The following is a 72,089-nucleotide window of genomic DNA, read 5'->3' as shown; positions in this document are numbered from 1 at the left end:
AAGCGAGACTTTTAAGGGCTTGATTATTAAGTAAGTTTATAATACTGATTTATTTATAATAACATTAAGTTTCAATTTTTATTTATAGCAAAAAGCTCATTTTTGCCCCAAAAATATGAGTTTCTACTTCTTTTTTTTTTTTTTTAAAAAAAAAGGCCTTTGAGAAGAAAAGAGCTAACGAGCAGGATCAACCCATGAAAGATTCTGATGATGGCCCTACTTTTATTACGATAACATGGGTACGTGCTCAAATACAATACCTTAAGTGCAAAAATCTGTGTTTAATACTAATACAATACCTAAAGTGCAAGATTCTGATGTGGGCCTTCTCTCGTCTCTTTGTTTTTATGTAATAATAGGTCCCTCGCCAGCCGGATAGCATACAATGTGGATACTAAGTTTGTCGGTTCATGTTGGAGATTATTATGCGAAGATATATCCTTATTCCAGAAAAGGTTAGTAATTTAATAATGTGTTTATTACTTTTTTTTAAATTAGAGCTGATGTTGTCTTGCTTGCTGTTATACCATGATGTTGCTATGCTGAATGATGTATATATGTTGTTACAATAATGTCTTGTCTTTGTTTTTTCCGCAGTATGTAATCAGCACGCCACAAGAACTTCAGTAGTACAAATCGCAACATATAGACGAGGTAAGGGACATGTTGGGAAAATACGTCATAGAACATAGCAATGTTGAAGGTTAAATGCATGATACTCAGAGCTTAGATCAGCTTAGTAAATTTTTTGTTGAAGTTAGGGAATGATCTTAGTTCATGTAAAGTTAACTCCTTGTAAGTATATATGATGCTGCTGTTGTGGTTGAATTGAATCTATTGAGTGCTGATGAACACAGCTGTGATTTATGTTGGTGCTGATATATGGTGTTGCTGATATATGCAGGTTTTTGAATGGCATGAAACAAATTTAACTTTTATAAAAATTAGGAGTTCGTAATAAAAACGGTTACTAAAACAAAAACCGTTGTAAATACCTTTCACAAATACCCGCCAAAATATTCAACAACAGGTTTTAAAATAAGAACCGTTGTAAATACCTTTCACAAATACCCGCGTATAATATTCAACAACAGGCTTTAAACGAAGAACCGTTGTTACTACCTCTTTCAACAACGATTATTTAGCGTATACCCGTTGTTAAAAGTCTTCACAATTTTGGTGGGAAAAATACAACAACGGTTATTTATATGATAACCGTTGTTAAATTATTCCCACCAAATTTTTGAAACACTTTCCACAACGACTTACTCGCAACAACAACGGCTTTTAATCGTGGTGAATACTTTCGACAACGGTTTTAGTAAATAACCTAATCGTTGTAAATACCTTTTACAACGGCCGCTTTAACAACGTCCGCTTTTTGTTTTTACAACGGTTTTTACCCGTTGTTATAGATTGTATCTGTAGTAGTGATAAATAGGTATATCGCTATTCTACACTTTCAATGTTTCCTGCTACCAGGATGTAAATATCAAATTTCCCTCTTTAGGGAGTACTAGTGAATGAAAATATTCTTCCTACCTTGTGCCTTCGTGTTGCTTGTTGTTGCGTTGTTGTGAACGACTCTTTGCCTTCACTTTTCTAACAAGCCATGTTTGTGTGATCGACACTAGGATCCAGACTCACACACCCAAGACCGATTACGAATGTCTAGTGCTTGACAAACACTAGTGCTTGATGCTTTCATTGCAATCCTGTCGACTGTTGCCGTGACCCGAGTATCGTGCTAGTGAGCGATCCTTCACTAGTACGAAGATCCTTGTCGCTTGTATCTTGCCTTGAGCCGGGGAAGGGTGCGCGCCACGATCCGGCAAAAGTACCGGACCATGACAAATTGGGACGAGACGAACTACGGACAACTTATATGTGTACTGAGATCGACACTGGGATCAAGTATGCTTGTAAATCGACACATAAAGCCACCTCACTGTCGTCCGAGGATGTGGAGGACATAATAAAAGAGATTGAGTTAATGCAGCATCTAGCTGATTGTTCATTTGAGAATATTGTAATTATAAAGGGTGTTTGTGAGTGTTAGACTTTGAGTATATACGAAAAAGGAATTGACAATAAAACCGCACCGAATCGACTCCGCTTTCCTAATAGAATAATTCGACCCTTAACAGTGCCTGGGTATAATCGAACTTTCTACTGAGATAAGACGGTGCCCTCTGATTTTTGGCACAAAAATCAGAGACGTAATATAGGAAATATTTTGTTGTAGAATGTTAAACGTTCTTTTGATGCAGTAGAAGATTATTATTTTTCTATAACTTTTCTTCTCATCCTTTATCTATTTATATAAAAAGGATAGGGTGTCAGGGAAACAGGGGGATGCATTTGTGAAGCGTCCCCGAACCCCTAAACCAGGGCGCTTCGCCCCTGGACCTAGACTCGCTGACCGGGCAGCGAGACCCCTGTCATAGTTATTCGAACGAAAACTATTCCGCAATCCCGTAAATAATTATACGAGCGTACACTCCGTACTTCCCAAACTCGTATTATATTATTTAGAAATTAACCATCAGTGAACCGATCTTAATTACGCCAAATGAATCGGTAATTACTCTTAAATCACCAACATTCCTCCCCCATTTAAGCGTAATTCAAGATTTGAAATTAGCTAACAAACATACCAATTTATGCATAAATGAAAATGTCACGAAGATTGAATTTTCACTTAGTGAAATTACACATTCCAAATATTCGAGTATCGGGGTGTGACTAAGCATTGAACCCTTGCTACCCATTTTGAATACATGAAGATAACTCACACATAAACAAATTTATTTCTAAAATTACATAAACCGACACTTAATTACAACCCTAGTGTCCCTTATCTATTCATGGACATTTGAGGAGCCAAACTCAATCTCCAGTGAAGCGGCTGAACTTCATGTTCATATAGGTTGATTATTTTCATCGTGTCCCTGCAAACACACTTTTTCAAAAGGTCAATTAAGAAGATAAACTTCAACCTTACAACATGCAAGTCTAAGCACACACCTCGGGACATAATTATTGTGTGCTTCAATCCTTTAACAATAGGCCTTCCACATTGAATTCAGCCTCTAACATTGTATTAGAGGGGAATTGGGTATCCTATCGCCAAGGATCTTATACGAGTTTTAGACCCATCCCGTCAACTGACTTAATAACCAAGTCCTTAGCTAATGCTTTGGTCAAATGATCAGCTAAGTTTCGTTGAGATCTCACGAATATAACTGAAATAACACCATCAGTTATCAGTTCACGTACCGAGCTATGTCTAACACCCAAGTGTCTTGATTTGCCATTGTATATTTGACTATAAGCTTTAGCCAATGTAGCAGCACTATCACAATGTATAGCTATGGGTGATATTGGTTTTGGCCATAATGGAATTTCGTAAATCAAATTCCTTAGCCATTCTGCCTCTTTTCCGGCTGCTGCCAAGGCAATAAATTCTGATTCCATGGTTGAGCTAGAAATACATGTTTGCTTCTTTGATGCCCATGAAATAGCACCTCCTCCAAGCAAAAATACCCAACCACTTGTTGAAGAGTGATCTTCAACATTGTTTATCCAACTAGCATCTGAGTAACTTTCTAGTACCGAAGGATAACCCACATATGTTAGTCCATAGTTCTTGGTAGCTTTTAGATACCTCAATACACGATTAATTGCTTGCCAGTGAAGAGTACTAGGATTCTTCGTGTATCGACTTAGCTTGCCCACCGCAAGAGCTATATCTGGTCTAGTGCAAGTCATGGCATACATTAGACATCCAATCACTCGAGAATATTCGAGTTGTGAAATAGGTTCACCTGAATTAGGTACAAGTTTCAAGCTAGAATCCAAGGGAGTTGTAGCTGAAATACTATTTTCACAATTAAATTTCTTTAATACTTTCTCAATATAATGAGATTGTGTTAAAGAAATCCCCTTGTCACTACGTTTGATTTTGATTCCAAGAATCACATCAGCTTCTCCCATGTCTTTCATTGCAAAGTTAGATGATAGAAAAACTTTACAAAGATCAACATGACTTTGGTTTGTACCAAAAATTAGCATGTCATCAACGTATAGACATATGATTACGCCATTGCCAGCATCATCGAACTTGCTATACACACATTTGTCTGACTGATTTAATTTAAAACCATTAGACAAAACCGTCTCATCAAATTTATGATGCCATTGCTTAGGAGCTTGTTTAAGTCCATACAATGATTTTACTAGCTTACACACCTTATGTTCATTACCTGGCATAACGAAACCTTCCGGTTGTTTCATGTAAATTTATTCTTCTAAATCACCATTCAAGAATGCCGTCTTGACATCCATTTGATGGATCACTAAATTGTTAATGGCAGCTAAGGCAATTAACAACCTAATAGTAGAGATATGAGCCACAGGTGCATAGGTGTCAAAATAATCAATGCCTTCTTTTTGCGTAAATCCTTGAATGACTAATCGAGCTTTATACTTGTCGATTGTACCATCCACATTCATTTTCCTTTTGAAAATCCATTTGCAACCCAAGGGTTTGCAGCCACGAGGGAGATCAGTTAAATCCCAAGTGTTATTCCCCAAAATTGAATCTATTTCATCATTTATGGCTTTTTTCCAAAAGGAAACATCATGAGACTTCATAGCCTCAATAAAAGTTCTAGGATCCTCATCAATATTATAACAATAAGAATATTGTAATCCTACTTCATCCCTTGAACCCTCAACCAAATATGTTTGGAAATCGGGTCCAAAAGATTTCTTTTTCCTGATTCTTTTACCTCTACGGAGTTCAGGTGTTTTATTTTGAGGTTCTACAACCTGATTAGGTTCAACAATTTCGTTACCTTATACTCCAACATTAGTTGGAGTTATCATACTTGGTCTTGGTATAGATGAAAAACGTGTTTCATCAAAGATGGCATCTCTAGATTCTATTACGGTATGTACCGACACTGCATCATTTGGTTCTATTACATAGAATCGATAAGCCTTGGAATGCATAGCATATCCAATAAAAATGCAGTCACTGCCTCTTTCTCCCAATGTTTTAATCTTGGGATCGGGTAGTCTAACGATAGCCCGACATCCCCAAACTCGAAGGTAATTCAAGTTTGGTTTCTTTCTATACCATAATTCATAAGAGGTAACTTTGTTTTGTTTATTTGGGACCCTATTTAGTAAATAGCAAGCCGTTAACATGGCTTCTCCCCAAAATCCCTCACTTAAACCTGAGTAAGATAACATGGTATTAACCATTTCTTTAAGAGTTCTGTTTTTCCGTTCCGCTATACCATTTTGTTGTGGTGTATAAGGAGCGGTTCTTTTATGTATTATGCCACATGAACCGAAATAGGTAGGATCATAGTATTCTCCTCCCCTATCCGTCCTCATCTTCTTAATTAAAGAAGACTGTTGTAACTCTACTTCGTTCTTAAAAAGAATGAACTTACTCATTGCCTAATCTTTTGTATGCAACAAGAATAAATAGCAAAAACGAGTACAATCATCAATAAAGGTTACTACATATCTTTTATTTCCTAAAGATGGAGTAGAATGATAGTCACACAAGTCGCTATGAATTAATTCTAATAACATAGACGCTTTACTCCCGAAAAGGGCTGCCTTGTTATTTTGTTTAACATACAAAAATTACATTTCCTTGTATTTATATCAAATGGCGGAATAAAATCATTTTTAGACATTAAAACCATTCGTTTATAATGAACATGTCCCAAACGAGCACGCCACAATGAAGATAAATCAATTTCGGAACAAACCATAATATTATTAACTTTATTCATGCTAATTATATCAGCATTATTAAGGTTTAGCATAAACATGCCATTACATAAATATCCGAAACCAATAAACATACCAGACTTAGATAATATATAACGATCGGATTCGATCACTTGTTTATAACCACATCTAGATAATTGACCACTAGAAACTAGATTCTTACGAACACTAGGAACATGTAAAACATTCTTTAAACACACTGATTTTCCCGAACTAAGTAATAATATAACATCGCCACTTCCTAGATATTGTGCAGTTGACTCGTTCCCCATGTAGATTATGGACCCATCTTGAGCGGGCACATACTTGGTGAACCATCCACAATCTTTGCAAACGTGTTTGGTGGCTCCCGAGTCAATCCACCATGATAAGTCATCATCCTGCATGAAACATGCTTCAGGAATCCATGATATATAATTTTCATTCAAATTAAAATCACAAACAAGATTATTACCTTGCTATTTTGGAGGACCTTGGTCTTTAGACCCTTGTCCAACTTTCATTTTTCCTTTTCCTGCTCCTTTCTTTGCAAGTTTACAGTGTCTTTTCAGATGACCCATTTTGCCACAAATCCAACATCCCGTTTTTGACTTTTTATCCGGATTATTGGGTTTGTCGTCACTAGGGTGTGGACGTTTCTTTCCTTTCCTGTCATAGTTGGAACCTTCACCAAGTTCCATCATATTGATGGACATAGTCTTTCCAGTATCTTTGGTTTTTCCAGATTCCTGAGCCCTTATTGACTCTTCTATGCGCAGACTTTTACCAAGTTCGACAAGAGACATATCCTCTTTCTTATGTTTGAGTGTGTGTTTAAATTCCTTCCATTGTGGTGGAAGTTTGTCAATTATACTAGAAACAGAAATGGATTCAGGCATTTCCATATTGTGTTGAGTGAATTGCCCCAATATGCGCAACAGTTCATTGAATTGTTCCATAACAGGTCTAGCATCACACATCTTATAATTCATAAAGTTTCCAACCAGAAACTTTTTACTGGATGCATCTTCATCAATGTATTTAGACTCCAACTGATCCCACAATTCTTTTGCGCTTTCTAAATTCTGATAAATATCAAAGAGGGAATCAGACATACCATTCAGAATGTGTCCTCGACAAATATAATCATCATTATCCCATTTGCTCCTCTTCCTTAACTCTTCCACGGTACTGTTTTCATCCACTTCAAGGCAGGGAGTACTTAAAACATATACCACTTTCAGAGTCGTCAATAAGAAGTGCATCTTCTTCTGCCATCTTCTGAAATCAACATCTTCAAACTTTTCCAATTTTTTAACTTTCATTGTCATCTTCTTTCCATTCGTCATCTTGACAGATTTCGGAATTATTCTATTAGATTGTTAGACTTTGAGTATATACGAAAAAGGAATTGACAATAAAACCGCACCGAATCGACTACGCTTTCCTAATAGAATAATTCGACATTTAACAGTGCCTGGGTATAATCGATCTTTCTACAGAGATAAGACGGTGCCCTCTGATTTTTGGAACACAAATCAGAGACGTAATATAGAAAATATTTTGTTGTAGAATGTTAAACGTTCTTTTGATGCAGTAGATGTTGAGTTTATGGATTCAAGTACCTAAGAGGGGGAGGGGGTGAATTAGGTACTATTTTAAAAAAAATTTAACTTCAACTTTATTAATTTAAAGTGAGTTGTAGGATGAAAAGAGATATGAGAATACTTCGAATAATATAGAGAGATTAAACGAGTATTAAAATGAATGTTTGCTGAAGTATGAAAGTAACAATTGTTCTGACTGTAGCTATTTGTCTCAGTTTATGGAGTACAGACTGCAGACCAAATGTGACAGTATGCGGAATTGTTACTTCGAAAGTTAAGCAAAGCAAGGCAAACGAAATAAAGAGCAGCGGAATAAAACAAAGAAAATCAAACACGACATTTTTGAATTGGTTCGGCAAGAACTCAAGTGCCTACGTCCAATCTACTTTTTATTGATAAATTTTAGTGACCTACTCCGACTACTAAAAACCCATACAATAAAAAGACAACAACCTACTCCGGTTGTGACACAATTTCAAGAACTACTCCGTTCTAGAACAAGCCAACTCGCAACCTACTCCGGTTGCCAAAGAGTTGAAGACTACTCCGTCCTAAACTCTACACACAAACTTAGAATGTTATAAGGATCAAGTTTCCACTAACTTATTGTAACACCCCCATACTCCAAGTGCCTTACCAGGACCACTCAGGTATAAGGATGCCACCATCTCGGTTACCCGAGCCATGATAATCATAAGACAATGAAGAAACATACTTTATTAAATAAGTTTAAGTGATTACATTACAAAACCAACTGTAAGCAAAATACAACTGTTCTCAAACTATAAACCAACTGAAAGGAACTGTCCTAACAAACACAGCGGAAGACTAAGACTCTGATATGTGATGACTCCATCCCAGACTAGATTCCACGCGTATCCAAGATATACCGCTAAGCAAATCGCCACCACCCCGAATGGATCACCACAGTTTTTAAAACATTTAAACGGGGTCAGTACTAATCACACAACTCAATATACATCAACAATAAGATAAACAGACAGCTGAACTGTCACACACACATACACACACCACCAACCAATTCCCATCATCTCAATATTGACTGTCCTTTGGACTAGCCCTCGCGATGGGGGACCGCAGCCGTTCCCACCTAAGCCCCGCTCATCACACGAGCGATAACCCTGTCCATTAATGTGCACATCCCCTTTCGTGGCGGGTTCCACGAAGGGCGAAACTAGGGCGTGAGATCACTCCTGCAAGTGACCCCACTCAGCCGAGAACGCATCTCGAGAACCATCAACAAACACAACCACAATCACAATCACAATCACAATCATCATATCAAACAACTAACTACAAAGACATCACCAATATCCCATTATGGGACTAATACCGAGTAGGAAATCCTACCTGGAAAGCACAACACGCAGACGGTATCTGTGTTTGTATCAAACGGCTCCTCTACGAATTCTCCTCCTATCATACAACACATAGATGCTACCATTCAAATACTACTCATAAAAACCCCAATTCCTAAATTAGGGTTTCATCAATCTTAACAAAACATTATAGAAATTATATTAAAAGCTTACCCTCGACGCAAGGAATCCAACGACACGAACTACGATACGAACCGACCGTCGAACTCGGAATTGTCAAGAACGCGATTAGGAAGAAGAACTAGTTGCTTTCTCTCTTAAAACAGTTTTAGGTTTTGTAAAAAGTGATTTAAAACAATGACGAATATGTTTAAATACCTTAATCGCGTAATTAACAAAACCCGAGAAAACTCCCAGTAAAACCGGACACTCGATCGAGTACCCAAGGTACTCGATCGAGTACCCCTTACTCGATCGAGTGCCCCTGACTACTCGATCGAGTACCCAACAGTCGAAACTATTTTATTCCGCAACTTGCCCATACTCGACAGAGTAAGGGCTACTCGATAGAGTACCTAAAGACTTATAAATACGGAGTATTACAGTCTTCCCTCCTTAAAAAGAACTTCGTCCCCGAAGTTCAACCCACACATAAAAACAACCATACTAACTCGACCAAGACACAACAACATAACTAAGAACTCAAGAACTCGATCAAACAGAAAACATGAACTTTTAACACCCACTCCACCAACTATGTTTACTTCCCTAACATGACTCACGATATCGTATCCACCACATGTATATCTCTCACGACACTAACTCCATACATAACCAACTACCGTCCTCTAACGCTGCTAGCTCCATAATATCATCCACTATCAAATCCAAAATCAAGACACTCATAGACATCAAACGGAATGTTACATTCTACCACCCTTAAAAGGAACTTCGTCCTCGAAGTTTACTCACGCTCATAATCTCATCATCCAACTGTCAACACTACCGAGGTATTCTCGCATTCCTAACATCAAACTACTACAAGCACGTCCGTGACCTTTTAACACTATCAACCACAACATATACAAATCAATATCTTATGCTACACCAACATTCTACTTCCAAATATACTACCATATGAACAACCATCAAAATCTCTTTTATCGCATCCTACTCTTCTTAAGATAAATGTTACGTCCTCGTAACCTACTAATACTATATCCTTAGTTATATCTTCTCATTATTCTCATCATCATCACATGTCATAGATAATCACCTATACTCTAAACACTCGCCATGCATGTATCCAAGGCTCTCTTACTTAAACAATTCTCATACTTCAATTCACTCGTCACACCACCTAACCTATACCTCAAAATCTTTATCTTAACCCAAAACTTCAACTTTTCCACATTACCGCAACATGACATACCTCTCTATATAAACTATATGAAACTCCCGTCATCAAAAGCATAACTCACGATCCACACTTGTTACGTGCACTCATTCAGGACCCTCAAGTTCTTTCCGTCATTACCGCAAAACTCATACATAACTTAATATGACACTAATTCCCCCAACACCCTACACTCACTGTCCCAACAAAAGATTATGAACTCCCGCCGCCTTGAGATCATTACAACACATGTTCCACGAATCATTTTCCATTACCATGTCTACTAAAGCCTTATCTAGAACAAGATCAAAATTACTGTAACAACCTCTCACAACCGTATCCCATCAATAGAACATCACTATACCATGACAACAACGAAAACATATTCAACTCTATTGCATATCATACTCTACCTCATTCTTAACTTAACCTGGTAAAGAAAACATCAATAAGCAAGACAACTGTCTATATGTTCAACCAAAACTCACAAAGAACAACAAAGAAACAAAACAACAATCTATGTATAATGGTATGCACTTTCAAAACTCGTATCATAATCATCCCGCCGACTCACCACAACCGGTGACGGCATCACAACACCGCCACCAACAGGCACACCGTAGTGCGAAAATACCCGCATCACAACACTAAATATCGTGCCCGGATCACCACCCGAGGCACCACAACCACATCGATAGACATCACAACACACACAATCCCATAAACACCGACTCAAAGATAACTTCTCGGACAAGAAAAACTTACTCAAATCTACTTTATTAAGTCACCACGCAACATATTATATGGATACACAGATAAGCATCTCATGAGCATCATCTCTACCATTTCACGGAATACACATGTGTTATTAATACACATAAAATTATAACTAGCCATGTCAATTAATCAAATTATTACCGTTTTGTATATCATTCAATTAAATTACCGTGTCCAACATATATATTACAGAACATTCATAAAACAACTTTATAATTATCACACCATACCACTTCTTGTGAGGTCAGAACCTCACCCAAACATTTACACATATCATAGACCCGTAATCACAACCAACTAGTCAATCCTGATCACGTAAGTTACCACTCAACATAGGTTACCAGTCGCCCGAGCTTAACTCGTATACACCTCATAACATATTCTCCCTTTCGCATATCCATCACCCTCTGCCAAATGTAGCCACACCATTAATACTCAACTACTAACAACCGCCTCATATAACCACATCTTATACTCTTTCATAATCTGTACTTATCAACTGGTCTCGCAAAATCAACCTCTTTAGAATTGTTACCTTTCTAATATACCATTACCCTTAACCACTAGTCACAAACCATAACACTACCGCTGTCCGGGCATCAAACCTCTTACACTCATCTCTAAACATCACGATTTGTTTCCTATCTTTGGTTGACATCCCAAATAACGAACATCCAATCCATTAACAAAATTACCTCAACATTCTTCCCAATACTATCCTTAATTGTATCATCATCTAATTCTCCACCAAAAATCTCGTATCGTGCAAATACTCCACCAACTTCGTACTCCCTTAATTCCTCGAAACTCATGATTAATCATGTTGTCCTGAAACTTCTGTATAACTACTAACTTACTTACCCTTGATAGTATCATACATCTCGACGATTCCTTACTTTATGTCACATAACTCCGGTGAACTTTTTCTCAACTTACTTTTATCCTTCTTTTCTCGTTATACTCAAAAATACCATTAATAGCTCAGCTCCTTATTACTTCTATCTAACTCTTTAGTGCTCCGATTACCTTTTCATTGCTCCAAAACTCAAACCCCATTATTTCATATCGATATCATCTCACTCTTTCTTACCATAAATATTATTTTATTATGCCATTAATCACCCTTGCCTCTAGTTTATCCATAAAATCAACGTTCACTGTTCTAACAATTGCATCTCCTTTGTACCTCTCTAGAAATCAGAATTCCTTTTGTACCATTAATTGCCCAAGGAAATCACACAGTAGTTTCCTCTCTTAAAAAGCCAAATCTCCACCCCGCGACATAACTCCACAAAGTTCACTATATACCACTCTTCTCAACCCCTTTAAAACGAACTTTCATTATGTATATTCTTAACCCACACGGCTCTTAACTACCTCCCTCCATAATTCTTTACACATCTCAAGTTGTCACTATCCATATCCTTACTCTCAATCCTTTCGTTCTCACGTTCCTTAGACTCACATCATCCATTGCCCACATTCACTTACTTTTACGTTACTCAACACACACTCATATCACTCATCTCATTTCATCTCAGAAAACATGCTCTATGTCTCAATTAAGCCATAACAATCTTCCTTTTCTTTTTCCACTATCTATTACAACCACGTATAACTCATGTCCTCCCACCGAACTCATACTCACCACAGGTGTCACTCACTACACCACAAGATTGGGTAACTTACGCGTCAAGACCAACATACATGTAAAACAATGCATAAAGAAGCAAAATAATAACTTTGAATTAAACATAGTATGCAACGAAGTCAAAAGATAAGCATATGACCCAAAACAAGGGTCACTAGATCGATCGAGGCCACTCGATCGAGTAAGGGACTTACTCGATCGAGTAGGTCAAGATCAGAAGCACGTAAAACAAATCACCAGGGCTACTCGATCGAGTAACTAACGTACTCGATCGAGTGCCCCTTACTCGATCGAGTACCGAGGATACTCGATCGAGTACCCCAATTCTCAAGCCTTTGTCCAATTTTCGTAAAACAGTCATAACTCACTCATTTCTTGGTCGTTTTGGGCGTGTGACCTATCGTTAGAATCGTAAAAGGACAAGCTATCACCTCCAATTGGAATCACATCAAAATAATTTATGAATCTCAAGTTATAACAGTTTAAAGACAACCTCTTTATAATCGAAAAACACAACTACTTGATTTTACTTCCAAACAACTTAAACAACAACCAAGCAAGCAAAACCAGTCCAAAACTCATAAAACCAGTATTCATAATCATATGTTACTATTTTCAAAAGCCAAACAACAACATTCATCATGCACATAACTTATCTAACTTGCCAATTATGACTTACCCACATGTTTTTATTCTATCACTTTTCGTAAACAAAATCACAAATACATGACATCAAGTCCCCTATTCACATGTTACTACCACGATGATTCATCTTTTCCACTAATTCATCCATCATACCACATATTTATCCACCATATTCGTTCAACATATTCACTCAAAGACATGTTCAATTCACACTCCCAACCTTCTCGTACTTTTACTCAAGACGACAACAACAACATGTAGACTTACACATCGCTTTATATATATATATATATAGACAAAACACTTTTCCCTTACATAACTATAACATGCCAAATTACATGTATCAATCATTATACTTTCATGCTTTACAATCCACCAACATATAATTCACGTCATCATCATCAATTCATGCAACATACTACTACATAGATACACACAGCACACAATATGCACATAACGATCCCGACACTTATCCCATGGTGACCGGTTCAAAATTGTAGGGCGAGTTCGCGACTTTAGGACGTCTCCCAAGTCTTTGCATTAGCTCCTACAACCTTTACCCCGGGTTCATTTTAATTGACTCCCTATGTTCATTAAGTTCATTGGTTACAGGTTTCGGGATCGTCGCTCACGATACCATTTGTAACACCCCATATTCCAAGTGCCTTACCAGGACCACTCGGGTATAAGGATGCCACCATCTCGGTTACCCGAGGCATGATAATCATAAGACAATGAAGAAACATACTTTATTAAATAAGTTTAAGTGATTACATTACAAAACCAATTGTAAGCAAAATACAACTGTTCTCAAACTATAAACCAACCGAAAGGAAATGTCCTAACAAACACGGCGGAAGACTAAGACTCGATATGTGATAACTCCATCTGACTAGATCCCACGCGTATCCAAGATATACCGCTAAGCAATCGCTCACCACCCCGAATGGATCACCACGATTTTTAAAACATTTAAACGGGTCGTACTAATCACACAACTCAATATACATCAACAATAAGATAACAGACACCGAATTTGAACTGTCACACACACACACACACCACCAACCAATTCCCATCATCTCAATATCGACCGTCCCCTTTGGACCACCCAGCTGGGGGACCGCACTGCCGTTCCCACCTAAGCCCCGCTCATCATACGAGCGATAACCCCGTCCATTAATGTGCACATCCCCTTTCGTGGCGGGTTCCACGAAGGGCGAAACTAGGGCGTGAGATCACTCCCGCAAGTGACCCCACTCAACCGAGAACGCATCTCGAGAACCATCAACAAACACAACCACAATCACAATCACAATCACAATCATCATATCAAACAACTAACTACAACACATCACCAATATCCCATTATGGGACTAATACCGAGTAGGAAATCCTACCTGGAAAGCACAACACGCAGACGGTATCTACAAATTTGTATCAAAACGGCTCCTCTACGAATTCTCCTCCTATCATACAACACATAGATGCTACCATTCAAATACTACTCATAAAAACCCCCAATTCCTAAATTAGGGTTTCATCAATCTTAACAAAACATTATAGAAATTATATTAAAAGCTTACCCTCGACGCAAGGAATCCAACGACACGAACTACGATACGAACCGACCGTCCGAACTCCGGAATTGTCAAGAACGCGATTAGGAAGAAGAACTAGTTGCTTTCTCTCTTAAAGAGGTTTTAGGTTTTGTAAAAAGTGATTAAAACAATGACGAATATGTTTAAATACCTTAATCGCGTAATTAACAAAACCCGAGAAAACTCCCCCGTAAAACCGGACACTCGATCGAGTACCCAAGGCACTCGATCGAGTACCCCCCTACTCGATCGAGTGCCCCAGCTACTCGATCGAGTACCCAACAGGTCAGAAACTATTTTATTCCGCAACTTGCCCATACTCGACAGAGTAAGGGCTACTCGATAGAGTACCTAAAGACTTATAAATACGGAGTATTACACTTATTCTTAAAAAGAATTGAGATGGATAACTTTTACAAGATCAACAATTCATAAGTGAGAGAGTCTAGTATGTTAAAGTAATAGTAGCCATGATTGTAACACTTGAAGACTTTTAAAAGTTTTGCAAAGTAAAGACTCGTTTTTAAGCTTTAAAAAACAATTTGCAAACTTGGATGAAATCTCAGAAAAAGTCTTGGAGTTTTGAGAGGATGAGGCACGCCTTTTATAGAGAGGATGAGCAAGGGGATTGTTAGGGTTTTGAGGGTCAAAGACCATCACATGTGATGAGTCTCAACAACTTCCCAAACTTGCACAAAAGAGGGTTCTTACTCAAAAGGCAAAGGAGAGAAAGAGTGTTTGAAATTATCCAAAAGAGATCATACAATTTCAGAAAACAAAGAAGGGAAAACAAGTCACATGATGACAAGCTTTCACAAAAATGGCAAAAAGCAATCTCTATTTTATGAAAGACAAAAGGGTCAAATTTGCACAAAGAGGAAACAATTTGAAATGATAATTATTCAGACCACTTTTTCTAGAAGGCCAAATCCTTGTAAAAATCTGAAAGTTCTCTTTCAAAATATAAGACACGTAAATGACTTTTGAAAGATAAGAAAGAGTTCAAGTGTTACGAATTGAGGCAACGGTCCAGGCTGTTGTTACTTGTCAAAGTAACAATGGTCTTGACTGTTTCTATTACTTTAAAATACTTTACTTTCTAACTTGTACATTAGATGTCGCCTTGGACTCAATACAATTGGGTGATCAATGATTCAACACTTCTTAATCCAAGCTTGATTTAACCATAAATCCTGAAAAGGTAAACTAACACTACTACAATTTAAGGCAAAGAGAACGCCCCTTCAAGAACGGTTGATAGCGGAACCAGTCTCTTTGTTATTTTTAGTTTGGCGGGCATATAGGATTCCAATAAAGAACGGTTGTTTGCTCAAACCGTTCTCGTACATTAACAAAGAGAACGGTTAGGTTTGACCAACCGTCTTAAAATATAAAAGAGACCGGTTATATATCCAGAACCGTTCTCCTTGATAAAACAAAGAGCACGGTCTGAATGAGTGCCCGTTCTATTTTAAATCCTTAAAGGCGTAACCTTACATGTCGTCCACATTATTCACTTTACCTAATTCACTTTACCCTTTCACTTTTCATATCCAACAATTTCTCTTTCCCCTTTTTACTACTTCATTTTCCCTATTCCGTATTATTGATCGTCATCGTCCCCACCCTAATTGAAGATTACAGATTTTATATTCGAAATCATACTGTTGTTCATCATCCCCATCCTAATTGAAGATCTACTTCAGGTATCATCAATTGGTAGAGTTAATTCTGGTTGAATTCTTAAATTTTAATTACCCTAATTTTACTGTAATTTTAGGTTTTTATAGGTTAAATTTTGATTGTCGTTTTTTGGGTTTTGTTTATTTAGGCTTAGGGTTTGACTGATTTGATTATATTGGTAAGGCTTACCGGTTGATTTTCATAATTGTTCTTCAGTGTTTTGTGCTTTTCATAATCTTGTTGTCGAGATGCTACATCTGAATTTTCATCAACAAATACTTCAACTACACTGTCTGTGTTTTGATTTACCTTGGGTTTGCTTCTAGATGATCTAGAAATAGCGTTTTCTGGCTCAATAGGTTCTCGAAACATGTTATTTATGGCATTTAATGCCTCTTTCGTGTTTATATAGTAGGTTCGACTAGACCATGATGACAAGCATCTTCAACTTCAGACCACCTAATAATTGCAGAATCCACAAACTTGGCCACAAGTGAATCATCCCGGCATAACTTATCTTGGTCACTTGATCTAAATTCTCATGTTAATACGTTTCTCAAGGTGCTAGGTGCTCTAGTGGAAGGCTCCTCAAGTAAGGATTTTCCAGAGATTTCCTCAACCTTGGGAGAGCTTCTAGAACTGCAGTTTGGGTTTGTTGAACTTCGATCAGACAAAGGTCTTGTACCGGTTCTCTTTTCCTGGCGCTGTATTAGTTATGTAACAAGGTCAGTCATAATATCTTATTATTCGTAGTACATTAGACACAGAAACAATTGGTTGTATAAATGAAGTAATTAACCTGAACCCTCTTATTCTTATGTCGCTCGATACGTCGAATAAATAGTTCATATTGTTGGATCAGGAGCATCTTTAACAAAAACACACATGTTGATATTAGTTGTATAAATTCATTTTGTCATATATTATTACCTTCTCCCCCATAGCATCTTGTAAAATAATAGTATCGCCGGACATCCTGCCGACAACATCCCCCGTGTTAACTTCTTTATCAAAGAAAGCAATTTCTTGTCTGAGTATGGTTTTCAGGTACAAATTTCTTATCCGTGTTGCATGTCTTTCTCCTATTACCATCCAACAAGTGACCTCTGCATAGATCAGTAGAGTTACCTACCATAAATAAAAATAAGCACCAAATACTTGTCATCAACTATATCAATATTAATCTTTATGTTAGTCTGAGAATAAGGTTATTCCATTTAAATGTATACATGTCATTATTTCATGGTGATTCACATACTTTAGCTTCTTAACATAAAAGGCAATTAGTTAATTACACGATTTGAACAATAGATTTTTTTCTAAGTAATTTCTAATGTAAATTAGTCTCATGACATTACATGTTAGTTTCTATTTTATTTCTTTCATAATGCCATATCAATATGATACATTTACTGCGTTCAATGTATGATCTCTCTTGATTTCGCCGTTGGTACTTCTTCATATAATTTGTGTCTTATTTCTTTTTAATTTTGTATTTCAGTAAAAAGGGACCAATTCCAGTTTGTTTGTTCCCAATTCAGCAAAACAGGCTATGGTATATCTCCGAGTCTCTCCCTCTTTTTTAAGTTCAAGAAAATATTTATCCATTATTAGTTGATCTTTTATTTACTGGTGTATTACATGGTGGATGCCTCATTTAGGAGATTGCAAATCACTTTCACGCTTCTTCCGTGATATAAAGCAAGCATTATCCGACTTTATTTGTATATAGGCTGCTCGTGAAAATGGGACTCATTTGGAATCCACATCATCTGCGCAGTGTGCTACTCCCAGCATCAAAGGTCAGATAGGTCAAGAGTCGGTTGCAGCGCAAGACGTTTATAATCCACATGCCAATTATTACATTTATTATTAACCAGGTAGATATCTCCAGTTCACTCTATTAAATGTCTATTGTAGTTTACTTTTCTTGTAGTCTTAAAACCAATTGGCCAAGAATGCTTCTATGAAGAAGACAAGGTTTTATGGCTCCCGAGGAGGTTACCAAGGTTCTGCAACAAAGGCATTTGGCTTAACTTACCCATTTTTTTTCCTCTTTATGTGTTTTGGATCAGGCGATTCCATGCTTGCGATTCCATGCTTCCTGGTGCATCAATCCCTATTTTGTCTTTGGTAACACTTTCTACTACCGATTCTTTTAGTGTCGTTCCTGAAAATGAGAAAACAAGATGATAATCTTTATACTATCGAACATGAGCAGAAAACAAGGCTGTGGTGAATTCCAAGTTCTGACGATTATTGATGTTTTTTTTCATGCTTTCCTTTATGTCATTTGCTAGATTTGATTGGTAACGATTTTCTGTTCTTCAACTTTTTTTTTCCTTCCACTTTATGTTGTGGGTGGATTGTGGGGCTGAGGACATGGATTTTGCTTAAATGATAAATGCTAGGAGTAGTTTTTATGTGAAGAAAAAAATTGTCGGCTTTTTACCTGATTGTTTTACATGTGCGTGTGCTTTTGTCGGTATATCGATCAGATGCGGTCTAACTTTGACTAATTTAGAACTGCTACTACATTGAGTTTTTAATGAGCATATTTATCATAATTGTATGCCATATATTGGTGTGTTCTATGTGTTTAAGAGCCGCTAAAGAGAAAATAATAAAGGAGAAAAAATAGTAAATCATGCGACTAATGCAAGCTTCATTTTTCTGCAGATGATGATTACAATTTTTTGAAGTTCGATTTATTTGCAGTATGATGCGACTAAGTGATGAGGATTGAAGGGTTTTTATTTATGTTTTGCACATGGTAGCGTATCTTCGATATTTGTAGGCTCTTAATAACATGATACGATTTTGTATTTTATTTTAATAGAATTTGTCCTAATGGTTCAAATTATATCGGAAGGTTATTCTTGTGTAAAAATTGCTGGAGTTTCTGAATTGTAACAGGTTTAATTCTTATGAGCTATACGATTCAATCGTGTAGGGTTACGATAAAAATAGAAATATTTTTTTAAAAAAATAATAGGATCAAAGAGAGCGGTTAGTACCATCACAACTGTTCTCTTTGAAAAGGTAGAACTAAGGCGCCAAAAATTCTAAAACTCTAACAAAGAGAACTGCCTTATCAAAGAGACTGGTTCTTATATGCAACCGTTCTCTTTGATATCAAAGAGAACGGTTCTAAAAGGCAACCGTTCTGATTGTTGTTACAAAGAGACCGGGTTGACTTGATTTCAACCGTTCTCTTAGATCAAAGAGAACGCTTGGCCACAGGACGGTCCAAACTACGTATAAGAACGGTTACCAACCGTTCTCTTTGATCATTTTTGTAGTAGTGTAAGAAAGCACACATTAAATGGGCATGTTATCATCAATCAAAGGAACCTAACAAATTCCCCCTTTGATGATGACAAGCCCTAAAACGAATGTAAGCAATGTAAACACCTTATTTCAAGATTTTAATCAAGCAAGATCATATGAGAGAAGGGACTATATTACCTTATAGAGCAAGAACTTAGATCAAACTTACCATGGCAAGTTTACATTGCCCCAAAACAAGAGCAAAAGTTATGAAGGTTAGGCCTAGTTATGGGTTAACCAATATGCAAAGAGATTAAGAGCATGAGTTTACCTTTTCTCCCTCTTGACATCATCAAAAAGGGCAGGGATGTCAAAAGCATTTAAGAGCAAACACACGTAAGAAAACACAAAAAGACACACATAAGCGTGACAAGATAACAAGGTCAACACAAACATACGGTTGAAACATAGTCTAACCATAGTTCACCACGGCTAAAAGTAGTTTAACATACACCACCAAGCAAAATATTAAGAGTGAAAAAAGTTTGAAAAGGGCGCAACAAGGTGGGACAAAATCAAGGTAAGGATAATATGGGAAGGGGAGTTTGTTTAAGGGGGGGAGGCTTGGTCACCATCCGACTCTTCACCCAAGAGGTCTTCATCCAATGGGTCGGCTATACCATCATCACCATGCTCCTTAGTTGAGACAGGTGTGGAAATAATATCCACTTCACCATGAATCACGTCCATAGTGGATGTAAGAGCCTAGAGAGCCACGTCCTTTTGACTAGTATCATGCTTGACCCAAGCACTCAAATCAGCAATGGCTTGGAGAACTTCCCGTAAACTACCCGTTCCAACTTGACTAGACGACCCAGCCTCCGGTTCAGACTTAATCTTCAAAGAAATTAGTTCATCATTATCCACTTTGATAAGCATCTTTCCCATTTGACCATCACTCATTATATCACACATATCCAAGGATCCCATACTAGAGCTCACTAACACCCCGTGTGCCTTGAGCACAATTGACAACCACATTCCATAGGGGAGATGAAGCACATTAGAGGAGGGTTTATAGAGTTTGGTTGAGATGAGATTAAAAAGCTTAAACATTAACCCAATCAAATTGACCTTTTTGTGAGTGGCAATATGATATATGAGGTATTGTTGGGCTATGAACAATTTTCCCCGGTCACCCGAAGGATAAAGAGAACGACAAAGCATGTTAAAGATTAATCGGAGAGGAGGGGGTATGGAGGTATTGCTAACGGGACCACAAGTGACAGCTTTTGGACAAACAACTTTGGGAACGGCTAGGGGTGAGGCATAAGGGAAGGCTACCCAAGTTTCAGCAGGGAGATTGTCATAACCTCCGGTTGGGACATTAAGAGCGGTAGCAAAATCAGATTGAAATAGTTTGAGTGGCTTACCATTAACCTTAGCCATGAGGAAATCACCCGATTTATCCACTCGGACCGTTGCAAAGAACTGAACCACTTCACTGACAAACACGGGTTCACGAAGCTCCAATAGATTTTCCCACCCTTGAGCCATAATCATGTCTCTTACATTATGAAATGTGGGAGACTCAAACCAGGACTGTTTATAGACCCGAGGAGAGTGAATAGCTTTGGGGTTCATCAATTTTTCACAGTTTTTGTAGATGGAGGTAGGGAGATCCAAGTTTTCAAGTTGTTGCCAAACACTAGCCATATCCCATTTAGAAATCAAGGACAAGGAATCTGAAGGTGAGAGGTATACTAATTTTTTCTTTGAGGGTTTTGATTTTTTGGAAGGGGGTTCAAGAGATGATTCAACAGGAGGATTAATTGGTGCGGTTTCAACTTCACTTTGTTCGACACTTTCAGTAATAGGAGGTAGGGACGATGAAGCAGCTGTTTCTTTTCTTTTGTTACCTTTCTTTACCGGAATCGACAGACTTAGTCGGATCCACACTTATATCACACGGAGTTTCTTCATTTTCATCAATATCCACAGTGACGGTCTCGGTGGAGGAGCTTGAGTCAGTGGTATTCTTTTTGCGACCACCTCGAGTTCGACGCCCAACCATGGTGGAGATTGAAACGTCGTCGGATGGGACCGTATGTGGGGGGATAGTGGCGAGAGGTGTTGGATGAGGGCTTACGGGTTCTGAGTTAGGGGTAGGTGATGGATTTGTGGATGGGTTTTGATGGCGAGGAAAGGCATAGGAGTCTTTTTTAGATGACATTGTTTGAGAAGTAGGTGGTGGGTCTGATGATGTAGATGGGTTGGTCATTTTTACGGGTTTGATGGGGATGGTGGTATTAAAAGAGGTTTTGACCATGGTGGGTAAGAGGAGGGTTTAATAGGTAGGTGAGATGGAGGGAGTGGAAGGTGAAGGTTTTGTGGGTTGAGGGAGTTTGGGCGGTGGGTTAAGGAGAGAAATGGCCCAAACAATAAATGAGGCAAGTGGAGGTGGTTGGCCCAATTAATTAAATTGATCACTCGAAATAAAAAGCAAGATAGCATAATATAAACGTAAATTTAGATATGAGGTTGAGTGATTATCGACTCACGAATATGGTGTCAATTTTCGGTCTAAAAATAATATGAAGGCACTTAGAACACTTAATAACATATGTCCATTTTAGTTTAATCAATTGGAGAAATTAGCAAGACTCACACTAGAAATCACAAGCAATTAATTAACCCAATTTCTAGTCTAAATTTCTCAAAATGTTCTCTTGCAAGTGGCTTAGCGAAAATGTCGGCAATTTGATTTTCGGTTTTGCAAAAGATAAGTCTAACATGTCCTTTCTCCACATGATCATGAATGAAATGGTGACGAATATCAATATGTTTGGTTTTAGAGTGTTGAATAGGATTTTGGAAATATTTATTGCACTCGTATTATCACACATTATGGGAACGGAGTCAAAAATAATACCAAAATCCAAGAGTTGTTGTCTTACCCAAAGGAGTTGAGAACAACAATGTGCGGCACTAACATACTCGCTTTCGGCCGTTGAAAGAGCTACCGTGTTTTGTTTCTTTGAGCCCCATGAAATCAAGCAAGGACCCAAGAATGTTGCAATTCCGGAGGTGCTCTTTCTATCGACCGTGCACCCCGCATAGTCCGCATCTGAAAAGCCTATGAGATCAAAAGGGCAATGTAAGGGATACCATAAGTAGAGATCTTTTGTTCCAATCAAATACCGAAGAATTCGTTTAACGGCTTTAAAATGGGATTCTTTCGGATTTTCTTGGAACCTAGCACATAAACAAACACTAAAGAGAATGTCGGGACGACTTGCGGTCAAGTAGAGAAGTGAGCCTATCATACCTCTATACACCTTTTCACTAACATTCTTACCGAGTTCATCTTTGTCTAATTTGGACCCGGCTATCATAGGTGTATCATGAGACCTACCATTTGTCATCCCAAATTTCTTAAGCATTTTCTTAATGTACTTTTGTTGATGAATCATGATTCCATCCTTTGATTGTTTAATTTGGAGCTCAAGGAAAAATCCTAGCTCACCCATCATGCTCATTTCAAACTCCGATTTCATTAGTTCCGAAAAATATAAGTAAAGGAGTTCATTTGTTGCACCAAATATAATGTCATCAACATATACTTGTACAACCAACAGTTCGTCTAACTGTGACTTTAAGAACAATGTTTTGTCAACGGAGCCTCTTTTAAAACCATTTTAAATAAGACATTTAGACAATCTATCATACCAACACCTAGGTGCTTGTTTTAAACCATAAAGAGCTTTGTCTAATTTGAAAACATGGTTAGGCAAATCATTGTTCTCAAAATCCGGTGGTTGCTCTACAAAGACATCTTCTTCCAAATATCCATTTAAGAAAGCGGTTTTAACATCTATTTGGAAGAGTTTAATGCCGTTGTGAGCCGCAAAAGCTATAAGTAATCGTATGGCTTCAAGTCTAGCTACCGGAGCATAGGTCTCATCATAGTCAATACCCTCTTGTTGGTTATAACCTTGCACCACTAGCCTAGCCTTGTTCCTTACAATTTCTCCCGAGTCACCAAGCTTATTGCGAAAGACCCACCTAGTACCAATGACGGTACGATTAGGCGGTCTAGGGACTAAGTGCCATACCTCGTTTCTTTTGAATTGATTGAGTTCTTCTTGCATGGCAAGCAACCAGTCTGCATCAGTCAGAGCGACTGTTACATTTGAGGGTTCAATTTGAGAAAGGAAGGCATTGTGAGCACAATATTCGTTGAGATGAGCGAGATTTTTGAGGGATGATCTTGTTCGAATTCCCGAGTTGAGATCGCTTGTGAGATTAGAGAGTGGATGAGAGCTTTGATGTTTCCACTTCTTTGGAACAACGGTTTCTTGTTCCCCCTCAGCAGCATCAGTCACAGTGACTGTTTCTTTTTGCTCGGAGTGATCTTCATCAGCACTATTTTGGGTTGATTCAGTTCTGGAGGTGGAGGCAACAGTCGTTGGCTCTGTTGCATCCAGAGAGGAAACAGCAGCAGGTGTACCACGTGTTCCCCCTGAGTTACAGCTTTCCTTTGAAGGTAACAGTCCATGTGGCTGTTGCAAGTCAGCGTTGGGAGCTTCTATTTCCTCGAACACGAAATCTTTTCGAACAAGACCAATCTCAAACTCATCATCATCATCATCATCTTCTTCCACGTTTTGTACCTGTCCAAGCACACTAGATTCATCAAAAATGACATAGATGCTTTCTTCAATCAACATGGTTCGTTTATTGTAAACTTTATAGGTCTTGCTATGATCAGAGTAGCCAATAAATACTCCTTCATCACTAAGTGGATTGAACTTACCCAAGTTGTTTTTACCATTGTTATGAACAAAACATTTGCTTCCAAAACATCTAAAATATGAAATATTGGGTTTTCTTCCACGTAGCAATTCATAGGGAGTTTTATTCAAGATACTCCTTATCATGACACGATTATGAATGTAGCAAGCGGTATTTACCGCTTCGGCCCAAAAGTTCTTAGGCAACTTACTACATAATAACATTGTTCTAGCCATACCTTCAAGGGTCCTATTCATCCTTTCAACCACACCATTTTGTTGTGGGGTTCTAGGAGCCGAGAAGTTATGGTCTACACCATTGTCATCACAATAAGCACCAAATGATGAGTTTTCGAATTTGGTTCCATGATCGGTTCTTATTGAAACAAGTTTTAAATCAAGTTTATTTTGAATCTTTCTTAACCAAATTAGAAACTCGTCAAATGCCTCATTCTTAGAGCTTAAGAAGAGTGCCCAAACAAACCTAGAGTAATCATCAACAATGACACACACATAACGACTACCACCTCTACTTCTAGTTCTCATTGGTCCACACAAGTCGATATGTAGAAGTTGTAAAGGTTGAGATATACTCACAATTTTTTTGGATTTAAAGGAACTTCTAACATGTTTGCCTCTAGCACATTCATCACATACTTTATCAAAATCAAACTTCATATTGGGAATGCCTTCAACTAAGTCGAGTCTTTTAAGGGTATTAAGAGTTTTTGTACTAACATGACCAAACCTTTTATGCCATAACCAAGTATCATTGTTCAGTACACTCATGCAAGACATGGTATGACCGAATAGAGTGTTCAAATTAGTTAAGTACGCGTCTTCCTTCGAGTATTAGTTCATTAGTAGTGGCATCAATTATTCGACACACATTAGCACTAAATTCTACAATATTACCCTTATCACAAAGTTGAGAAATGCTAAGGAGATTATGCTTCAAACCTTTGACAAGCCGCACGTTGTCGACACAAAGTAATGGTGACTTACCAACCTTTCCAATGCCAATTACTTCACCCTTTTTGTTGTCACCAAACCTTACCGTGCCACCATTGTCTACTTTGAGTGAGAGGAATTGGCTTCTATCACCCGTCATGTGACGAGAGCATCCACTATCCCTCACCAAGCTCTACACAAGATTAGATTTTGAGTTTAGGAACCCAAACAAACTTGGGTCCCCTTTTGTGATCAACATATCTTACGGTGTCTTTCCTAATCCATATTTGTTTTATTATTTTGATGTTCTTGTTAATGTCATCAAATCTTTTTCTACACACATTGAAGACATGGCCATTCTGACCACTATAGTTGCAAATAATGTACTCGGAAAGACCCACGCATTTCCTTCTTCTAAAATCAGTTTTAGGCTTCTGGATGCAACACTCTGTCTAACTGTTCCATTTGAAGCCCAAACCAGCAACTTTGTTACATCTCTCGGTTTGACTTGTGAGAAAGTTTAACATGGTTTGACTTCTTTCCCATTTTTCAGTGATGTTTTTAGCTTTTACAAGTTCATTGGTCAAGTCATTGACTCTTGAGAGAAGATGCAAATTCTTTTCTTTTTCCCTCTTGAGTTCATCATTGTTTACACTTTCAAAAGACAATCTTTTCTCAACTATGAAATCATGAGTGTGGTTGTTGAGTTTAGACACGAGATATCCGACCTTTTCTTTGGACTCTTCATACTTAGATGTCATCTCATCAAGACGTTTGCTTAGATCAACGAATTCATCGTATCTATGATGAGGAGTAGATCTAGAAGTGCTACACTCGGGCATACCCTTTTGAAGAAAGGTAAGCCTCTCATGAAGAACCTCTATTTCTTTCTTAAGACAAACTACCTCACCTTTTAGACACTTGTTTTCATTAACCAAACATTCAATTTTCTCTTTGGACTTGTCTAAGTGTTTGTCAAAAGAAACAGTCTCAGACACTGTTTCTCTTAGGTCTACAATCTCTACCACAAGGTCATAGACTTCATTTTCAAGAGCATCTTTGTCCCTTAAAAGATCATCACGTTCCTTGGTTAGTGAGGAAACTTGCATCACCAAGGTAGTGTTGACATTTTCAAGGTCAGAGACGTCCGTGGGGGTCATCCTAAGACGCTCTAGTTATTTAGTTAAATGTTTGTTCAACTTGTTGACTCTTTTAACTTCATCATAAGCCTCAGATATGACAGTGACGCTGTCTGTTGCTTTTAGTTCATTTTTAAGGTTAAAGTTCTCTTGAGAAATTTCCTCAATCTCATTTTGCATTACCTCAAGCTTATCATTTTGAAACCGACACTTATCAAAGAGTTGGTCAAGAAGTTTACATACTTTCTCTTTGCAGTAAGTTCTAGCCTTGGCCTTTAGATGATTTACCTCATTGTCGGAATCGGATTCGGAGTCATCGGGATTAGCCATGAGGCATCTTAGGTGTTCATTTTTTGAGATTTTTGAGACTTTGTCCGTAAGATGACTTGTAAGACACATTTTAGCCTCTAGTTCCTCCTCGATGAGTTCCTCATCTTCCTCGGAGTCGGACATTCCCCAAATTGCACTCATGACTCTATGTTTATAGTCCTTTTTAACTTTTTCTCTTCTTTCCTTTGATTTGATGTCATCCCACTTGGGACATTCTTTAATTTGGTGAGTTTTATCACCACATTTAAAGCATCCTACGGTGGAATTAGATCGTTTCTTAGGAAAGCGTTTCTTCAAGTAATTATTAGTGAACCTTTTATTTCCTTGACCATTGACTAACCCGGCTAGATTCCTTGAGAACATAGCAAACTCGTCTTCCTCCTCATCTTCTCCATCGCTTGGAGAGGATGTGAGGGCGAGACTCTTTCCCTTTGAGGACTCACTAGAATGCTTGTCGAGATTAAACTCGTGAGCCATTAGTGATCCCATTAGTTCATGAAGAGATAGGGTTGACAAGTCTTTAGCTTCCTCTATGGCGGTGACCTTGGGTTGCCACTTAGAGGTTAGACTACGAAGAATTTTTCGAATGATGTCCTCGGACTCGAAATTCCTTCCTAGACTCTTAAGCTCATTAATAATACAAGAAAAACGTGAAGAAAAACTGTTTATGGACTCTTCCTTTGACATTCTAAACATCTCATATTGTTGCATGAGAAGGTCAACACGGTGTTTTCTCACTTGGGATGTCCCTTCATAAGCAAGTACAAGGGAATCCCAAATATATTTTGCCGTAGGACATCCAAAGATTCGACTAACTTCCCCCTCACCAACACAACGTTGAATAATCGACATTGCTTTGGAGTTCTTTTCGGCAAGTTTGAAGTCATTTTCATTGTAGTCTCTTTCCTCTTTCGTTTTGGTGAAACCGTTTAAGATATCGGTTTCCTCAATAACAAGAGCTCCATTTTGGATGATGTTCCAACATTGATAGTCTATGCTTTTGATGTAATATTCCATTTTGAGTTTCCACCATCCAAAATTCGTACCGGTAAAGACCGGGATCTTGGAGTGTTTCTCGGAATCCATTACCCACGAATCAAACTCTAAGGCGATTAGCCTCGATCAAGAGCACGAGGCCCTGATACCAATTGTTGAGTTTATGGATTCAAGTACCTAAGAGGGGGAGGGGGTGAATTAGGTACTATTTTAAAAAAATTTAACTTCAACTTTATTAATTTAAAGTCAGTTGTAGGATGAAAAGAGATATGAGAATACTTCGAATAATATAGAGAGATTAAACGAGTATTAAAATGAATGTTTGCTGAAGTATGAAAGTAACAACTGTTCTGACTATACCTATTTGTCTCAGTTTATGGAGTACAGACTGCAGACCAAATGTGACAGTATGTGGAACTGTTACTTCGAAAGTTAAGCAAAGCAAGGCAAACGAAATAAAGAGCAGCGGAATAAAACAAAGAAAATCAAACACGACATTTTTGAATTGGTTCGGCAAGAACTCAAGTGCCTACGTCCAATCTACTTTTTATTGATTAATTTTAGTGATCTACTCCGACTACTAAAAACCCGTACAATAAAAAGACAACAACCTACTCCGGTTGTGACACAAGTTCAAGAACAACTCCGTTCTAGAACAAGCCAACTCGCAACTTACTCCGGTTGCCAAAGAGTTGAAGACTACTCCGTCCTAAATTCTACACACAAACTTAGAATGTTATAAAGATCAAGTTTCCACTAGCTTATTCTTAAAAACAATTGAGATGGACAACTTTTACAAGATCAACAATTCATAAGTGAGAGAGTCTAGTATGTTAAAGTAACAGTAGCCATGATTGTAACACGTGAAGACTTTTAAAAGTTTTGCAAAGTAAAGACTCGGTTTTTAAGCTTTAAAAAACAATTTGCAAACTTGGATGAAATCTCAGAAAAAGTCTTGGAGTTTGAGAGGATGAGGCACGCCTTTTATAGAGAGGATGAGCAAGGGGGTTGTTCGGGTTTTGAGGGTCAAAGACCATCACATGTGATGAGTCTCAACAACTTCCCAAACTTGCACAAAAGAGGGTTCTTACTCAAAAGGCAAAGGAGAGAAAGAGTGTTTGAAATTATCCAAAAGAGATCATACACTTTCAGAAAACAAAGAAGGGAAAACAAGTCACATGATGACAAGCTTTCACAAAAATGGCAAAAAGCAATCTCTATTTTATGAAAGACAAAAGGGTCAAATTTGCACAAAGAGAAAACAATTTGAAATGATAATTATTCAAACCACTTTTTCTAGAAGGTCAAATCCTTGTAAAAATTTGAAAGTTATCTTTCAAAATATAAGACACGTAAATGACTTTTGAAAGATAAGAAAGAGTTCAAGTGTTACGAATTGAGGCAACGGTACAGGCTGCTGTTACTTGTGAAAGTAACAGTGATCTTGACTGTTTCTATTACTTTAAAATACTTTACTTTCTAACTTGTACATTAGATGTCGCCTAGGACTCAATACAATTAGGTGATCAATGATTCAACACTTCTTAATCCAAGCTTGATTTAACCATAAATCCTGAAAAGGTAAACTAAGAAAGCACACATTAAATGGGCATGTTATCATCAATCAAAGGAACCCAACAAATTCCCCCTTTGATGATGACAAGCCCTAAAACGAATGTAAGCAATGTAAACACCTTATTTCAAGATTTTAATCAAGCAAGATCATATGGGAGAAGGGACTATATTACTTTATAGAGCAAGAACTTAGATCAAACTTACCATGGCAAGTTTACATTACCCCAAAACAAGAGCAAAAGTTATGAAGGTTAGGCCTAGTTATGGGTTAACCAATATGCAAAGAGATTAAGAGCATGAGTTTACCTTTTCCCCCTCTTGACATCATCAAAAAGGGCAGGGATGTCAAAAGCATTTAAGAGCAAACACACGTAAGAAAACACAAAAAGACACACATAAGCGTGACAAGATAACAAGGTCAACACAAACATACGGTTGAAACATAGTCTAACCATAGTTCACCACGGCTAAAAGTAGTTTAACATACACCACCAAGCAAAATCCTGAAAAGGTAAACTAAGAAAGCACGCATTAAATGGGCATGTTATCATCAATCAAAGGAACCCAACAGTAGAAGATTATTATTTTTCTGTAACTTTTCTTCTCATCCTTTATCTATTTATATAGAAAGGATAGGGTGTCAGGGAAACAGGGGGATGCATTTGTGAAGCGTCCCCGAACCCCTAAACCAGGGCGCTTCGCCCCTGGACCCAGACTCGCTGACCGGGCAGCGAGACCCCCGTCATAGTTATTCGAACGAAAACTATTCCGCAATCCCGTAAATAATTATACGAGCGTACACTCCGTACTTCCCGAACTCTTATTATATTATTTAGAAATTAATCATTAGTGAACCGATCTTAATTACGCCAAATGAACCGGTAATTACTCTTAAATCACCAACAGTGAGGATGCGTCTTTTGTCCATATTGTTTAGGTGGAAACTTGATTGAGTCGGCCAGCATGGTGCGGTATTATTTGAAAGTGATGAATCTGATGCGGAAGAAGAATATCCGCCAATGCCACAGGGAATCAGTCCCATAAATAGCTTGGCTTATGAGAACAATGCCTTAATAGCTGTGAATAAGAGTTTGGTTGCTGAGAAGGACGCGCTATTAAGAGCTGCCAATAAGACTTTAATGTCCGAGAATGATGCGCTAAGAGCTGCGAACAAATGCTTGGCTTCGGAGAATGAGGTGATCAAAGATACAATCAAGGAATCGAAAGAGGCCACTAAACAAGAAACCAGAACTTGTTCTCCAAATTGGAAGCATGAGTTTGGGTTCATATTCTTTGGACTTGAAGAACCTTGGTGAGCCGAAGTCGTATGCTCCCAAAGATAATATTTATAACACTTATGACCTTAAACTAAATATAGTATATGGTAATAAGGATCGATCCACAGAGAAGGCGATGTAATTAATGTGTAAAAGTAGAGAGTACAAGTAACAATAATAGGAGGGTTTTGTTGATTGGATAAGCTAATGACTAATAAGACAAAATAATAAAGATGATTAATTCAGATGATTAAAGGTCTTGGGTCAACAAACATCCACTATCAACAAACTAATTGGTCTTCGATTGTCTTTAATTTGATTACTCTCAAGCACTTTATTGTGGAAATACAAGTTTCCCCTTCCTCTTAAGTTTAGTCAACTAGCTCGAAACGCGATATTAGAAGACCCTAATTATTGAATAATCTAAGCCAAGCGTCTAGATTTAATCCAACAACAGCATTAACAATCCAAGGAAGCAATAAAGATAACGATCTTTAACACACGCGGTTAACGATTCGAATTATATGTCTAGTCTCTACTTCGTCCTAATAACGATGAAACGCATACAAATTATTAGGGTAAAGTTTGCTACTTTAGTCTAGATTAATTGAACAATTACGGATTCAATTTCTAAACATGCAATAGATTAATGAAAGCAATTACTAATTGATCAGATCAGCAAAAGAAACAATAATCATAAAATACGAGCAAGAGACATAAACAATACTTGAGAAATAAAAGAGAGAAAGAACAATCTCACAATTAATTAGTCAATAGCTTCAATCTGTCGATCCAAGAAAGGGAGGATTAGTTCCTCATAATTTATAAGCAAAAGTAATTAGGGTTCTAAGTTCTAAGAGAGTTTTTCTCCAAATTATAATTATTGAATCAATAATAGAATGAATGATAATATAAACTTAAAACTTAACCTAATAATAATTATTCCTAAAATAATAATAATAATAATAATAATTCGTAGCTGAAAGTTGGAAACAAGAGAAATAAACCACGAGTAGAGCTGAGACACGGGGGACCCGCGCATCAGCCCGCGACCCGCGCCACTTTCTGGCCAAAAACGTTGCTTGCGTAAATTTGCCTTCTTCAATTCTTGTTGATGTTTGGACCATGAGGGACAAGGCCATGTAATGGTTGTTTCCTTGTCTTGGAGATGTTGGCCCATTACACTACCTATGTGATTGTTGTTTGGACTTCTTCATGCATGCTAGCCCAAAGTCATCGTATTATTCCAACCCAAAACACTATCTTCACTCATTCAACCCATAATTCTACTCAAATTATTCCAAATTGCAATTAACAACATTACATGAGAATTGATCCAATTTCACTTCTAAAAAGTCCACTTATTACGCAAATACTAACCCAAATCGACTCTTATATATCGTACTAAATCCGTCTTATCAAACCTCACCCTCAAAAGAGAAACAGTTAAGAAATAAAAGCAAAGGTGAAAAATAAAGCAGTCGAACACTATTCCTGGACGTAGTTGTTAAACTGTTTTCACAAAGGCCTTAAACAACATTCCTGGACGGAGCTCATTAGTCTCACATTCAACTACTAGTAGTTTACGCTTTTATTCTTTTGCGAGGAATATTTTAACGAAATGTAAAGCAACTAGTTGAGTGAGATGAAATATACAATATGAGTATTTCTTTCTTTAAATTTTGTTACCTCCATACAATTTCCGTGAAAAGTAAATTAGACCGGTCATTAAAGTTTAAATGGATATTCTCTTGTGTACCCCTCAACTTTTTCATTTTCTACGATATACCCCTCTTTTCATGTAAAAAAACTTTGACAGTCAATAACTCTTGGTTACAAGTTCAGAATACGATAAATTTTGTTTCCACATTGACCGTCTTTAAGGCTCTTCAGTTTGAGAAAAAATTCACCGACGTCTCAACTCGTAGTCTGGAATTATGGTCGGTCAATGTTTATTCGTTAAAAAATATTTGACCAATCATAACTACCGGCTACGAGTTCAAAATGCAATGAATGTTTTTTTCAAATTCAAGGCCTAAACGAGATAATTTGTTTGAAAAAAAATTACCATTTTCTGAACTCGTAACAGATAATTATTGCCGGTTAAAGTTTTTTTGTGAAAAACGAGGGGTACACCTTAGAAAACGAAAAAGTTCAGGGATACACGAGAGAATATCCCAAGTTTAAAATAGCGTAGTTACTATTTCCTATACGGTTTTACTACATCATACGCATTTTGCCATTAGTTTTTCCAAAACTACCATTTTCATACACAACAATTCTCTCCTTTCTCTAATCTTAATCTTAATTCACATATTACTCTTAAGTAATTCAATGATTAGTTTGAAAGATGATTAACCAAAATTTGAGTTCTATTGATAATATGACAGTAGTAAATCAATAATAATCCAGCAATGATTCCCTCCGCATCCTTCTTCTTAGCATAGACTTCTGCATCGGCTTGCTGACGACACTCATAATCTTAGTCTCAGCATCGATGTTGGCAGCGTTTAGTGTTGTTTGGCCTTCCTTCAGCTTGGCTTCAATCTCTGCTTTCATTCCTGCCTCAGACACGTCTATCTTAGCCTGATTAGCGCCTTTAGCGGGCTCCCTCCGAGTCTTTTGACTCAAATAAGAGAAATATTCATGACCTTTAACATAAACAAGCTGCTTGACATTAGCATAATAAATAATCAAACCAAACTGGTCCAACTCTAACTGCACCTTTTCAGAAACCTTGTTTTTATAATCCTTAAATATCTCCTCCATCGTCATGGAAGCCGCGAGTACACGGATTTCTTCCTCAATGATCCCCTGTACGAGGTCATTTACCTGTTTCGAGTTCATGTCGTGAGCAGACATGAGTATAGTGTACAACACAAGTGACGCCTCATCATCGACTTTTGGTCCGATAGTGAAGACTGCGGGGAGGAGTATAGATTGTTTATCCGCGCTCATCGCTTGCACTTGAACTGTGTAGTCTACGGGGGAGATGACGATGCGTACGTAGGTTTGGCCGGGGAAGATTAATGCCTTTTTGGCAAGCGTAATGTCGTGGATATTCCATCGTGTTATGGCTAAGTATTCTGATGCTCCTGCTACTGCGTAGTATGGTAATCGCGCCATTCTTGTTAATGGGATTCTTCTTCCTCTTGGTGTTTTTGGCGGTGGCCCGTACATGAATGAACAACTACAAACCTAAATTAGGAGGGAAACCATATTATTAACAAATACCCTATCTAATTTCCTAATTCCAGTAATAGACAAATACTATTAACAAAGGAATACCTTTTCTAATATCGTTATATTATTTTATATGATTATTATCTCTGTAATAGACAAGACTCCATTATATTTGGAATATAAATAAAATTATTAGTTTCAATTTGTTTTTTTCTATAAATAATTACCTTTAGCCCGTTAGGTATATTACAATTATGAATTTGTCCATGGCTGAGCTTTTATGTTATCAAAGGCAAATTGAAAGACCGTCTCACACGAGTCATAGTACATAACCAAAAGTGTACGCAGCAATAAACAACGGCGTGTCAATTAATTCAAGTTTCTTCTAGATAATAGTCCTAGAATCTAACAAGCTATTGCATGGTGAAACAAAATGATAAACTGCAGCCAAGTTTGAGTAATGTTGTACCAAGAAATTACTAATCAAAGGAACTCTCTTGAACCAAGTGTTCGACGTTGAGTGTCCGAGGTTGTAGATCTCCACCAGGTGTTGCAGGAGGAAATGTGACGTGGCACACAGGGTTTCGGTCCAGGTTGTCACCCTTACGAACTAGAAACCTCAGAACACCGTCTGTGGTGTCGTGCCTGACTATTTTGTACCTGCAACAAAAGCACCTTGTTTGCAGGGCACCAAGGTACTCGCGAGGTCCCTCATCAAAGCGGCTTAAGTTATAACCTTCCTTGAACGTCATTCCTCCAAATGCAATCCCACCATCGAAATTCTCCATGATGACGGTCACTTTCTTACTGACGTCTGGAACGTCCACCCGTATGTAAATTAGGTGCTCTCCATCTTTGGTAGGTACGATCTTGTGCTCATACACGCCTTTTACCCCACTTAGTAGGTGTGGGTTTATGTGATCTGGTTTCCCACCACTTAATATTATACCTGAAATTTCAAGTATCACCCATCAATCTATCATATTCACCTTATTATTATACAATCATGTTTCAAGATTAAATGCGTATAATAAGCGCGCAGTTTCAGCCAATTAACCCACGTCAGATGCCGATTAGAACTTGAAGAGTTAAGAACGATAAACACCTAAGAGGGGGAGGGGGTGAATTAGGTGTACCTTTTAAAAAATTTCTCGTTTACTTGGTTAATGACTAACACAAGTAAGATCTATTAAGTACGGGTTTGAGAAACTTAATGGATTGTAAGTTCACAAACGGTACAGCAGGTCCATGCAACAATATGAGAGTTTGTTACACAGCACTGGAAGCGAGATTAACGTATAGAAGTAAAATGATAAGAAAATGTGAAAGTAAATAAACAAACAAGACGATGTTTAAAAATTGGTTCAGCTCCTACTCCGGAGCCTACGTCCAACCGTTATTTTATTGCTTATTTAGAAATTTACTCAAACTTAACTAAACCATTACAATGAAAATAACTCGTCAACCTACTCCAGTTGCAATTGCTTAAAGTTACTCCACTTCAAGACTTTCTCTTGGTCAAAGCTACTCGCTTCAAGACTTAAGGTTCTATCTCAACGGTTTACAGAGTCAGAATCTTAGTGGTTCACTTAAGAACATGGGGATTACAATTAAGACCTAAACACGAGAATCATTGAACATATTCTTTATGCAATGAAAATAACGATACTTGGAGATTTTGACTTTGAAAAACAATTGAAGACTTTTGAAAAACAGAAAACGGTTTTGCAAATGATTGAAGAACAAAGCTTTAAATGCTGAAAAGATTTGCAAAGTGTTTACAATGAATGCTTTTCAAAGTCTTGCAGTAAATGATAAATGAAGTGGCTATTTATAGAGAAAGGAAGTGTGTAAGAGAAGGGTCTTAACACTTCTTTAATCTAAAATCCATAGGTTTGTAGTATGCATTTTCATTTAAAATTATAAAACAACAATCAAATTTGTGAGGCTCAAGGTGGCTGCATTTTTCAGAAGCAAAGGAGTGTTTTCCATAAAATTTATGGGAACTCACAATTTTGCCACAAATGGAAAAAACATAAGACCCATTTTTAGCATGGAAAACAACTTGCATTAATAGGATTGACATCTTTAAATTAATTTGCAAGCATATTCTTTTTGTTCTTCAGTTCTGAAATAATGTTCCTCTTGAACATAGAAAAGCTTTTTAAAGAATTTCAAACACTTGTGAATTTTTCCGAAAATTCTCCATACGTTAGTACCAGAAACCTTGGTGCAACAGTCACAGGAACTGTTGCACGGTTTTGCAATCACTTATACTTAAAGAGGATATGTTTAACTACCTCGTTTACAACATTCTTTCTAGACAATGGGCATGCTTGACTTGTCTTTCATCTTGATCATCTTTGAACTTCTTTGATCTATCATTGGATGCTTCAATTTGCTAAACATTTAACTAAGAGACAAACAATTAAATTACAATGAAACTTGGCATCATCAATCAAGTGTGTTCTAACAAATTCCCCCTTTGATGATGGCAAGTTTTAAATATGTGTGAAGTTCCCCCTAAGCCCATGGTGAGTCGGTCTTTGAACCAAATAATAAGAGCATCAAATAAACATGATCAAGGTGAGTGGGGGTCAACATGTTTGGCCTAAGTAGAACTTCTAATCATCATAGCTAAGACAATTTCACGGTGAACGTTAGCCGAAGATTTGTTACTTAACACATAAACACATAATTTAACTACTTCCCCCTCTTGACATCATCAAGAGAAGGACATAAACATGTTCAAGCAGTACATAATTAAACCAAAAACAAATGTTCAAAACAAGAGAAAAAAACAGCCCATAATTTGCATAAGAGTTAAAAACAAAGAGCCAAAAGGTTAGGGGGACAAGGGTAGGTACGGATGCCTTATTCATCATCGGACGCATTACCACCAAGAGCTTGCACACGCTCAATGAGATCTTCATTTATGGTTTTGAGCTCAGCAACTTCTTCCTTAAGAGTCTCATTGTCACAACCAATTTGGACACCATGTTCATAAGCTTGTCCAACTTAGCAAGTACAGCACCCATTTCAACAGTTGAGCCAACTGTTGCACCAGTTTTAGCTCTACCCGAGTACTTGCGATTCAATTTCCCATTGCTAATAGCCAAAGTCATTTGAGAAAGCAAACCCATGGTCATGTCATCACTGAGTTTTTCAATACCGGGGCTACCTTTCATAACTATCTTCCTTTTCATGAAGATAATGGACAACCACATACCATATGGAATCACCATTTTCTTGTCAAATTTCCCCTTTTGAAGGTCGGGGGCAATCTCATGGATACGGTGAAAGATGAGTTGGGGAAGGTTGATGGGACGACGTTTGATAATGTGGTGAACAAGAAGCATATCAAGGAGAGAGCATCGTCCCCTACTGTTATTACTTGGTAAAATGGCTCGGTGAACAAGGTTAAAGGTGAAACGGTGGGGGCCTTGAAGTTCATGGGAATATATGTTGGTGGGTCCATTTTCATTGTCGGGTCGAAGGGTTCTCACAACCTCACTAGCCATATTTTTATCAACATCACCCCAAGTAGTCTTAGGAAAGGTGGTAAGACCCACGGCTTCAACCTCAAGGTAAGAGGCAAGTTGGTCAATGGTCAAGACAAAGGGTTTTTGGTTTATAAATGCCGAGAGAGTTCCTGATGCAACGTCAACCTTGACTGTTGCATAAAACTGGATTAACTCCGACATGTAATAAGGAGAGTATTTGTCGAGGAGACTAAACCAACCCTGACCAAAAACAGCAGCTTTGAAGAATGCAAAAGCCGGGGAAGAATCATACCATATTTTCTTGTATCGTCTCCCACTGTGGAAGCAACATGCAAGCATGCCTTGACATAGCTTGAGGGTGTCATCCGGAAGGTCGAGAGAGTTGAGATGAGCAAGAACATCATTTTTGAATGCCTCATCATGAGTGGTGACCATCAACTCCATGCAAGTATTGAGAGAGATTTTATCCTCAATAACATCATCATCTTCCGTTGGAAAGACCACCTCCTTCTTCTATGGGTACCTCGGCTTTTTAGCCGCCTTTGGCTTGGATTCCCTCTTTCTTTTGATATCGGCCTTAGATTTTGCTTTTGGTTTGGTGGGAGTTTCAATGATAATATCATCATCATCATCAACAAACAATTTGGTGATTTTGATTTGGGATTTTGTTTTGGGGTTTTCGGTGGAGAGAGGGTCAAATTCATCGGCAACCTTGTCGTCATTGTTGGGTTCATTGGAGTTTTCAATGTTGGGAATGACCTCTTCTTCATGAATGACTTATTGTTCTGAATTTTGATTTTGAGAATCAATTTTTGCAGCATCTTTCTCACTCACGGTTCCCTTTTCATTTTCTAGTTCACTTTCTTTTTCTTTTTCCTCATCTTTTTCACTCATTTTTTCTTCCTCATTCTTTTCAATTTCATTTTCCTCAACATCCTTCTCACTTTCTTTTTCTGATTCTTTTTCATTCACAACAACCTCATCTTCAACCTCATTTTCGTTTTCCTCTTCAACAACATCATCAACAATCACATCATCATCAATCACTTTGTCTTTGTTGATTTTGCTTGCCATTTGTTTGATTGTGGGCTCATCTTTTTCGGAATCAACATCAACATTTGAGTCCAACATCAAGGAGATTGGAGGACTTCGTTTTAATCCACCACGGCCTCCTCTACCACGGCCTCTTCCTTTTGTAGCCATGGATTTCTTTCGTACAACACTGGGCTTAACTGTTGGAGGCTTGGTAGGAGACGGGGTGGGTTTGTCGGATTTTTGAATGTTTGCAGCGGATTTGGTGACCATTTTTTGTTGGGCAATGTATTTTGGGTTGAAGGAGTTTCTAAGATTTTGAATTTTTCTACTGATTGATTTTTTGGGAGCCATTTTGAGGGTGATGGGCTTGACGGTTTAGGGAGATGAAAGAGGCTGAATTATTTTGAAATTTGAAGGAAAGTTTGTGGGTAAATGGAAAAGTGGGGTTATTACATGGAAGATTTATTGAGGGACGGTTGGATTTAAAAAGGGAGTGGTTAATAGGTGAGGAGGAGTTTAAATGTGAGAAATGATGGCATAGGGGGCGGCTAGAGTAGGATTAGCTTGATATGACATAAAGTGATTGTAAGGCTCAATGTAATAATTCTAGTGCAAAGTGTGGAGTTACAATGTAATTTTTTCGACACACTTGACATATGATAAATTTGACATTTTTAAACTTGAAAACATGTATACATCTTTTATCTCTAGTCAATCATGTGAGAAAGATAATTTTAACTCGTGTTACATGTCGCCTAACAAACCAATTTCCAACCGAAATTTTACGAATTGTTCCCTTTTTAACGGTTTTGTAAAAATGTCCGCAATTTGATTTTTCGTTCTACAAAAGGTTAGACATATATTTCCTTTTTCGACTTGATCTCGTAAAAAATGATACCTTATATCAATGTGTTTCGTCCTAGAATGTTGTATTGGATTTTTCGAGATGTTAATGGCACTTGTATTATCGCAAAATATGGGAGTAGTTTCGAAAATAAGACCGTAATCACGCAATTGTTGTCGTACCCAAAGAATTTGAGCACACAAAGAGCGGCACTTACATACTCACTTTCGATCGAGGATAGAGCAACGGTATTTTATTTCTTGGATGCCCATGAGATGAGGCACGGTCCTAAGAAGGTCGGAATACCCGAGGTGCTTTTTCTATCCAACGAGCTCCCGGCATAATCCGCATCCGAAAATCCTACAAGATCAATGTCATAATGAGTTGGGTACCAAAGGTATAAACCTTGCGTTCCAATCAAATACCTAAAAATCCGTTTAACGGCTTTGAAATGTGATTCCTTAGTATTTGATTGGAAACGAGCGCATACACACACACACTAAATTGTATGTCGGGTCGACTAGCGGTTAAATAAAGCAATGAACCGATCATACCTCGATACACCTTTTCACTAACACTCTTACCATTTTGGTCTTTGTCAAGATTAAGCTTGGCAATCATAGGTGTAGGCATAGGATTCGAGCTAGTTAACCCAAACTTACTTATCATTTCCTTTAAGTACTTTTATTGGTGGATCATGATTCCTTTTTCATCTTGCTTAATTTGGAGACCAAGGAAGAATCCAAGTTCTCCCATCATGCTCATTTCAAACTCAGAAGTCATAAGATCTGAAAAGTACTTATAAAGAGTGTTGTTAGTTGCACCAAAAATAATGTCATCGACATATACTTGCGCAAGCAACAATTCCTCTGACTGTGACTTGATAAACAATGTTTTATCGACCGAACCACGTAGAAAACCATTTTCTAACAGGAATTTTGAAAGTCTATCATACCAAGCTCGGGAAGCCTGTTTTAAACCATAAAGTGCTTTGTTAAGTTTAAATACGTGATTAGGGAACTCATTGTTTATAAAGCCCGGAGGTTGTTCGACAAAAAGTTCTTCTTCAAGATAGCCATTTAAGAAAGCGGTTTTAACATCCATTTGAAAAAGTTTTATGCCAATATGAGATACAAAAGCTATGAGCATTCTAATGGCTTCAAGCCTAGCTACTGGTGCAAAGGTTTCATCGTAGTCAATCCCCTCTTGTTGATTAAACCCTTGTACCACTAATCTAGCTTTATTCCTTACGATTTCTCCAACATCATCAAGCTTATTGCGATAGACCCAACTCGTACCAATTACAGTACGTTGAGATGGTCTAGGGACCAGATGTCATACCTTATTCCTCTCAAATTGCTCCAATTCTTCTTGCATAGCCGTGACCCAATATTCGTCGGTTAATGCCATTGTGATATTAATGGGTTCAATTTGTGATATGAAAGCTTCAAAAGCACAGTGATTTTGGAGTGATGATCTGGTTTTGATTCCAGAGGTAAGGTCACTGGTTAGATTTGATAAAGGATGGGAACCTTGATGCTTCCATTTCTTTGGAACAAGAGTGTTAGAGGCCTCGATTGTTTCGTTTGGTTCTGATGCAACAGTGGCAGTGACTGTTGCATGGGGAATATTTTGTGAGGGTGTTTGTGGATTGATTTCAATTTGGTTAGTGGTTGGTTCACTGCACTCCTCATTCCCCTGGGATGAGCTAGCTCCATTTTGAGATGAGGGAGGGTTAGTTCCCCCTGGATTTTGGCCAGCCTCCTCAAGCAATAGTGGCTCCAACTGTTGCTCAGCTTCTTCCACTACTTGATCCATGTCATGACGTATTATTCCAATTTCGAAGTCATCGTTCTCATCATCTTCTTCATCATTAACCTGAGTGTTTGAAACAAAGAGACTAGATTCGTCAAATATTACATGAATGCTTTCCTCCATTTTCATGGTTCTCTTGTTATACACTTTGTAAGCTTTACTATGATCGGAATAACCAACAAAAACACCTTCATCACTACGAGCATCAAATTTGCCTAGGTTATCTTTTTCATTATTGTGCACAAAGCATTTACTACCAAAACATTTTAAGTGTGAGATGTTAGGTTTTCTTCCTCGTAGTAATTCATAAGGAGTTTTCTTAATGATTTTTCTAATCATGACACGATTGTAGATGTAACAAGATGTGTTAACAGTTAGAATTCATTAATCTCATTAGTATACATATTCATATATGAATTAATTTATTTGGTTATAAAATAAATACAAGATCTTATGCATGCAAACATAAAACAAAGTAGAGAAGAAATCGTCACTTATTACATTGGTGTTTCGGATTTTGGGGACCAACAAGATCTCCTACTTGTTAGTTCTTGAGCTTTCCAACAATGGAAGAATAAGATTCAAGTTTAGAATCTCTCCCCAAGGATTGTGCCAAGATAATACCCTTAATAGTTTAATTAATATGATACTAGTATTAATAAAACTACCCTTAAAATGACACAAAATAATTTGTATTTGCTCTTGATGTATTTCGGTCAAGAGGAGGTATTTTGTGATATTTTGCTCTCTTATTCTTTCACAAAGTGTAGAGTAATTTTTAGCACACTCAAAAATCACATACAATATGAGTTGTAGAATGAATGAATAATAATAGAAGAGAAAACTCCTTCTATTTCTTATGGTTGGCCGAAATAATAGCCTTGGGTAGCATGCCCAATGCTTTTCATTTTTGCTCTTCACAAGAGACTAGGCATGCAATCCTAGTTTTAGGTTTGTGCTTCTCAAGATGTTTAGGCTTGCATGCCTACACCCTAGGGTTATGATTGTGTTTGTAGAATAAAATAATTGAATCAAAAACAACCCTAAAACCCCTCCAATTTCGGTCACCCATATAACATGGTGGTCCATTTATTTTTGTCATTTGTCAATAGTGACATATGTGACATGTTACATTATAATGCATTTTTAACACATTAAAATCATCATATTAATAAAATATGTCACATACAAAAAAAACTAGTAATTAATTAATAATTACTTGTACCAAAATGGGTCATATGATTATAAACTACAACATCTTGTATTTATAATAAATTATTCATTCTATTTTTAATTGTTTCATAAACAATAAATTAATTTAAGTAATAAAACAATTCGATTACTTAGATCGAATCTTATTTAATCAAATTACAATAAGACACGTAATTTTACTCACAAAATCACTCGTCAATTTTAAGGAATTTAATTAACCCGTATCAGCATACGATTAATTAAATAATCAATTAAGAGTATTACCCTATAGGTATGACCTTAGGGGATCAACTGGTCACCACCGTCGCACGACAATAATGTCAAACTCTAGTCAGCCAATCATTACCGATATGCGTGGACCAGTTGACTGTAAAATATTACTTTTCCTCTTGTATTCTTAAATATGAGATTTAAATATGTGATCATCATGATCTACAATTGTGATCGCATTATTGTCGGGGACACTTACTCCAACATTAACGGCTTCGGCCCAAAAGTTTCTTGGCACTTTAGAGCTGATGAGCATGGTCCTAGCCATATTTTCAAGAGTTCGACTCATTCGTTCCACAACCCCATTTTGTTGAGGGGTTCTTGCGGCCGAAAAATTGTGGCTAATACCGTGCTCATTGCAACAAGACTCAAATGACAAATTCTCAAATTCGGTTCCATGGTCGGATCTCAAAGAGACAAGTTTATAACCAAATTTATTTTGGACTTTTTTAACCCAAACACTACTACAAATACAGGCAACCACAACGGCCCTTTAACAACGCTTATTCACGAAAATCATCAAAATACGTTGTAGAATTAATTCCGCGAATTTTACCAAACTTAATTACAATGGTTCTGTGTTGTTAACCGTTGTTATTGGTTTTAACAACGGGTCATACTTGAAAAACCGTTGTTAATATAAAAACTAATAACAACGGCTAAATTTTAACCGTTGTTAATAATTTGGCGCCAAATTAGTGAAAAGTAATCACAACGGTTATATTAGAACCCGTTTTTAATACTTTTTAACAACGGTTGTAGACTCAATAACCGTTGTTATTAATGTTATGAAAATCTTAAGAATAACAGATTGCTTTATTCTGCTATACGCTACAAAACACAAACACAAGCTAATACTGCTACTATATCATCCTCCATTCCTCCCTGATCGTCTCTCTGTCTTCATCTCCGTCACTGTTGTCACCTTCTTCTCTCCCTCGTCGTGTTTATCAATCAGGTATATATATGTTTCTTAGCAACTTTTATAGATATAGGATTTTTTGGGTTATTATCTAATTTGTTAATAATTTAGCTTAATTGCTTTCCTAAATTTCGTTTATTTGTTTGCCTATTATTGTATTTTCTGAATTAGTTGCCTATTATTACGAATGTAGAATAATGACTTGAACTTGGATGATTGATGCAAATATGAGTGACCGCACCTACAAGGATGGTTTAGCTGAATTTTATGAATTCGTTTCGAACAATTTGAAAGGTTCTTCTAGTATTGCATGTCCTTGTGAAAGATGTGGTAATATTAGCTATATGGCTTTTCCGGACGTTAAAATACACCTAGAAAAGTGGAGATTTAGTCGATCCTATACACGTTGAATTTTTCATGGGGAATCATTAGAGGAAGAGAATAACTCTGAAAAAGATGATGTTGAGGTACACGAAAGGCTAATTGATGATCCTGAGTTTGCCGAGTTTTTTGAGTTGGAAGTAGAGAAGTTGAATGTTGGGTCTATAGATAATGAAGAGAATGATGATGAGTCGATTGCTTTTGAAGATGTAGGTGATGACACTAGTAATTGGGATGACCTTAACAACATGTATGAGAAGTTGTGTGAGTCTGAAGCACCTCTGTATCCTGGTTGTAAGTTCACAAAAATTTCAGCTGTGGTGTAGTTGTATAATATCAAGGGGGCAAATGGGGTGAGTGACACGTGTTTCACTAGTTTTTTAGCCTTGATAAAGGAGTTGCTTCCTGATGGTAATGTTCTACCTGTTAAGACATATGAGGCGAAAAAACTAATAAGAGGAGTGGGTATGAAATATGAGAAAATACATGCATGTTCAAATAATTGCATATTGTATCGGAAATTATATCAAAACTTAACCAATTGCCCTAAATGTTTGGAGTAGCGTTATAAGGATAAGGAAGGGATCCCGGCTAAGGTGTTGTGGTATTTTCCATTGATACCAAGAGTCATAAGGATTTATGCGAATCCCGATGATGCAAAAATGTTAACTTGGCATGAAACAGGAAGATTAAATGATAGAAAGTTAAGACACCCGACAGATGGTAAGCAATGGAAATCGTTCGACGCTAAGTATCCCGAGTTCGGCAATGAACCTAGAAACTTACGTCTAGCGCTGTCCACTGATGGAATGAACCCACACGAAAACATGAGTAGCCAACATAGTACTTGGCCAGTAGTGTTGGCTATTTATAACTTACCTCCATATGTGTGCATGAAAAGAAATTATTTGATATTGTCGTTGTTAATTTCCGGCCCTAAACAACCTGGAAATGATATAGATGTATATATTTGGAACCTCTTCTAGATGATTTGCGATTGTTGTGGGATAGTGGGATAGAAGTATTTGATGCATATAAGAACGAAACTTTCAATTTGAAAGCGATGTTATTGTGTACAATATCGACTATCCAAACTTATGGCGACCTTTCTGGGCACACAGTTCATGGGAAAGAGGCTTGTCCATTGTGTGGGGAGGATATCGAGTCTAAATACTTGAAGTCTTCTCGTAAGTATGTGTATATGGGAAATAGGAGGTTCTTGTATCATGACCATTGTTATCGCAAGATGCAGAAAGCATTCAATGGAAGACAAGAACTTCGTCAACCTCCTAGAATTTTGAGTGGGCATGAATTTTATCAGAAAGTAAAGCATATTAAGATAGATTATGGGAAGAAGAGCGGCTCTAAATGGTCTACTCGTGGGTATAAGAAAAGATCCATATTTTTTGATAAACTTCCATATTGGCCTGACCTGGAGGTCAGGCATTGCCTCGATTTCATGCACATTGAGAAAAATGTCTGTGATAATATTATCAATACCCTTCTGAATGTTCCTGTTAAAATAAAGGATAACGCCGCAGCTAGGGAAGATATGAAAATGATGGGTATTAGGCTAGAGTTGGCACCACAGAAGAAAGGTAATCGTACATTTTTACCGCCAACAGCTTATACCCTTTCACGGAATGAGAAAAAAGAGTTCTGTGCATGCTTGAATGGAATTAAAGTGCCAAATGGTTATTCGTCGAACATCAAAAGCCTAGTGTCGATGCAAGACCTAAAACTCACCGGGTTAAAGTTACATGATTGTCACACTTTGATGCAACAACTACTACCTGTGGCTATTCGTTCCATTTTACCTGAAAAGGTAAGATATGCTATAACTAGATTCTGTCTCTTCTTCCAGTCCATATGCGAGAAATTCATCGATCCTGATGACGCGGATTCATTGCAGGACCTCGTTGTAACCTCTCTTTGTCAGTTGGAAATGTATTTTCCACCCTCTTTCTTCACTATCATGATTCATCTCACCATTCACTTGGTTAGGGAGATTTTGTACCTTGGGCCCGTGTACTTGAGATACCAGTATCCTTTCGAAAGATGGATGAAAGTCTACAAGGACTATACATCTAATCGGTATCGTCCGGAAGGTTGTATTGCTGAACGCGCTATTTTAGACGAAGCTCTTTCATATTGTTACGCTCATCTCTCCCCTGAGGAGTTGATTGGCGTTCCTAAGAATCGTCATAGTGACTGGATGACCGGAAAAGGTATTAGGGGCCGGGTTGAAAAAATTGTGACGCGTGAAATGTTGCATTTAGCACACACGTATGTGCTAAACAACGAAGATGAGGTGCAACCTTATATTCAACAACACAAAGATGAGCTCAAATACGATCACCCAAATAAGACCGAGAAGTGGATTGCGAACGAGCATACGAAGACGTTTGCAGAGTGGTTTAGGAATATTGTCTTAGAGTGTGTCTTGATCAAACCGGTGATGACATCTCTCCGGGTTACTACGTCTTGGTTTAGGTCCAAATGTCGTGGTCACCTTTTACAATGATTTTGCCATTAATGGATATACTTTTTACACCCGCGAGCAAGATGAGTTGAGCACAATGCAAAATAGTGGTGTGAGTTCTGAATTTGAGGCAATGCACTTTGCTACTTATAAAGATAAAAAGCCTATTTGGGGAAAATGCCTTTATTATGGTGTTATTCAAGAAATATTGGCACTAGATTACATTGATTTCACAATGCCTTTGTTTCGATGTAACTGGGTTGATAACAACATCCATTGTGTCCGAAAGGATAAGATGGGATTTACGTTGGTCAATCTGGGTAAGGTTGGCAATAATAAGGATGATCCTTTCATAATGGCATCCCAAGCTAAACAAGTGTTCTATGTCACCGATCCTATGGATAAGAAGTCGTCTGTTGTACTGTCTATAAGGAGTAGAAGGAGTAGTCCATCCGATAATGGTGATGATGATCAGGATCTCGTTTTTGAGGGAATGGATCAGTCTACCACTGTATCTTATTTCGACGATGTTGACACTGATCATGAGGACACTGAAAGCATCTATATGCGTGATGACCATGGTGAAGGTATTTGGGTTAACGAAGAAACTATGACATCCAAGAAACGTCCCCGATCCTGAGATAGTTCATCAGGACACAGTGATATGGACGACCAACATTTTGAGTCATTTTCTGTAATACTCCGTATTTATGAGTCTTTGGGTACTCTATCGAGTAGGCCTTACTCTGTCGAGTAAGGGTGAGTTGCGTTTTAAAATAGTTTCTGACCTGTTGGGTACTCGATCGAGTAACTAGGATACTCGATCGAGTATGGGAGTACTCGATCGAGTACCTTGGGTACTCGATCGAGTAGCTGGTTTGCGGGGAGTTTTTCTCGGGTTTTGTTAATTATGCGATTAAGATATATAACCTTTTTCGTCATTATGCTAAACACTTTTGCAAAACCTAATTTACTGTCAAAGAGAGAAAGCAAGTACGTTCATCATCTTAATCGCATTGTTAGCAAATCCCGGAGTTTGGAAGGTCGGTTTTCATCGTTTGTTATACCGTTGAGATCCTTGCGTCAAGGGTAAGATCTATGTACCCTTTTTGTTGTCTTTCCTTTAAGTTGGTTAAACCCTAATCTAGGGATTTGGGGGTTTTTGAGTAGTTTGTGATTTGGTAGCATTTGTATGTTGTATGATAGGAGGAGGGTTCGTAGAAGAAGCTTTTTGATTCAAATTTGTAGAGACCGTCGATAGTTGTGCTTTCCGGTAGGATTTCTACTCGGTATTAGTCCCATAATGGGATGATTGTTGATGTGTTGTGGTTGATTGAATAATATAGTAATTGTATTGTGACGGTTGTTGATTGTGATTGTTTGTCTCTGGTTCTCGAGGCGTGTCCTCGGCTGAGTGGGGTCACTTGCGGGAGTGGCTTCACGCCCTAGTTTCGCCCTTTGTAGAACCCGCCACGGAAGGGGATGTGCACATTAATGGACAGGGTTATCGCTCGTTATGAGGAGCGGGGATTTGGTGGGTACGGCTGCGGTCCCCCATCGCGGGGGATCGGGTCCAAAGGTGGACGATCGGTGATTGAGATTGTTGGAATTGGTGTGGTTGTGTGTGTGACGGTTAAGCAGTCTGTTTATCTTATTGTTGATATATATTGAGTTGTGTGATTAGTCGACCTCGGTTGTTGTTTTGTAAACTGCGGTGATCCATTCGGGGATGGTGAGCGAATTGAGCGAGTTTGAGTTGAGTCGGGATAGTGGGAGGTGCCACCGTCACGACGATAGAAGTCTTCATTTGTAGTCTTTTAGTTTTATGACATTTCAAAGTATTTCAAAGAGACAGTTGGTTTTAAGAACTTGTACCCGTATTGTGGGATTTGGTTTCAATTGTACTTTTCACTAAAAGTTATATCATTTAAGTTGTTTCGTTATTGTCTTATGAATATCATGCCTCGGGTAACCGAGATGGTAATATCTTCATACCTGAGTGGTCCTGGTAAGGCACTTGGAGTATGGGGGTGTTACATTTTCAGACCAATAATTTGATGATTTAATTTATTGGTAAATCAATAATGGTCATTGTTAAATAAAAATTTCCAAATTTGCATGGCATGGTAAATCCTGTAGCTTAGATATGCAGTATGCATGCATGCTGGTGTTGTTTTATTTTCTTGATCTTATTATTAGATGTGGATCTTTGGTGTTGAAATTGTTTGAATAATGTTGCAAAGATATGGTGCTTCTCATTCAACATTACGGTATGTATTGTTACATGTTTGACCGTAATGGAATTACTGATAATTTAAAAAAAAAAGGTTCAACAAGAATAACAACGGTTATATTTAAATTACCCGTTGTTAATACTTTCAACAACGGGTGTAGTACCTCTACCCGTTGTCAATGATTTTTTTGACATATTTCATTTTGGTGCAAATTTGGTGAAAATATATTACAACGGGTATATTTTAACCGTTGTAATAAAGTTTTGACAACGGTTGACTTTTATTGACCCGTTGTTATTAACATATAACAACGGTTTTCCTTTTAGAACCCGTTGTCAATAGTCTGTCTTAATAAAAAACTAATTTACAAACACATACACACACAAGTACACAATAAAGCAACACCAGTTCAACCGTTGGTATCCTGAGTTAATTCTTCCTCGCTTTCTACATTATCGTTGCCGGCCGTCGCCCAATTTCCGACGCCCAGATTCCGTTGCCTTCCCTTATCATCCCGCTTTCGTTCTCTTTATCATCATCATCATCAGGTATGTTCACTTTCATTTTGTGTTTCGTCATTAGGGTTTTAAGACGATCATCTTTTTTTCTTTTTCATGCATCTGTTTGTTTTTCGTCTTCTTTGTTATCTTTATCATCCCACATCATCTACTTCACTCCTCTTATTAGGGTTTAGGATTTTAGAAGCTCAATCTGTTGTTTTAAATTTTCATTCCTATTAGGGTTTAGGGTTTTAGATAATACTCTGCATGTACGTACGTTGTTAAGTTGTTCATTTCCTATATCATTCATATTTGGGTTTTAGGATTATCATGGGTGAAAAACGGAAAAGAAGTCAAAAGAACAAAAAACCTGGGGATAATAAGCCTGGTGAGAGGGGTGCTACGAAGTGCCAGAGTTGCCTTGCAGCTATAGCCGCTAAAGAACCGATGGAAATAACATGGAGTGAGAAGGGTTTCCCTAATGGTCCAAATGCGGGTTTTTTATCCAATTGGATTGGTACTTGCACAAGACAGTTTGTGCCTATCCATTTAGATGATTTTAGAAGCCACATACAAAACAAATGTCTTATATTCTGCGGATAAATATATGGTTAACACCGCGTAACCATGAACCTTAGACCGAATTAACACTGTGACTTTGCATATTCTTATCTCATTTCATACACAATGGGTTGATTTTTATTCAAACGTCTCAAATCGCGTCGAGACTTGGAAAATGTAAGACAAAACTTCAAACATTGAAAATGAAGAAAGCATACCATAAGGCTCAAGTGGAGAGTGCACAATGAAAGAAATATTGTCTTCTGCAGAGATTTTAATTTCTCCATCTTCCCCTATAAATTCCAATTAAAATAATTAGTTCACCACCATTTTTAATCTTACAATAAACAAATTAATTTATCAAACTCTCGCGGTAAAACCGTCTCATACAAAAATTAATTCATCGAAATTCATAGGAAGAAAACATTTTCAGAAGACCTGAATCATCATCATGCTGAGCAGCGTCAGAGTTGCGGCGACAAGGAGGGGAGAGAAAATGGAGAGAACCGTCACAGTGAGGAAAGAATAACAAGCGAAAGACACCATTATGAACCTCGGAAGTAAAGTTAACGTCGGAAGGGTCTCGGTCAAGGACGACATAACCAGCATAAACTCGAGGCTCAGGGGAATCGAACCCGGGCCAGAGAGATGGGGCTTTACCAGAGATAGTGACAGTACGGGTTTCATTGTACTTGACAACTTTAACACCGTTGTTTGGGACGCCAGGCATGTCGACTCGCACGTAGAAACCGCTCTTCAGTTTACGGGCTTCGAAAGCGCCTTTCGGTCCATTTTGTGTTGGCTTATGGTCATGTTGCTGGTATGGATGTGGCTTTGCTCTTATTTCTACGTACAGAAAATTGCGCAGTGAAAAGGTGGTTTTACATCAATATTGTATAAAACGGATCCCACTAATATGGAAATGACCCATAATTAATAAAGGCCAAAAGGTAATTGTTGATAGGACCCGTTTTACAATATCTGAGTAAGACCGTCTTACATAAATATAAGTGGTAAGTTGTAAGAAAAGGGAGAGTTACCTGAAGAAGGGGAAGATGATGAAAGAGAAGCAGGAGCAGCCATGGTGGTAAGTGGTAACTTGAAAGAGTAAATAATGAAGGTGGATATGAGATGAAAATGATAAAGGTAAAATCTAAAAAGGAGGTGGAGCAATTTTATGACAGTGTAGTAAATCAAAGTACAAACATTAATTGGTTTTTGTTTGAATATTTGATATATTTGCTTGGGCTGCAAATCTTTAAAACATATCATCTGCTTTGTCTTAACAGTATTTTTTACTTTTGACTGTGACTTGTATGGAAATGGTAATTTTTACTGCAACCTGTAAAAAAGGCAGTCTGGGATTTTTTACATGATTTAAGCCTTCTGGTTTTCTTGACATTTCAATACTTTGGAGAAACAATTTGAATTGAAAAGGTTGCATGATTATCAGATCATAAGAATGGAGTAATTTATTTTGCAAAATTTTCATTTTAAAAGACAAAATGGTAAAAGTAATTTTACTTTAGATTTAGATGCCTCTAATCTAAACCCCTCGAATGAGATAGGCAATAATGGGCAACTTTGATCTCTTGAGGCAGGTTAAAGCTGTAAAATGATATGTTAACGGTTTATCGAGTGATACTGGCATTCACTAATGCAATAATGAAAAAAAAATGAGGAACTGACAATCACCATAAATATTTAAAAAGGATCAAATTACATGTTGCAAAATGTTCCGGGCCAAGTGTATCGTGATGACGGCTAAATCGAGGTCCAACGCTACTATAGTAGATGTTTATCGAAAACCAAACTCTGAGAAACAAATATTTTCTAAGGCAAAATTTAAGCTGCAGATTTCCCCTTCTTCCTCTGGATTTTCTTCATGTAGAATTCCAGCTCCTTGCCCTCAAGAAGGTATCTGTGCCATAAACCAACTTAGACCATTGAAAAAAAACGTATGATTATGGGCAAGAAACAGCTGAACAAATTTCCATTCAGTATCGATCTTGTATGAGACTATCTCACAAGTATTCCTCATCCAATTATAAAGTTTATGGGTGGGAGAATATTGTAAAACCATCTCAAACAGTTTGTCGAATTTTTAACAGAGTTTAACAGGGTAATCAGAAAATGAAAAGATTAGCAAATTTAACATCTTGGTAAAATGTAAGACCCATAAACAATGGTATATCTTCACTTGACATAACCAAATCAAAACTTACCCATCAGCACGGCCACATTGACCAGGGCGGGAAGAAATGCAAGCCAACAAACGACCACCACCAAATTGTTCTTCAATGTGAGGGTCCAATGTGCAGCCTTCTTGTCGCTTCTCTATCTTTCTAGCCACATGGTTGCTCTTCTTGGCCTCCTCAGTAGCCTCAGCTTCCTGATGAAGGAAGATGTAAATGAATTATACAAATTTCAAGAACTACATATAGTAAAAATAGGCCAAAAAGTTTACTTGAATAACAATCATGACAGTTCTGAGTTACCAGACTATAAGACAGGAATTCCATGACCTGGACTGGACCAGTTAGTTAAGGTTATTTCAGGAATTCAACAACTGAATTTCTGCTGACTACACTAGAGGTAGAACATGAACCTTGTATATAAGGTTAAACTGGGTAATGCAACAATTAAACGTACATGACATATAACATAAAACTTCGTTAAAAACAATCTGCCAAGAGGTCATAATTGAAGTACACAAACAGGAAAAACAAAACTGCAATCAGGAGTAGTGATTATAATTGCTATAGACCATCTAATGAGCAGGAATGCAACTTATACTACTCAAACGAACAATTAGGAGAAAGAAAATTATACCTCGCCTTCCTTCTTGGCAGAGGCAGCAGTCTTCTTCTTGCGTCCGATTTCAACTCCATAGTGCTGCAGGTACCACTGCTTGAATGGGGCAGCATCAACCTGAACAATGGCACTCTTTACCAGAGTCTGAGTTCTAACCAACTCATTGTTAGATGCATTGTACACCACATCTAAAATACGGGTCTTGCGGGTCACTGCCTCACTACCCCATGAGTAGTTACCAGTATCCAATCTCAATGCTCGCCACTTCACATTACCACCACGAACTCTGACTCTTCTAACAGTCTTGTTGCTTGATAGTTTTGTGTTTGCTGGCTGCCTTCCCAACTCATACCTTAATTCAAGAAAATCCAATTAGCAATCCTTACATAACAAATGAGGGCCAGAAAACACCAAGAAATAATAAAGGAAAAAAATGTCAACATTAGTCAATTAATTGCAAACAAAAGAGAAATGATTTAAAAGCTGTGAATTAAAGGAGTACAGAACTACGGGCAACAAATCACATGGAAACAAATGGCGAGGTTAAACACACACCATTTCATGCAGTAAATGTGCTTCAGCAATCATATCAATTATTCTTCAAAACAGATATTTGTGGACTATACTAATTATTTATTTTAAACAAAGCACGGGGTAACAGCATGGTAGGAATGGGCATGGTCATAATAAACGGATATGAAGTAAAAGTATGAAATTTCGCTTCTTAAAGGGGTACCTATCCCATCATGAGGCATTTTGGCTAATGTCTTACTCAAGATTGAGCCTAGGCAAGGGACGGAACTAGGATAAATAGGGACAAGCATTAGAAAAAAAAATGTATGCCACAGCATCTCAATAGTTTTCAACAAATTGTGACGAAAACTGACAGATGATGCAGGGCACCGTGATATAGCTTATGATTATGTTGCGTGCAGATGGAGTAACTAATCAGCACAGGACCGTCAATAAGCACACGAGTTTACAAAGCCAATAGAAAAAACACTTATTCGAAAGACTAAAGCACAATACAAAAAAACAGCTAGGGCAATCTTAAAACACAGAAAATTTAACCACCAATGTGCGCCAATCATTGATAGCTTTGCTCAATAGTTAAGATAAACTGAAAATCAATGACACGGCAATAGCAATGAAAAAATCGGTAGGAATGGGAAAAGCCATCATCATAAACACAAGGACAATCATGAAAATTAGCTTCCTCCTATGTTAAGGGATACCTAAGAAGTTATGATACATATTGGCTAATGTCGTACTAATGCTTAAGCTTCGGCTAAGGTACAGAACTAGAATAAAGGGGGAAGCACTAAAATAAAAATGTATGCCAGGCATCTCAATAGTCTTCAACAAATTGTGATGAAAACTGACAGATAATGCAAGGCACCATGATATAGCTTATGATTATGTTGCGTGCAGATGGAGTATCTAATCAACACAGGACCGTCAATAAGCACACTATTTTTTCAAACCCAATAGGAAAACCACTTATTCAAAATAACTAAAATCACAATACAGGGAAAAAAAAAAGCCAGGACAATGTTAACCAATGTCTGCAAATCATTGATAGCAACTTATCGGCACAGGACCGTCTCGGATGAATAATCATTCCAAGAAGTGTAAAACGGATTTGAAGGAAGGTACTCCGATAACCTCATTCCGGCTACTAACATATGGTTGTCTAGAAATCGCCGAAATAAAATTGCAACACTAAATCAAACTGAACCTTACATCTATATCATAAGAATATATTGTAGTAACATAAATCGAAAGTTACTACCTACCTCTCAATCATTTGTTTACCAAATCAAAATGTCAGAACTATATATATTGAAAAAATATTAAATGTAAACATTTTGATGAACAAAATACAGAAAAATAAATAAAAGAAAGGTAAATAAAATGAGAGTGTTGGAAATTACTTTCGCTTCTTTCTCCAAGCCTTTTTCTTACCACCAGTAGCACGACGCTTGTGCATAGAATCACGAGAAATACCTGCAAATTACGAAAATTAATCGACATTAATACAACACAAATAAATATCAAATACATTTGAAAACAAACTAAAATTAACATTTGGAGTATTGAGATGTAGGCTTTGAAGAAATTGCGTACCCATTTTCACAGGAATGTGAAGAAACTAGAGTTTCCCTCTCTTTGGTGTCTTCAAATTTCTGAGAGAGGTGGCTGATAAGCTGCTCTAGGTTTTTGTAGAACCCTAATTTTGTCTAATTTACATTTATGCCCCCCTTCATTTGGGCTTTTCTTTCATTCCGATTTTGTGAAAATGTTGTTCCGGGATTGGGCTTAGGTTAACCATTGTGAGCACGATCTAGACCTTGCTCGGCTTGTGTTCATGAAATAAAATTTGAGTCTAGTAGATTTCGAGCTTTAAAAAATTGAGCTTATTGTTAAGCTTACAAGCTTAAACTCAAGCTCGAGTCTAACTCAATGCTTTATAGAATTGTTAAATTTTTGTTTTTTTTCATTCCATATTTTAATAACTCGATTCAATTGTAATATATAAAAATATTTGGTAAATCAATGAGAAAATTTAATACTGTGCAAAGATATAATCGTGATAATTCTTTTTTATAAAATAAGAGCAACATATCATTTAATCATACAATTCAAGCCGCTCACAAACTTCTCGGTCATATCCAACAATAGCTTGGCTTGACTCGTTAAACTCTCAGGTCAAGCCCAAACTCAAGTCGAGCTTTAATCGAGCCAAGGTCAAGCTGGGTGCGAGCTATCTCGTCTCATTATCGCCCATAATTTTGATACAAATTATAGATTTAGACTGTTTCTATGTTTTTATGTATAGTTTTTATAGGTCTTGCATATGATATGTTAAAAGTCGTCAGATTGAAAATCATTTTTCCTTTTCGGAAAAAAATTGAACTATAGTAAAGCCAACTATACCCTGATATAGTGATATGTGATTTGGTATACGCGTACGCTCACCGCCAACACGAATTTTCTATGTTCATGCTATCAAAGTAAGTGGTTACATTGATTAAAAAAAACAAAGGTTTCGTTTGATTACCATTCTTAAAACACGCAAATTATATAATTTATGAAATTTGAATTATATAATTTATGAAATTTGATTTATCAATGTGTACTTCCCATCAAGTGTAATATCATAATGGAGGAAGCTGCTTAATTCATGTGGAATTTACTCTTGTATTCTAACCAAACAAAGTTTATTTCCTAATTCATGTGAAATGCATTATCACAAGAATTTCTACTTCTCGGGAACTACAATTTCTTTTACGAACCAAACAACCAGAAAGCTAAGTGTTTTACACGAAAAGTGTGAATTACAAATCTCACAGGATGAGTTTCTGAAAATATGCTATTGGTTTGATGGATAAATGTTACAGGAAAAAAGTTTTCTGTCAGCATTCATCAAATTAAACTATAAAATTTACAGGAAAAGTATCCATTTTATCAACATTTGTGTCTTTCATCAACCCTCTGCTCACACTTTCCTCTATAAAAAAATACTCATCTCTCTCTGCCTAAAAATGAGATTGGAGGATTGTTCTTGCTCTAGGAACTACAAGTCCCTGGCAGCACCTAAGAAAGGCAAGATTGAATCACAATCCTAACCTAAGCTAACTACTTTGAGTCTACAACTGCACTTCTGGCCACTTTCGATCATTCGACACAAAAAAAAAGTTGGATCTTTGCAATTTCATTTGTGCACGTCGTGTCAAAACGTGTAGTTGATTCAAAATGTACACGCAAATAGGCAAGAAAACCTTGGAGCCCCTGAACTTCTTCAACTTGCTAAAATTTGTCACTTACGCAAATGATCGAATCTGTCCAGTCTCCAGCTCGGCTATCTCCTTAATAACTTGAGCTTTGTCTGCTTCAAACTGCTCATCCTCTGATGCAATGGAAACAAAGGGCAATGATGAATGTACTCAAACTTGGTGTACGACAAGGGCGCATGCCTACTACTTCGTTGCTTTATAGACATGACTACTGTATTTAACTTAACATGAGGTGTATAAGCGGCAGCGTCAGCATCAGCCATGAGTACAAGAGATAATATGAAGAAGTTGAGTGGCACAACTAGTGACGAAAAAATATCAAAACTAATCAATCATGCAATGAGGTACCTTTATCAATCTTGAAGTTACCAAAGAAGCGAAGAAGCTTGCTCCGATTGGCTATGAGTATGGCAACAATGTCACGCGGCTTATTACGATTAGCAGCAAACAACTGCGATAATAAGAGTTTGAAGCTATCAACTTTTCACTGAACTGCTTAATGGAATAGATAGACAAAAGGTACCTTGAATATATGGAACGCTTCTAGCTGTATAGGCTTGCTTGGTTCCTGAAATGATTGCCGAAAGGAAAGAAAGGCGTTAAGGTATCATTATTGCTATTCAATAGTAAGGGAAGAGTTTAGGACTCAGAATCATACCCGTAGAAGATTCATGAGAGTAATTAAGTTGTCTCTCGAGCTCACATAGCGTACCATTATCATAGTATTTGAACGGTCAAGCAATATATCTCCCAGGAGCTTCAAAAAGAAGAAGAAAGGGTTTAATACAAAAAACCATATCGTAATATTTGCATAATCACTGTTATCATTTCGAAATGCTTCCATGTGTTAATGATAAAATTTAGAAACCATTAGTTTCTACATTGGATTACTACATCCTTCAGGATGACTGATGTGGATCTGTGACATCATCTAATAGCTTTGATTGTCAAAAATTAGCAAATAGTAACAGAGTATATATGATCATCATCATTACCACAGTCAGGGCCGTCTTTGGACCCGTGCGGGCCGTGCGGTTGCACAGGGCCCCCAATTTTTTGGGTCAGAAATCAAAGTAAAAGAAAGAATAAATAAATACAGTACACTAAGTATTCAATGAATGATAGTGTCTTGGTGGTTAGTAATTGAGTTTCTATACATAAGGTCTCAGGTTCGGCTTGGTAGCTACATTTATGGACTTTTTTCTCAGCTCTTTACCTTGATGGCTTAACGTCTCTTTTCATATTGAGATTTGAGACGAGACCTTACACAGCTTATATTCTCAGCTCTTTACCTTGATGGCTTGACGCCTTGTGATGTAAACCGGAGATTCCAGCAACTTTGTGTTGAACTCTTGGAAGAACTGTACCACAGATGCAGTGTTTATCTTCACCAGCTTGCTTATTAAACAAACAATTTAGGTCTTAAATACTTTAGTAATAAAAAAATGACGGTGATTTACCCAATCATAATTCGTAGCAAGAAACTCTGCAACTGTGGATTTATGTCTCGTGAACAACTCCTGCGGAAAACAAGGAAGATCAGGACAGTTTGCTGAAGCACTGCAATCATTTCAGATGTATCATTACATCTTTAGCAACAAAATTTCAGAGAACAATGATCCATCCTCATGTAGTAAAACCTAAAACACTTTCGTCCAACATAATGATCCAAGAACTAGTAAACAGACACCCAAACAAAGTGCAGATATTGAACCTTAAAAGTTGCTGCCGCATCTGATGATACATCAAAATCTGGAAGCTGTATATAATCGAAAAACTTCCAAGTGTGGGATTCCAGTACATATCTACGAGACAAGGCCATCAAAGTCAAGTCCAACTACCAATCAATCAGATAAAGAAAATATAGCAAAATAGCAAATTCTCGAAATATTATAGCCAGCAAGTTTACAATGTCAAAGAATAGCGTAAATACAGAACACCTACTTTGCAATGGTCTGATGCCGAATGCACTCCCTCAGCATATTGCCATAATGCAAGGCTAATCTATGAGTTTCATACCTGGTATAAGGTCAAAAAGGATGCAATCATTTTATACCGACAAAAATTGTTGAAAATGTGACACCAACACACATAAATGCCACATATGAGTGTCCCACATTAAATTAGAATGAAGATAGTTGGTCATTTTTAAAACCAAGGAGCTACTCTCAAAATGCCATCTTGTGTCGGAGTGGAACCTTTTTGGGCGCTACTCGTTCCATTGCAGGTATGTCCTATACACGTTTTATGTGATTTCACAAGAATGAATAAATAAAGGCGAAGAGCACCCCGATTTAAGAGTTAGTCACCTACCCTGACACCAGAATATCCAAGAGATCAGTATTTGCTTCCAAGTAATCACAAGCAATGAGACGTGAATGAACCTGTTGTCTTTGCAGATTCGCAACCACTTGGGTAGCATCTTTTCGGGCCTAAGAGAAATCATCCTTTTAATAATAAGAAACATCAGGAAGAGAAGAGTTGGAAAAACTTTCATAAAAGTAGCTGAAATTAGATACTACTTTGGTAGGAATTAAGTGAAAATTAATAAGTCTAAAAACTACATTAACAAGTCAATTTGATGAATATTCACCTCCAAGTCTAATTCAGGAAGGCAGATTATGAGAAGACGAAGCGTGTTTTCTTGGAAAAACTCATGAGTTACTTGTGCACAAGCTTCCGGGTTAGGTTCAGATTCACTAGTTCCGTATAGAATACATTTCAGTTCCGCAATTAGTCTTCCCAGTTCCTCAATCTGAACACAAGCTAAGCAAATTATAGCTTCTAGTATAGATAATTATCAAAATCCTCACTTTTAAACTCAATGATCATAACTACATTTCGAATTCAGATGATCGTTGCAGTAAAAAAAAAATACTCAATCATTAAGCTGAGTCATATAATCATTAAGCAAACATCAGCAATGCATATTATAAAAAATTATTCATTTGTTTGTCTGAATTCTTAAAACAACAATTATTGCTACCTATACAAATGAAACAATGAGTCACATTAAACAATTAACATTCTTCCAAATGAGATTTTGCACATAAAAGTAACATCACGCCACTCGCAAAGCGCTTATGTCACTCTATTCCTTCCTTTTAAATTTTCGAGTGGCGTTATCAGTACCTAAACGAATACCAAAAACCCACACCTTGGGGTCTTATGATACAATTTCCAGAAATCTCTCATGATCAATAATCAAAACTCAACCTCCACAAAAAAGAGAATCTCCCTCTGTCCAGTCATTTATTTACCTTTCTATATATTTAGAATAATTTTTGGAGGTAATTTGACCATCCACATAACCCATTGTCCACTTGTCACTCAATAACAACAAACAACAAACGACCGGGACGGAGTGAGTATACAAAATCAAATCATTACCTGATAGCCCTTCATTGCTCATCAAATTATTTATCATGAAACAAAACAACATATATGTAACTGAACTACAAAAACCCATTATTTTAACTTACAATTTTTGGGAAATTTCCTTAGAAAAGGGGAAGTTATAAATTATAAACCCAAAAAAATGCAACTATAATATTACTCTGATCACATTTTTCTCTTCATTGATCAATACACAAACAAAAACCACACAACCCATCATCCAAAAATAGCCATTAACAAACATAAATAATCATAAAAAAAATCATAAAAATCGCAAAAAATAAAAACCAAACCTTTGCAGGAAGACCATGATCAATAGTGTGATTATGAAGGGTAACCAAATGATCATTAATAAGTTTGACAACGTCGACCGGGGTTCGAACCTTGTACCTAGACGACTTAGCCTTAGACTTAAGCTTGTTCTTAAATAACAAGCTTAATAACCCTTTTATTCGTTTACTCATTTGAGTTTGATACCAAAATAAAAACAAAAAAATATTAAACTTTTTTGTGAATTTTTCCCATGAAGGAATTTTAATATTTATGTTGGGAATTATATCAAGAGGGTCCAAGATGTGATGTATAAAAAATAATGAGAGGTGTATAAATATGTGAATAATAAGTGAAAGATAGGTAGAAAGGTTTGATGGTATGAAGTTAGATAGGAAGTTTGGTATGTAACAGGGGTTGAGGAGAACTAGGAGAAGATGATGTTTGTAGAAATGACATGTTTTTCGTGTGACTTTTCTTTTTTTTTTTTCTGGTATTTTGATTTGGGTTCATCATAATTAAGGTAACACACAAGTTTATCACACTACTTACACCGATTAGTGAGAGACCGTCTTATAATTTAAAGTAAAAATAGAGTTAATTATGTGCTCTTATAAAAGACGTACATTCATACAAAAATATGTACTCCCTCTATTTTTGGAAAAATTTCATTTTTTTTATTTGATTGTTTCAAAAATGCCTTTCATTTTACGGTATTTTTCCTAGCACCGGAAATTCTATTTGATCGACTTTAACTTAGTTCTTTGCTATAAATACATAAATACGGGTCATTTGCCTTACTATATCCTTTTTTTGTTTTTGAGATTATGATGCATTTTATTAGTACATAAATGCCGGTCATTTGCCTTCCTATATCATGATTACCTTGAAATAAGTTTTGTATTTTATACTTGATAGAATATTAGAATAAGTCAATATGTAATATTGTAATTATTTGATATTATTCATTTACCTAGCTTAGGTTAGATAGTTTCCTAGCTTGTAGTATTTGTTACCTAGTTTGTAGTATTCTGTTATCATTAGTTTTGTATTTAAACGTTTGACATAATCAATACAATCCACCGATTACATTCCTTTATGGTATCAGGAACCCTAATCGATCCTTCATCTGCTTCCGCTCAATCTCCTCCTTCTTCTTCTTCTTTTATCCTCCACCAAACATCCGACTTCACGTCACAAATGGCCCCTGAAGCAAAGTCGTCTTTTCATCCGGCGCTTGCAGTCAACAATGTTGCCAATGACATCCCTGTCAAACTCGGCATGGATAACGATCAATACCCGCTATGGGTAGCATTGTTTACAAATCATGCTAAATCAAATCGTGTTCTCCATCACATCATTCAACCGAAGGTTGCTCCTACGCCGCCTTCTACCGATGACGAAAAAGAGATGTGGGAAACGTTGGATGCTACGGTATTTCAGTGGATCTATTCCGCCGTCACCACCGAATTACTTGAAATAATAGTCGAACCAAATTCCACGGCCATGGAAGCGTGGACTCGTCTCGCTGACCTCTTTCAAGACAATCAGAATTCGCGTGCTGTGACCTTGGAACAAGAATTTTCACACATTGAGATGGCTGATTTTTCATCCGTCTCGCTTCGTCAACGACTCAAGTCGTTGGCCGATCAATTGAAAAACGTAGGCTCTCCCGTTTCTCAGAATCGGTTGGTCCTTCAATTGGTCTCGGGTTTATCACCAGCCTATCACCATGTCGGAACCATAATCCGACAAGCTAATCCTCTTCCTAATTTCTTCAAAGCTCGCTCCATGCTTGCTCTTGAAGAAACCGGTTTGGCCAAGCAGGAGGCAACCGGGTCTGGTTCTTCGCCAGCCCTTTTCTCTCGTGGTAATGCTGACATCGACAACGGTGGCAAGTCCAGTGTCTCCACAAACAGCAAGGGTGGTCGGGGTAACGGAGGTAAGAAGAAAGGCAACAAGGGTAAGGGAAACAATGGTGGAAATGGTAAGGCTCAAGGAAATTCCTCCTCTGCCGCGTCTACTGTTCCGCCGACATCTCCTACTCTGCACAGTGGCCTGGTGGTTTCGGACCATGGCAGTGGTCTCCTTGGGCATACCCGCCTTGCCCATATCCGTCTAATCCTTGGATGATGCGGCCTGGTTTTACACCTCGCTCTCAACAGGGCATTTTAGGCCCACGGCCGCAGCACAGCTACACGGCAGATGCTTCATCTTCGTCACAAACTGACATAGAAGCAGCCATGTACACTCTGGGACTCGCTCCACCTGAGCCATGGGTCATGGATACCGGGGCTACATCACACATGACAGCCAATCAAGGTACACTTTCGTTTTTTATTAATTCGAGTGTTTCTAATGGTATACTTGTCGGAAATGGTCAGTCAATTCCAATTCATGGATACGGACATACTGCCCTTCCTAAGCCACATCCACCTTTAGTTTTGAAAAATGTTCTTTACGCTCCCAAACTTGTTAAGAATCTTATTTCTGTTCGCAAATTCACGACTGATAATAACGTCACTGTTGAATTTGATCCGTTTGGTTTTTGTGTCAAGGACTTACGGACGGGGACTCGAATACTGAGATGTGATAGTAAAGGTGACCTTTATCCGCTTTCCAAGCCATCCGTGTCAGCTGCTCATCCTTCCGTGTTTGCAGCCTTAGCTCCGTCTGTTTGGCATAGCCGCCTCGGTCATCTGGGTGATCCCATTTTTTCTATTATTAAGCAAAATAAAACAATGGATTGTAATTCCAAACAATTCTTTTGTCCGTCTTGTCCACTTGAGAAACATGTTAGACAATGCGATAATGGTACTGAATTTGTCAAAGCTCTTTTTCGTGATTTTAGTGAGAAACACGGTCTGCAATTTCGTCTTTCTTGCCCTCATACCTCGTCCCAAAATGGAAAGGCCGAGCGTAAAATACGTTCCATTAATAATATTATTCGTACTTGTCTCATCCATGCCTCATTACCTCTTAATTTCTGGCATTATGCCCTCGACACAGCTACTTACATGTCTAACATCCTCCCCAGCAAGCCTATTGCTTATAATCTTCCACTCTCAGTGCTATATAATCGTTCCCCGACTTATAGTCACCTCCGTGTCTTTGGTTGTCTTTGTTTTCCCTTATTTCCCTCCACCACCATAAACAAATTACAACCTAGATCGTCCCCGTGTGTGTTTCTTGGCTATCTTAAAAATCACCGTGGTTATAAGTGTCTTGACATGTCTACTCGTAAAATTATTATTAGTCACCATGTTATCTTTAATGAACAAATCTTTCCATTTGTTAATTCAAAGACACCCGACACTACCTCATATGATTTTTTGGACTCTGGGCTCTCTCCCTATGTTATACAACATCTGACCCAGCCCAATAACTCTCACCCGGTCCCTTCACCTAACCGACCTGATCCCATCAGCCCACTTCTTCACTCCTCACAACCTGAGGCCTAATCCCCTGAACCAAACCCGACTACCGCGGCCCAATCTCCGGACCCCGGCCCCTCTGCCCGACCCCATCCAAAGCAGCCCATCCCACCATCTAAGCCCACTACTCGAGCTGATCACGGCATTTACAAGCCCAACCCCAAATATGTGAAACCGTCTTCCCAGCATAAAAATTTGGCCCATATAATAGCTCCGTCACCGATTCCAAAAAATCCCGTGTCCACTATTCGTGACCCAAATTGGAAACTGGCCATGGATGACGAATATTCCGCTCTTATTAATAATAAGACGTGGGTGTTGGTTCCTCGTCCTGAAAATGTAAATGTGATTTGCTCTATGTGGATTTTTCGTCATAAATTTAATTCTGATGGTTCCTTTGAAAGGTATAAGGCTCGTCTTGTAGGTGATGGCAAAACTCAACAGGTTGGTGTCGACTATGGGGAAACTTTTAGTCCGGTGGTTAAACCCGCTACTATTCGGACGGTTCTTAGTTTTGCTATATCGCACTAATCAGCTTGACGTCAAGAATGCCTTTTTACATGGTACTCTTAATGAAACGGTTTATATGTATCAACCTCTTGGCTATCGTGACAAATCACGACCTGATCACGTTTGTCTTCTCAAGAAATCACTCTATGGTCTCAAACAAGCCCCTCGGGCGTGGTATAAACGGTTTACAGATTTTATTGCTCTTAATGGATTCCGGCATAGTACAGTGGATCACTCTCTATTCATCTATCACAAAGGTAATGACATTGCTTATCTATTACTTTACGTAGATGACGTAATATTGACATGTTCCTCCGATGCTCTCCGGGCAACCATTATGCGACACCTTAGCACCGAATTTGCTATGAAGGATCTTGGCCCCCTCCATTATTTTTTGGGTATTTCCGTCAAGCAAACTTCTAAAGGTATGTTTTTATCTCAAACCAAGTATGCAAATGAGATCATTGATAGAGCGGGAATGTCATCGTGTAAATCCTCCGCTACACCAGTTGATACTAAACCTAAACTGAGTGCAAATCAATCCGTCCCATTTTCGGACCCCACCCTCTATCGTAGTCTTGCCGGTGCTCTACAGTATCTCACATTTACTAGACCCGACATCTCCTACGCGGTTCAATAGTGTTGCCTATTCATGCACAACCCCATGACCGAGCACATGGCCGCCCTCAAACGGATTATCCGTTATATCCAGGGTACCGCTGACCGTGGTTTGTGGCTATACAAATCAGCTCCCACCCTCCTCCGAGCTTACACGGACGCGGATTGGGGCGGGTGTCCCGACACGAGACGCTCGACTTCTGGTTATTGTGTCTTTTTAGGGGATAACTTGATCTCCTGGGCTTCCAAACGACAACCTACACTATCTCGCTCTAGTGCCGAATCCGAGTACCGTGGGGTAGCTAATGTCGTTGTACAGAATCTTGTTGGCTCTGAAACTTACTCATAGAACTACATGTTCCTATGCCCAAAGCTACACTCGTGTACTGTGATAACGTTAGTGCCATTTATCTATCGGAAAACCCAGTCCAACACCAACGTACTAAGCATATCGAAATGGATATTCATTTCGTCCGGGAAAAAGTTGAACGTGGTGAAGTCCGGGTTTGTCACATCGCATCTCGTTATCAAATTGCCGATATCTTCACTAAAGGCCTTCCTCTTGTCTTATTTGATGATTTCCGTGACAGTTTACACATTCGCTTACCTCCCGTTTCAACTGCGGGGGTGTGATAGAATATTAGAATAAGTCAATATGTAATATTGTAATTATTTGATATTATTCATTTACCTAGCTTAGGTTAGATAGTTTCCTAGCACGTAGTATTTGTTACCTAGTTTGTAGTATTCTGTTAACATTAGTTTTGTATTTAAACGTTTGACATAATCAATACAATCCACCGATTACATTCCTTTAATACTCTGTGTCTTAAATTACTCCGTTTACATATTTTGGATAGTATTTATAACACTAAGGAGTATTAAATAAAAAAGTCACGTTAAGGACCTCTTTATCTCAAATTATTGAATTATTGATTAGGGAGTACATGATTACTTATTTTTAAGATAAGTGAAATTGGTATCAATAAGACTTTCGTGTATCTTCTTATTGTACATTATTTGCAATGAGGACTTTCTCCATTTCCTAAGAGAAATGGAAAGTCCATTTCTTTTTAACGGACAAGATTTTATTTGGGGACGATCCAACGCTTTGGGTTTTATCGCGACAAATAAAGGCAAAAGATAGTAAAAAGAGAAGTGTAATATAATACTCCCTCCATACCAGACTAATGGTAACATTGACCGTTTTGCCACTATTCATGGTCATAAAGAATCTTCAATATTATTCTTAATCTATAAGACAAAATATAGTCATGTGAGATCTTGTTTGATTTATCGTCATGAATGTTATAAGAATATCAAATTTTTATAATTTTTAATAATGCGTAACAAAAGATATTTACGTTGCAAAACGTGTCTCGACAAGTATGAAAAAGTCAATATTACCATTGGTGTGGTATGGAGGGAGTATTACATTGTGAAAGAGAAGTGAAGAGAATCCATACTCCATTATTTGTATCTTCTTGTTGAGAGGGAGAAGTGGAGACATGTGGCAGGTTTATAGAAGTAGACATACCATAAATATCCAAAATAGAATAGAATAATGACCTTGTAGATTTTGGTCAACCATAATACACTAATATGTAATTACTTCGTAGTTTGTTATTAGAGTAATTTGCAACACAAAATCTCATTGAAGACGACACGTATCCGTCACTTTGGAGTGACGGATACCATTTCCTCTCACAAATGACCCAAATAGAGGAGAGAGGGAAGCACATGGAGGTGCCCCCACCTTGTCCTCCCTATCCGTTTTGTGAGTGACATTACCCGTCACTTGCTCAGACCCGTCTTAAGCAAGACTAACTGAATTTGCAATATCCTATAAGTAAAATTCCTAGTATCATAAATGGTGTTACAAACTTACAACTACAATAAAATAAAAACGACATTACCTTAGTGTTTTAATGGCTTTCGTAAATTACAGCGTAAAAAGGGTAAGATATCGCTGCTTTACCCTTGTGTTAACAATACAAGAAACTGTTTCTGAGTGACCTAAAATAAAAATTTAGTAGAAAACTATATCAAATGACTGGTACTTCACAAAAGAAAGAAGCGCAATCACTTGAGTTAGTCATATCGAGGTATGACTGGTTCACTTTTATATCAAATGACTGGTACTTTCTAGGTTTACAAATTCAACAAACAAAGGATAGTATAAAGATTCACCAACAGAAATATATCAAGGAACTAATTCGAAAATTCGGTATGGAAAATGCAAAATCTTACGATATACCTATGGTACCTGATAAGAAGATAACTATAGATGGGTGTTCAGAAATAAATTGGACGATACAGGATTTATTACAACACTACAACGAAAACGCGGGAAACTGACGGAAAAATTAAGGCCATACTGACGGCTTTTCCGTCGGTATTTCATTTTCCTGACGGAAATTCCGTCAGGAAACGGGGTCAGCTTATTTCGTCACTAAAAAACGTGTCCTGACGTAATTTCCGTCAGTAATGCTATCACTCACGGATTACTGACGGGTAAACCGTCTTTATTTCTAGGACAAAAGTGACGGTTATTCCGTCAGCTTTTCCATTTTACTGACGGAATTTCCGTCAGTTTTTGTATTTTACTGACGGTTATTCCCTCAGCAGGTTGACACGTGGCAGATCATTCCAGTTGATAAAATCACATTGAAAAGAGGGACGTGACGGAATTTCCGTCAGTTTTTCCATTTTACTGACGGAAATTTCGTCAGTTGCTAGACACGTGGCACTTTTCTGTTAATTCTGGAAAAATGATGGGGGAAAACAGTGACGGAAAAACAGAATGGAAAAAGAACTGTCTTTGCCCACCACGATGCGTTTTTGCATCGTTTTCAAATCTGACCAGGATGCCTATTTGCATCGTTTCCAATATAACCAAAACCTGCAAAACACATCCAATCGTCGACCGCCAAGCGGGAATTCATTTTCACGTCGACCGCTAATGCGGGAATCAATAGAAAACAAAAGAGAAGGGGACGCAAAATGTTTTACATAAAAAGATAGTCAAATTTGTACATTGTCTTACAAATTAAACACAAAAGAGAATTGTCTTACCATGTTTTTCATACTCTCTACTAGACGACAATACTAACCAAACTAAATGTTCTAACCTAAAGACTCTAACCTAAAGGCTCTAACTTATTATAGGCTCAATAAAACTACCACTACCTCCAAACCCGTCATCACCACCCCCAAAGTCATCCCGTCTATGTGGAGGAAATTGTGAACACGTGTTTGGGGGTTGACATTCTTGCATATCAGCCCAAGCCTTTTTCATTGCCGCCATTTGTTCAAATTTTGTTCACGAACATCTTTCAAGAGCAATTCGAGCGGCTCGCTCATCATTCATTTGGGTAGAAAGCTGTGAAATCATGCTAGGAGCATAAGAGAAAGACCGTCGGCCAACTTTGTTAGGAGGAAGATCATACCATATTTGGGCCCCTGTATCTCCGGTCCCAAACATCCGGTTCTTCTCGTCAAAGCCTCCTACAGCCTTGTAATAGGCCCGAATCTCGTCGGGAGACTGTCCAGGTGGCAATGGCTGACTCATCTCCGCTTGGAAATCACGCTGAAAAAAGAGAAAATCGTCAGAATTTACCTATCTTTATAAGAAAGATATTATCGTTCTTTGTAATAAAAATAAATATTAAATTAAATACAAGAATTTACCTCAATATCAGCCGCTCGAGGGTTAACCCACTCGCCCTTCTTATTTTTCTTCGTCTTCAAGAACATCTTGTGGGGGTGGCCTCTTGACCCTGAAATTAGTATGGAAACAAGTAAAATCAAGTATATATTTGTCAATCATATATATTAACCACTTTTTAAAAGCAATATAAACAATACTTACCAATTCCTTGAAAGCATCGGAGCAACTCTTCCGACCAAGAGTGTGGGTGCACAATGCTTTCGCATCTTTCCCACCCGACTTCCTATTTGCCGTGTTGATTTTCGAATGTTAGGTAAAAGTAGGATCATTTGGCCTATTCCTAAGGTTCTCCAACCAAGTAACAGGCACCCACTTTGGCGGTTTCTTGTTATATTTTAGTTCATTAATAAGAGTGGTAATCCGCCTTGTTACCCTCGACTGCCACTCAGGCACAGGATCATACTCAGGGTCGATGGATCTTACATGACTCTGTTTCAAAAACAAGTGTGAAATTAGTTATATAAAACTTATGAAAATTCTTATAAACTTAAGAAAATTATTATAAACTTAAGAAAATTATTATTGAAAAACATAATTACCGCAAAGTAATTCCACATCTTTTGACGCTGTGCGTTACTCGCTTCACCCCACCTAGTGAAGTACTCATCTCCTGTGTTACGGGTGAACGACCAAGTAACATATTTCTTGATTGGTTCGTCATCCCACCTGAAAAACACATAACAACAACAACAACATCATAGCCTTAATCCCAAAATGATTTGGGGTCGGCTGACATTAATCGTCCATGGGCGAACCGTCCATGGAAAACACATAAATATTTGAAATTAAAACTGTAAATGTTAAGTTTTAAAAATAAAAAAATTAACATAAACTTACCAATAATGATCATGTCGAGCACGGGCCGATGAGAGAGTCACCTGCATCTCCTCCTGTCTCTGTGATGGAGGCTCAGGATCCTCCTCATCCTCAACCTCCCCGTCCTCCCGATTATGTTGAGATGCATTACTATTGCTCCCAAAAACACGGCAAAAAATGTTCGGCATAATCACTGCATGAAAACAATTCAAATTGTTAGTTCAAAGAAAAAATCGTTAGTTCAAAACAACCATTTCTGCAGGGCATATATAAACAATTGAAACAAACACTAACTACGGAAAACTGTGAATTAATTACCACTTCCTCTTCTTTAATGCATTTTATTGGCTGAATTGAGAGGTTTCTTATAACCAAACCTTGGAAATTGAAACACATTATTGATGTTAAGCTAAAACGACATGTATAAAACAAAAACCAAATAGGCTAGAACGACAAGTAATAAAAAACGGAGGGCAAATTTTATTGAATGTTTAAACTTTAAACTTTTTTAAAAATGTATTAATAATCGTACAATTACAACTAGTCCTCCTCACTATCACTATCACTACAAATCAAAACAGGTTCATCTTCTGAAAAAAGTACTCCTACTTCTTCCTCTGATTCCTCATTTTCGTATCTAATAAGTTTTTCAACTTCATCTTCATCCCTTTCTTCTCCGACGTCTGTGTCATATTCCCCTTGACCTCTTTCCACTGTCACTTCGTATACATCTTCATCCTCTATATCTTCCAACAAAATCGGTGAAATTGAGTGATCATTCACAACCACATCTTCTTGAAAGACACTTTCTTCAATAGGAGCATCAACTTGTGATCTTGCCTTGGTTTTAAAAACCGCGGACCACTAAATACCTTGATTACCTTTCTTAATGGTTGGATAAGGAGTATAACAAACTTGATCGACTTGAAAAGCTGCCACAAGTGGGTTATGTCCACGAAATTTCTTTTTCTCGTTTACATCTACAAGTCCATAAACCTTATGGATACTAAGTCCTTGTGGGGAATTATCAAGCAAATCACATTTAAACAATATCACCATATAAACCCTTTGCTCGACATAATAAGAAAGCTCAATTACTTCATTTAGGGTTCCATAGTAGTCCAACCCTTCAGTTGAATTCACAGAAACCCCATTGCTTAACGTAGACTTCGAAACATCAACTACCTCCTTAAAAGCTCGAAACTTATAGACGTTGATGGAATACCGTCTCCAAGATTTCACCATGTTACTAGGACCCAATGCTAAAGCTATTATTAGACGATCCTTCAATCTATGAACCTATGAATAAAAAAATGTTAATTAAGTTGTTATATTTTTTTCAATATCTAATAAGAAATCTAAATGTATAGTTCAATTTCAAAGAAAATGTATCATCACTTACTTGATTTCGGAACCATTTCGGAAAACTTTTGTCATGTGATGCCCAAACATCATCAGAGGATGTGACATCAGGAAAATTGATTTTGATATGTGCCTCAAATTCCTATAAGTAGGAAAGCATGTTTTAGTTATGTATTAATTACCTATAAATTCGATCTAATTTGATAATTAAAAAACAATTGAGTAATGATGAAGTATTAACTTACTTTTCATAAGTCTCTAAAAAATCTCCACAGTTCCTTAGCACATAAAAATGAGCTTCTTCATACTCTTTCTCGTTAAGTACCTCAGTATACATTTCCGGTTGTAGTTCTCATGTCATCATTGAATAACTCAGGTAACTTAGATTTCAACTGGTCATCGGAATTTACACCAACATCTAAGTCTTTTGCTTTTGTGTCAATGTGATCTTCGAAATAAAAAGAACAGAAATTTGAAATTTCCTTTAACAAAAAAGTGTTGCATATTGAACCCTCCACCCGAGCTTTGTTGCCAATCTTTTTTTTTAAATGATTAAGAAATCTCTCAAATGGATACATCCATCGATATTGAACAGGTCCTCCAACTTTCACTTCATAAGGTAGGTGAAGAGGCAAATGCTCCATGGAATTGAAAAAAGACGGGGGAAATATCTTCTCTAACTTGCATATTATCTCCGCAATGTTTGACTCCAGACGTTCCATAGAATAAACTCTAATCGTAGAAGTACACAGGTCTCTAAAAAATTGGCTTATCTCAGTTATTGCATTCCAAGGACCTGTCGGGAGCAACTCTTTCAAGGCAACGGGGAGTAGTCGTTCCATAAAGATATGACAATCATGACTTTTCATGGAATGTAACACCATCTTTTTATGGTCAACACACCGACTCAAATCTGAAGCATAACCATCCGGGAATTTTAAATTAGCAACCCAGTCACATAGAGCCTTTTTCTCCGCGGTTGATAAAACAAACCTAGATGATGTGGGCCGTTTATAGCAAAGTTCATTAAAGTCTTCTTTACCCTTAGGGTCAAATTTAGTTTTACCTGGTACATCCATGATGGTGTTGATAAGTTGTTCAAAAAAAAATTTCTCAATGTGCATAACGTCCAAGTTATGTCGAATCAAAGAACGTTTTCCGAGGGAAGTTCCCGAGAATATGCTTTGTTTCCACCAACCTTCATTCTCGATCTTTCAATCTTTTCAATTCTTGATCAGAAGCATCAACTATTTTAGGCAAGTCTGTTACGGATTCCCACACTTCATCACCCGTTAGTTTCGATGCGGCTATGCGATTCTCAGTTTTTCTGTTTTTAAGAAAATGCTTACAATTGTCGCGGAAAGGATGATCAGGTTTTAAGTACTCACGGTGACAATCAAACCAACAAACCTTTTTGCTATTTTTAAGCCAAAAAGATCTATGATCATTTTCTGGACAATAAGGACAGGCACGATATCCACTTGTGGACCAACCAGAAAGCATGCCATATGCCGGGAAATCGTTGATCGTCCACATTAATGTAGCTTTTAATTGAAAATTTTGTTTCTTAGAGACA

The 72,089-nt window shown here is 37.6% G+C and overlaps 4 protein-coding genes across 4 annotated transcripts; all 4 read right to left on the bottom strand.

Annotated features, from left to right (window-relative positions):
- Nucleotides 1-33,221: 33,221 nt before the first annotated feature.
- LOC141627976 (flotillin-like protein 3) lies at nucleotides 33,222-33,950 on the bottom strand. Its single transcript, XM_074441171.1, has one exon. It carries the CDS (start codon nucleotides 33,948-33,950, stop codon nucleotides 33,222-33,224), a length of 729 nt encoding a protein of 242 aa, XP_074297272.1.
- A 15,954-nt stretch (nucleotides 33,951-49,904) lies between these two features.
- LOC141627975 (uncharacterized) lies at nucleotides 49,905-50,974 on the bottom strand. The gene is made up of 3 exons (XM_074441170.1): nucleotides 50,807-50,974; nucleotides 50,205-50,612; nucleotides 49,905-50,059 (listed from the first exon to the last, which is right to left on the bottom strand). The coding sequence occupies exons 1-3, from the start codon at nucleotides 50,847-50,849 to the stop codon at nucleotides 49,905-49,907; spliced, it is 606 nt and encodes a 201-aa protein (XP_074297271.1). The 5' UTR covers nucleotides 50,850-50,974.
- A 469-nt stretch (nucleotides 50,975-51,443) lies between these two features.
- LOC141633315 (small ribosomal subunit protein eS8) lies at nucleotides 51,444-54,808 on the bottom strand. The gene is made up of 5 exons (XM_074445802.1): nucleotides 54,708-54,808; nucleotides 54,515-54,587; nucleotides 52,599-52,932; nucleotides 51,992-52,158; nucleotides 51,444-51,687 (listed from the first exon to the last, which is right to left on the bottom strand). Exons 1-5 carry the CDS (start codon nucleotides 54,709-54,711, stop codon nucleotides 51,612-51,614), a joined length of 654 nt encoding a protein of 217 aa, XP_074301903.1. The 5' UTR covers nucleotides 54,712-54,808; the 3' UTR covers nucleotides 51,444-51,611.
- A 1,167-nt stretch (nucleotides 54,809-55,975) lies between these two features.
- Nucleotides 55,976-60,563, bottom strand: LOC141634300 (putative MO25-like protein At5g47540). Its single transcript, XM_074446519.1, has 11 exons — nucleotides 60,067-60,563; nucleotides 58,971-59,132; nucleotides 58,691-58,809; nucleotides 58,322-58,396; nucleotides 58,092-58,182; nucleotides 57,838-57,897; nucleotides 57,670-57,738; nucleotides 57,036-57,134; nucleotides 56,901-56,945; nucleotides 56,726-56,828; nucleotides 55,976-56,490 (listed from the first exon to the last, which is right to left on the bottom strand). The coding sequence occupies exons 1-11, from the start codon at nucleotides 60,235-60,237 to the stop codon at nucleotides 56,405-56,407; spliced, it is 1,080 nt and encodes a 359-aa protein (XP_074302620.1). The 5' UTR covers nucleotides 60,238-60,563; the 3' UTR covers nucleotides 55,976-56,404.
- Between the last annotated feature and the right edge of the window lie 11,526 nt (nucleotides 60,564-72,089).

This window comes from Silene latifolia, chromosome Y (assembly GCF_048544455.1).
Source record: "Silene latifolia isolate original U9 population chromosome Y, ASM4854445v1, whole genome shotgun sequence".
NCBI classification, from domain to species: domain Eukaryota; kingdom Viridiplantae; phylum Streptophyta; class Magnoliopsida; order Caryophyllales; family Caryophyllaceae; genus Silene; species Silene latifolia.
The sequence above is the reverse complement of the archived record's forward strand: the minus strand, read 5'-3'. Positions and strand labels throughout refer to the sequence as shown.

Bases quoted from the DNA above. Each gene is read 5' to 3' on its own strand.
- LOC141627976 (XM_074441171.1), bottom strand. From the start codon at position 33,950: ATGGCGCGATTACCATACTACGCAGTAGCAGGAGCATCAGAATACTTA.
- LOC141627975 (XM_074441170.1), bottom strand. From the start codon at position 50,849: ATGGCTGCTCCTGCTTCTCTTTCATCATCTTCCCCTTCTTCAG. The intron at 50,613-50,806 runs GTAACTCTCCCT...TTCTGTACGTAG, and splicing joins ATCATCTTCCCCTTCTTCAG to AAATAAGAGCAAAGCCACAT. The intron at 50,060-50,204 runs GTCTTCTGAAAA...TGGAATTTATAG, and splicing joins TCAGCATGATGATGATTCAG to GGGAAGATGGAGAAATTAAA.
- LOC141633315 (XM_074445802.1), bottom strand. The intron at 52,159-52,598 runs GTATAATTTTCT...TTCCTTCATCAG, and splicing joins CTGCCAAGAAGGAAGGCGAG to GAAGCTGAGGCTACTGAGGA. The intron at 51,688-51,991 runs GTAAGTTTTGAT...TTTATGGCACAG, and splicing joins CAATGTGGCCGTGCTGATGG to ATACCTTCTTGAGGGCAAGG.
- LOC141634300 (XM_074446519.1), bottom strand. From the start codon at position 60,237: ATGAGTAAACGAATAAAAGGGTTATTAAGCTTGTTATTTAAGAACAAG. The intron at 59,133-60,066 runs GTTTGGTTTTTA...GCTTGTGTTCAG, and splicing joins ATCATGGTCTTCCTGCAAAG to ATTGAGGAACTGGGAAGACT. The intron at 58,183-58,321 runs GTAGGTGTTCTG...CTTGTCTCGTAG, and splicing joins CGGCATCAGACCATTGCAAA to ATATGTACTGGAATCCCACA.